We start from the raw sequence: 71,197 nt of genomic DNA, 5'->3' as shown, positions 1-71,197 counted from the left end.
ACTGACGAGCCAGTCTGCTACAATCCACATTGTGGGTGTGATGTTCAATCAACCCTGTGTCTATACTCACTGAGTGTCTTCACTGGAAAGAGGAAGATTATGCGTGTTGTGTCATTTTATATAGGTTGGTGTAATGCCCCCCTGTGGTAATGTCACCTGTGTGTATCGTGAATGCCCATTGGTCGTGTCCTATCTTACTGAACTATTGGTTGAGTGTCTGTGTGTCGTGTCTCTGGTGCTCCCTCTAGTGTCTATCTAGTCTACGTGTATTTACATTAACCCCTTGTGTATTTACAGTGATGCATATCACCACAGGGGGGTCATTACTGAAGGAGCACCGCACTGTCGAGGGGTCAATGTTGAGTGAGCGTCGCATTGTCAGAGGGTCAGTGCTGAGGCAGCGCCGCACTGTCAGAGGGTCAGCGCTGAGGGAGCGCTTCACTGTCAGGGAGTCAGTGCTGAGGGAGCGCCGCACTGTCAGAGGGTCAGTGCTGAGGGAGCGCCGCACTGTCGGAGGGTCAGTTCTGAGGGAGCGCCGCACTGTCGAAGGGTCAGTGCTGAGGGAGCGCCGCACTGTCGGAGGGTCAGTGCTGAGGGAGCGCCGCACTGTCAGAGGGTCAGTGCTGAGGGAGCGCCGCACTGTCAGAGGGTCAGTGCTGAGGGAGCGCCGCATTGTCGGAGGGTCAGTGCTGAGGGAGCGCTGCACTGTCGGAGGGTCAGTACTGAGGGAGCGCCGCACTGTCGGAGGGTCAGTGCTGAGGGAGCGCTGCACTGTCGGAGGGTCAGTGCTGATGCAGAGCCGCACTGTCGGAGGGTCAGTGCTGAGGGAGCGCCGCATTGCCGGAGGGTCGGTGCTGAGTGAGTGCCGCACTGTCGGAGGGTCAGTGCTGAGGGAGCGCCGCACTGTGGGAGGGTCAGTGCTGAGGGAGCGCCGCACTGTCGTAGGGTCAGTGCTGAGGGAGCGCCGCACTGTCGGAGGGTCAGTGCTGGGGGAGTGCCATGCTGTCAGAGGGTCAGTGTTGAGGGAGCGCCGCACTGTCGGAGGGTCAGTGCTGAGGGAGCGGCGCACTGTGGGAGGGTCAGTGCTGAGGGAGCGCTGCACTGTCGGAGGGTCAGTGCTGAGGGTGCGCCGCACTGTCGGAGGGTCAGTGCTGAGGGAGCGCCGCACTGTCGGAGGGTCAGTGCTGAGGGAGCGCCGCACTGTTGGAGGGTCAGTGCTGAGGGAGCGCCGCACTGTTGGAGGGTCAGTGCTGAGGGAGCGCCGCTCTGTCGGAGGGTCAGTGCTGAGGGAGCTCCGCACTGTTGGAGGGTCAGTGCTAAGGGAGCGCCGCACTGTCGGAGGGTCAGTGCTGAGGGAGCGCCGCTCTGTCGGAGGGTCAGTGCTGAGCGAACGTCACACTGTCTGAAGGCTAGTACTCAGGGAGCACCGCACTGTGTGATGGTCAGTGCTCAGAGAGCTCCACACTATCAAAGAGTCTTTAGTTGGGAGCGCCGCAGTGTCAAGAGTCAGTGCTGAGGGAATGTTGTAGAGTTTGTGGGTCAGTGCTAAGCGAATGTTGCACTGTCAGAGAGTCAGTACTGCGGCAATTTACACTGTCGGGGGTGTCTTGTTATGCTCTAGGCGTAGCATAAGCTGCTTCCTTGATGTTCAGTCTGACAAAGGAAGGTTGAGACGTGGAGATAACTTCAACATGTTTATTAAACTATTCACAATTCTCCTACTCGGATTCGCTCTCCTGTTAATCCTTCTATAGCTACTCAGACTGACGAGCCAGTCTGCTACAATCCACATTGTGGGTGTGATGTTCAATCAACCCTGTGTACACACTGAGTGTCTTCACTGGAAAGAGGAAGATTATGCGTGTTGTGTCCTTTTATATAGGTTGGTGTATTGCCCCCCTGTGGTAGTGTCACCTGTGTGTATCGTGAATGCCCATTGGTCGTGTCCTATCTTACTGAACTATTGGTTGAGTGTCTGTGTGTCATGTCTCTGGTGCTCCCTCTAGTGTCTATCTAGTCTACGTGTATTTACATTAACCCCTTGTGTATTTACAGTGATGCATATCACCACAGGGGGGTCATTACTGAAGGAGCACCGCACTGTCGAAGGGTCAATGTTGAGTGAGCGTCGCATTGTCAGAGGCTAAGTGCTGAGGGAGCGCCGCACTGTCAGAGGGTCAGTGCTGAGGGAGCACCGCACTGTCGGAGGGTCAGTGCTGAGGGAGCGCCGCACTGTCAGAGGGTCAGTGCTGAGGGAGCGCTGCACTGTCAGAGGGTCAGTGCTGAGGAAGCGGCGCACTATTGGAGGGTCAGTGCTGAGGGAGCGCCGCACTGTCGGAGGGTCAGTGCTGAGGGAGCGCCGCACTGTCGGATGGTCAGTGCTGAGGGAGCGCCGCACTGTCGGAGGGTCAGTCCTGAGGGAGCGCCGCACTGTCGGAGGGTCAGTGCTGAGAGAGTGCCGCACTGACGGAGGGTCAGTACTGAGGGAGAGCCGCACTGTTAGAGGGTCAGTGCTGAGGGAGCTCCGCACAGTCGGAGGGTCAGTGCTGAGGGAGAGCCGCACTGTCAGAGGGTCAGTGCTGAGGGAGCGCCGCACTGTCGGAGGGTCAGTGCTGAGGGAGCGCCGCACTGTCGGAGGGTCAGTGCTGAGGAAGCGGCGCACTATTGGAGGGTCAGTGCTGAGGGAGCGCCGCACTGTCGGAGGGTCAGTGCTGAGGGAGCGCCGCACTGTCGGATGGTCAGTGCTGAGGGAGCGCCGCACTGTTGGAGGGTCAGTCCTGAGGGAGCGCCGCACTGTCGGAGGGTCAGTGCTGAGGGAGTGCCGCACTGTCGGAGGGTCAGTACTGAGGGAGAGCCGCACTGTTAGAGGGTCAGTGCTGAGGGAGCTCCGCACAGTCGGAGGGTCAGTGCTGAGGGAGAGCCGCACTGTCGGAGGGTCAGTGCTGAGGGAGCGCCGCACTGTCGGAGGGTCAGTGCTGAGGGAGCGGCGCACTGTGGGAGGGTCAGTGCTGAGGGAGCGCTGCACTGTCGGAGGGTCAGTGCTGAGGGTGCGCCGCACTGTCGGAGGGTCAGTGCTGAGGGAGCGCCGCACTGTCGGAGGGTCAGTGCTGAGGGAGCGCCGCACTGTTGGAGGGTCAGTGCTGAGGGAGCGCCGCACTGTTGGAGGGTCAGTGCTGAGGGAGCGCCGCTCTGTCGGAGGGTCAGTGCTGAGGGAGCTCCGCACTGTTGGAGGGTCAGTGCTGAGGGAGCGCCGCACTGTCGGAGGGTCAGTGCTGAGGGAGCGCCGCTCTGTCGGAGGGTCAGTGCTGAGCGAACGTCACACTGTCTGAAGGCTAGTACTCAGGGAGCACCGCACTGTGTGATGGTCAGTGCTCAGAGAGCTCCACACTATCAAAGAGTCTTTAGTTGGGAGCGCCGCAGTGTCAAGAGTCAGTGCTGAGGGAATGTTGTAGAGTTTGTGGGTCAGTGCTAAGCGAATGTTGCACTGTCAGAGAGTCAGTACTGCGGCAATATACACTGTCGGGGGTGTCTTGTTATGCTCTAGGCGTAGCATAAGCTGCTTCCTTGATGTTCAGTCTGACAAAGGAAGGTTCAGACGTGGAGATAACTTCAACATGTTTATTAAACTATTCACAATTCTCCTACTCGGATTCGCTCTCCTGTTAATCCTTCTATAGCTACTCAGACTGACGAGCCAGTCTGCTACAATCCACGTGGTGGGTGTGATGTTCAATCAACCCTGTGTCTGTACTCACTGAGTGTCTTCACTGGAAAGAGGAAGATTATGCGTGTTGTGTCCTTTTATATAGGTTGGTGTATTGCCCCCCTGTGGTAGTGTCACCTGTGTGTATCGTGAATGCCCATTGGTCGTGTCCTATCTTACTGAACTATTGGTTGAGTGTCTGTGTGTCATGTCTCTGGTGCTCCCTCTAGTGTCTATCTAGTCTACGTGTATTTACATTAACCCCTTGTGTATTTACAGTGATGCATATCACCACAGGGGGGTCATTACTGAAGGAGCACCGCACTGTCGAAGGGTCAATGTTGAGTGAGCGTCGCATTGTCAGAGGCTAAGTGCTGAGGGAGCGCCGCACTGTCAGAGGGTCAGTGCTGAGGGAGCACCGCACTGTCGGAGGGTCAGTGCTGAGGGAGCGCCGCACTGTCAGAGGGTCAGTGCTGAGGGAGCGCTGCACTGTCAGAGGGACAGTGCTGAGGAAGCGGCGCACTATTGGAGGGTCAGTGCTGAGGGAGCGCCGCACTGTCGGAGGGTCAGTGCTGAGGGAGCGCCGCACTGTCGGATGGTCAGTGCTGAGGGAGCGCCGCACTGTCGGAGGGTCAGTCCTGAGGGAGCGCCGCACTGTCGGAGGGTCAGTGCTGAGAGAGTGCCGCACTGACGGAGGGTCAGTACTGAGGGAGAGCCGCACTGTTAGAGGGTCAGTGCTGAGGGAGCTCCGCACAGTCGGAGGGTCAGTGCTGAGGGAGAGCCGCACTGTCAGAGGGTCAGTGCTGAGGGAGCGCCGCACTGTCGGAGGGTCAGTGCTGAGGGAGCGCCGCACTGTCGGAGGGTCAGTGCTGAGGAAGCGGCGCACTGTTGGAGGGTCAGTGCTGAGGGAGCGCCGCACTGTCGGAGGGTCAGTGCTGAGGGAGCGCCGCACTGTCGGATGGTCAGTGCTGAGGGAGCGCCGCACTGTCGGAGGGTCAGTGCTGAGGGAGCGCCGCACTGTCGGAGGGTCAGTGCTGAGGGAGTGCCGCACTGACGGAGGGTCAGTACTGAGGGAGAGCCGCACTGTTAGAGGGTCAGTGCTGAGGGAGCTCCGCACAGTCGGAGGGTCAGTGCTGAGGGAGAGCCGCACTGTCGGAGGGTCAGTGCTGAGGGAGCGCCGCACTGTCGGAGGGTCAGTGGTGAGGGAGCGCCGCACTGTCGGAGGGTCAGTGCTGAGGGAGCGCCACACTGTCGGAGGGCTAGTGCTGAGGGAGCGCCGCACTGTCGGAGGGCTAGTGCTGAGGGAGCGCCACACTGTCGGAGGGTCAGTGCTGAGGGAGCGCCGCACTGTCGGAGAGTCAGTGCTGAGGGAGCGCCGCACTGTCAGAGGGTCAATGCTGATGGAGCGCCGCACTGTCGGAGGGTGGCTGCCCCCTGTCCGAAATGAGAGCACCTTCTGTCATTGACTCTGTGATGCCCTGTAAGGGTGGCGCTGGTCTGGGCTGGCCAGAGAGGGGGTGCGGGGAGTGGAGCTTGCTGGGATTCCCACCTGATTCCTGGGTCCCTGTTGTCGGCCGATTTGAGGGTGATTTGTGGTGGCCCCTGGGCTTCTCCATGGGGTAGAGGTGCGAGTGGAGCCATCCCCTGAGGCCTGCCAGCCACCTGGCGCTGCCAGTCCTGGAGACCCGTTCTGGTCCCAGCCTGGGTCTGCATGCTGTCGGGCACGGAGCACAGGGAGCGGACCATCTCCCTCTGTGACTGGGCCACCTCCCTCTGTGACTGGGCCACCTCCCTCTGTGACTGGGCCACCTCCCTCTTTGACTGGGCCACCTCCCTCTGTGACTGGGCCACCTCCCTCTGTGACTGGGCCACCTCCCTCTGTGACTGGGCCACCTCCCTCTGTGACTGGGCCACCTCCCTCTGGGACTGGGCCACCTCCCTCTGTGACTGGGCCACCTCCCTCTGTGACTGGGCCACCTCCCTCTGTGACTGGGCCACCTCCCTCTTTGACTGGGCCACCTCCCTCTGTGACTGGGCCACCTCCCTCTGTGACTGGGCCACCTCCCTCTGTGACTGGGCCACCTCCCTCTGTGACTGGGCCACCTCCCTCTGGGACTGGGCCACCTCCCTCTGGGACTGGGCCACCTCCCTCTGTGACTGGGCCACCTCCCTCTGTGACTGGGCCACCTCCCTCTGTGACTGGGCAACCTCCCTCTGTGACTGGGCCACCTCCCTCTGTGACTGGGCCGCCTCCCTCTGTGACTGGGCCACCTCCCTCTGTGACTGGGCCACCTCCCTCTGTGACTGGGCCACCTCCCTCCGTGACTGGGCCACCTCCCTCTGTGACTGGGCCACCTCCCTCTGTGACTGGGCCACCTCCCTCTGTGACTGCGCCATCGTCCTCTGTGACTGGGCCACCTCCCTCTGTGACTGGGCCACCTCCCTCTGTGACTGGGCCACCTCCCTCTGTGACTGGGCCACCTCCCTCTGTGACTGGGCCACCTCCCTCTGTGACTGGGCCACCTCCCTCTGTGACTGGGCCACCTCCCTCTGTGACTGGGCCACCTCCCTCTGTGACTGGGCCACCTCCCTCTGTGACTGGGCCACCTCCCTCTGTGACTGCGCCATCGTCCTCTGTGACTGGGCCACCTCCCTCTGTGACTGGGCCACCTCCCTCTGTGACTGGGCCACCTCCCTCTGTGACTGGGCCACCTCCCTCTGTGACTGGGCCACCTCCCTCTGTGACTGGGCCACCTCCCTCTCGGACTGGGCCACCTCCCTCTGTGACTGGGCCACCTCCCTCTGTGACTGGGCCACCTCCCTCTGTGACTGGGCCACCTCCCTCTGGGACTGGGCCACCTCCCTCTGTGACTGGGCCACCTCCCTCTGTGACTGGGCCACCTCCCTCTGTGACTGGGCCACCTCCCTCTGTGACTGGGCCACCTCCCTCTGGGACTGGGCCACCTCCCTCTGTGACTGGGCCACCTCCCTCTGTGACTGGGCCACCTCCCTCTGTGACTGGGCCACCTCCCTCTGGGACTGGGCCACCTCCCTCTGTGACTGGGCCACCTCCCTCTGTGACTGGGCCACCTCCCTCTGTGACTGCGCCATCGTCCTCTGTGACTGGGCCACCTCCCTCTGTGATTGGGCCACCTCCCTCTGTGACTGGGCCACCTCCCTCTGTGACTGGGCCACCTCCCTCTGTGACTGGGCCACCTCCCTCTGTGACTGGGCCACCTCCCTCTGTGACTGCGCCATCGTCCTCTGTGACTGGGCCACCTCCCTCTGTGACTGGGCCACCTCCCTCTGTGACTGGGCCACCTCCCTCTGTGACTGGGCCACCTCCCTCTGTGACTGGGCCACCTCCCTCTGTGACTGGGCCACCTCCCTCTGTGACTGGGCCACCTCCCTCTGTGACTGGGCCACCTCCCTCTGTGACTGGGCCACCTCCCTCTGTGACTGGGCCACCTCCCTCTGGGACTGGGCCACCTCCCTCTGTGACTGGGCCACCTCCCTCTGTGACTGGGCCACCTCCCTCTGTGACTGGGCCACCTCCCTCTGTGACTGGGCCACCTCCCTCTGGGACTGGGCCACCTCCCTCTGTGACTGGGCCACCTCCCTCTGTGACTGGGCCACCTCCCTCTGTGACTGGGCCACCTCCCTCTGTGACTGGGCCACCTCCCTCTGTGACTGGGCCACCTCCCTCTGTGACTGGGCCACCTCCCTCTGTGACTGCGCCATCGTCCTCTGTGACTGGGCCACCTCCCTCTGTGATTGGGCCACCTCCCTCTGTGACTGGGCCACCTCCCTCTGTGACTGGGCCACCTCCCTCTGTGACTGCGCCATCGTCCTCTGTGACTGGGCCACCTCCCTCTGTGACTGGGCCACCTCCCTCTGTGACTGGGCCACCTCCCTCTGGGACTGGGCCACCTCCCTCTTTGACTGGGCCACCTCCCTCTGTGACTGGGCCACCTCCCTCTGTGACTGGGCCACTTCCCTCTGGGACTGGGCCACCTCCCTCTGGGACTGGGCCACCTCCCTCTGTGACTGGGCCACCTCCCTCTGTGGCTGGGCCACCTCCCTCTGTGACTGGGCCACCTCCCTCTGTGACTGGACCACCTCCCTCTGTGACTGGGCCACCTCCCTCTGGGACTGGGCCACCTCCCTCTGTGACTGGGCCGCCTCCCTCTGTGACTGGGCCACCTCCCTCTGGGACTGGGCCACCTCCCTCTGTGACTGGGCCACCTCCCTCTGTGACTGGGCCACCTCCCTCTGTGACTGCGCCATCGTCCTCTGTGACTGGGCCACCTCCCTCTGTGATTGGGCCACCTCCCTCTGTGACTGGGCCACCTCCCTCTGTGACTGGGCCACCTCCCTCTGTGACTGCGCCATCGTCCTCTGTGACTGGGCCACCTCCCTCTGTGACTGGGCCACCTCCCTCTGTGACTGGGCCACCTCCCTCTGGGACTGGGCCACCTCCCTCTTTGACTGGGCCACCTCCCTCTGTGACTGGGCCACCTCCCTCTGTGACTGGGCCACTTCCCTCTGGGACTGGGCCACCTCCCTCTGGGACTGGGCCACCTCCCTCTGTGACTGGGCCACCTCCCTCTGTGGCTGGGCCACCTCCCTCTGTGACTGGGCCACCTCCCTCTGTGACTGGACCACCTCCCTCTGTGACTGGGCCACGCCTAGAAGCACCACTGTGATTTCCAGACAGCTCTGGCACACGTTCGCCTGTGAGGCAGCAACCCTGCCCTGGGCCTCACCCTGCACAGAATGCCCCAGGTCTTGGACATGTTGATGCATAGCCCAAGCCTTCGCCCACCCTCCCCGATGCCTCCACCGCAGATGCACCCGTGCGGTGATAGCCTGGGTGGCACTCATTGTCGGCACCACACCCTGGTCCCGCAATGCCCAACCCCTAACATTCTGGTGCAAATCTGGAAGAAGATGCCAGCCCCATCAGCATTGTGACACGTGTCCGAAAAGCAATGCGGGCGGCCATTTTGAGCGGGCGGCCGGATCCGCCATTTTGTGCCAGCCATCCGGTAATCGACATTTGCCCCGGCGATGTCACGCTCTTGGAAAGACCTGGACTCCTCCAACTGCATCTGCAGGTGCTGGATCCTCGCCGACAACCCCTCATGTAGGCCCGGGCTCTGCGACGGCATCTCCATTTGTAGATGGGACTGTCTGTCCCAGAAGCCCGACACCGGGCTGAATGGCAGCTAGTCCCTGGGATCGGCCTGGCCTCCGACCGTCCGCCCCCCCCCCCCCTCGGGAGTTCCTACCTCCCACCTGCTGGACCGGATCAGCTGTGCGGTGAGCACCAGATAGTGTCCCAGGAGCCTCTTCACTAAAGTGGCCGACCGAGGTGAGTGTCTCTGGGATGGTGGAGGGTGTTGGTGACGCTGTGATGGGAAATCTGTGTCATTCGCAGACTCGAGCTCCAGAGTCTCGGGCGGAGGGCTGGTGTCTGAGCTGCTCCCATCACTGCTCGGCTCGCGGGGGAGGGGGAGGGGGGGGGGGCTCCGGCTGTGGCACTGGCTGGGGCGGGAGACTCCAGATGGCCCAACCCCACCTCCAAGACAGATCGCATGATTGGACCGCAGGGCAGGGTGGGGACTGGGGGTGAGGGTGAGGGGGTGGTGAAGGTGGGGGTGAGGATGAGGGTGGTGTGGGGGAGAGGGTGATGTGGGGGTGAGGGTGAGGATGATGGTGAGTGTGATGTGGGGGTCAGGGCGGTGTGGAGGTGAGGTTGGCTTGGGGGTGAAGTGGGGGGATGGTGAATGTGGTGTGGAGGTGAGGGTGGTGTGGGGGTGAGGGTGCTGAGGGCTGATGGTGAGGGTGATGTGGGGATGAGGGTGATCTGAGGGTGAGGTGATATGCATGTACACATTAATGGATATACTTGTCTCTCAGTGCATATAGTTATCGGTACGACCTATGACCAGCAGATGGTGATAGAGATCCACCACGTGACTGGAAACACCGGTCAGTTGATAGTGAATCATACAAGAGGATAGCCTCCCCTAGAGTGGCTCCAGGAGACTTCATTGAATTTATTTAGTAGCCATCGTTTGTATTCTAGTTCATTCATTATCTTTCCCCGTGTTTGTGAATAAATCATCTTTCTAGATGAATAACTCGATGTTCTGTGTACATCATTACAACGGTCATTACAGAACACAACATGGTACCAGGTGCACAGACCAATTAAAGATAACGACAGAGAAGACGGGCAGAATAGGATGAACAATGAAAAGAGAAAATTCTTCCGCCAACCTGGTGAAATACAGCCTTCTGCAACTCAACGCGACGAAAGACTGTGTTTAGTAAGAGATAGAAGGTTTGAAGACACCTCAGCAGCTTCAAGTCCAGGGTAATGTAGATGAAAATTGGCATGTTTTCAAGCAGCAATTTGGACTCTCTGTTGCTGCCCTTGGCCTGCAGGCACAGCACGACGAGAGACATATTGTGTTTCTGCTCACGGTAGCAGGTCTTCAAGCAATAGAAATTTGCAATACCTTCGCCTTCAACAGCGAAGACGAAGGCAAAAGCTTGGATGAAGTAATACAGGACTTTGATCAGCATTGCTTTCCGAAGGAAAATGAGCCGTTTGAACACGGACCCAAAAAGCAGGTGAATCTGTTGATTCTTTTGTTACCGACTTGCAGTTGAAGGCGCAGTCGTGCAATTTTTGTACGTTAAACTCCTCGATGATCCGTGACCAGATAGTGTTCGGCATATTGAACGACAAAGTACATGAGAGGCTATTGAGGGAAGAGGTCTTGAAATTAGAAAATACCGTCATGATTTGCCATGAAAGTGAACTGGCGACAGAGCAGATTAATATGCTCAACCCACAACATTCTGGTGGCAATCTGGAAGAAGACGCCAGAGCCATTAGCATTGTGACACATGTCCGAAAAGAAATGTGGTCGCAGTGCGGGCGGCCATTTTGAGCGGCCGGCCGGATCCGCCATTTTGTGCCAGCAATCCGGTAATCGACATTTGCCCCGACGATGTCCCGCTCTTGGAAAGATCTGTTACAAGTGCGGCAAAATGAATCACTTTGCCAGGTGAAGTCCCTCACGTCCAAAAGTGGGCCAAGCCGGACCAATTAGTGTAGATAATGAGTTATGGATCGACAACCTGGTTGCTGTGAACATGATTTCGACGGAGGACACGAGCGGCCCGACCAGCCACATTGGCAAATTCTTTCTCACCATTTGCAGCCACCGTGATGCCGATGTGAAGACCATAGAGGGTCGATGAATGATTCCGCTGATGGTTAATGGCACGTTAATCAGATGCAAGCTCGACACAGGAGCGAGGTCCAATCTGATCACAGTCAGCGTGGAAACGACTGAAAATCAAATTGAAAATGGTCCAAAGATCAGTACTACTGAAGGTCTATAATGGCCATCAGATCACAACGTTAGGTGCATGTGAGCTCGCAGTAACCGTCCAGGACAGAACATGTATGATCACATTTTCCATAGTGGAGACAGAACGCGAATCGCTCAGGAGTGGAAGCGTGTGAGGCGCTTGAGCTCGTTAAGCAGGGTGTACACCGCAGAAATCTTGGCACCCTGCCAACGTGCATCCGTAGAATCCATCCTAAAGGATTTTCCGGAGGCATTTCAAGACTTTGGCACTCTGCCCTTCACGTACCGCATCCAATTGAAGGAGAATGCGAAGCCAGTCATTCAGGCACCGAGACGTGTAACTGCCCCGCTGAAGGACAAACTGAACTTGGAATGAACTGGGCACAATACATGTTTCAAGTTATCATGCATATTATGTTGTTTAAAGTACAGTCACATTTGTAAATATTAATGCTGCCAAAGGAAGGGGGATGTGGTGATATGCATGTACACATTAATGTACATAGTTGTCTATCAGTGCACATAGTTATCAGTACGACCTCTGACCAGCAGGTGGCGATAGAGATCCACCACGTGACTTGAGATACCTGCCAGTTGGTAATAAGTCGTACAAGAGGCTGGTCACACTTAGAGTAGCTCCAGGAAAATTCACTGAATTCATTTAGTAGCCATCGTCTGTATTAAAGTTTGTTAATGATCTTTTCACGTGTTTGTTAATAAATCATCTTCCTAGTTAAACAACGAGATGTTCTCTGCACACCATTACAACGGTCATCACACGCGACACAACAGAGGTGAGGGTGGGGGCGAGGGTGAGGGTGGTGTAGGGTGACGGTGGGAATGATGGTGAGGGTGGGAGTGATGGTGAGGGTGGTATGGGGTGAGGGTGGTGCAGGGTGAGGGTGGGAGTGATGGTGAGGGTGGTATGGGGTGAGGGTGGTGCAGGGTGGGGGTGAGGGTGGTATGGGGTGAGGGTGGTGTAGGGTGAGGGTGGGAGTGATGGTGAGGGTGGTATGGGGTGAGGGTGGTGCAGGGTGAGGGTGGGAGTGATGGTGAGGGTGGTATGGGGTGAGGGTGGGAGTGATGGTGAGGGTGGTATGGGGTGAGGGTGGTGTAGGGTGAGGGTGGGAGTGATGGTGAGGGTGGTATGGGGTGAGGGTGGTGCAGGGTGAGGGTGGGAGTGATGGTGAGGGTGGTATGGGGTGAGGGTGGTGCAGGGTGAGGGTGGGAGTGATGGTGAGGGTGGTATGGGGTGAGGGTGGTGTAGGGTGAGGGTGGGAGTGATGGTGAGGGTGGTATGGGGTGAGGGTGGTGCAGGGTGAGGGTGGGAGTGATGGTGAGGGTGGTATGGGGTGAGGGTGGTGCAGGGTGAGGGTGGGAGTGATGGTGAGGGTGGTATGGGGTGAGGGTGGTGTAGGGTGAGGGTGGGAGTGATGGTGAGGGTGGTGCAGGGTGAGGGTGGGAGTGATGGTGAGGGTGGTATGGGGTGAGGGTGGTGCAGGGTGAGGGTGGGAGTGATGGTGAGGGTGGTATGGGGTGAGGGTGGTGCAGGGTGAGGGTGGGAGTGATGGTGAGGGTGGGAGTGATGGTGAGGGTGGTATGGAGTGAGGGTGGTGCAGGGTGAGGATGGGATTGATGGTGAGGGTGGTATGGGGTGAGGGTGGTGCAGGGTGAGGGTGGGAGTGATGGTGAGGGTGGTATGGGGTGAGGGTGCTAAGGGGGTGGCGTTGGGGGGGGTAGTTGACATGTGTCAGGGGGAACCGCAACTCAGCAGGGTCTCAATTCCTCGCCCGCGGCCGAACTCCAGCCCGGCGACCTCCCTTTCCTCTGGGCCGTTGACCACGCCCAGGGCCCTCTGCTCTGACATGGTCAGGGGCAGCAGGTCCGGCAGTACCCCACCAGACTTCTCCAGCTTCCAGTGGATAGGGATGGCCTTCTCGGGGGGGGGGGGGGGGGGGGGGGGGGGGGGGGATGGAAAACGACAGTGTTAGACAGTCCGACGCATGCAGCCCAGGGGGGGTGGTCGGGATCCGGGTGTGTCTGTGTGTATATAGCTGCCCCTTGTCAGCCGCCCCAGTGTCAATCGCGAGATCAGCAGAGCCGGCACGTGGCCCTGATGTTAGCCCCTCCACAGTGCCACGATCAGTCCAGAGGCATCGCCAGTTTAGCAGTCGTACCTCCACCAATCCTGCGTCGGCCTCAACCCTTAGTCTCAGAAATGGAAAATTCAGCCCGTGTTTCTCCATCCAGGCTTGGAAAGCCTGTAATGCTTCCCTTCACCACAAGGTGGCAGCTGTGTATTAGACTTCTGTGCCCAGCCAGTACAGTCAGGAACCGGGACAACACAGGAACCACATTATCTCCCGTCTCGAATCAAGAGGGGACTGTGAGATACCAGTGTACAGATATCTCCCCGAGAGAGAGAGGGGACTGAGAGACACTAGTCAGTGTACAGATATCTCCCTGAGAGAGAGCGGACTGAGAGACACCAGTCAGTGTACAGATATCTTCCTGAGAGAGAGAGAGGGGACTGAAAGACACCAGTCAGTGTACAGATATCTCCCTGAGAGAGAGAGGACTGAGAGACACCAGTCAGTGTACAGATATCTCCCTGAGAGAGAGGGGACTGAGAGACACCAGGCAGTGTACAGATAACTCCCTGAGAGAGAGGGGACTGAGAGACACCAGTCAGTGTACAGATATCTCCCTGAGAGAGAGAGGGGACTGAGAGACACTAGTCAGTGTACAGATATCTCCCTGACAGAGAGCGGACTGCGAGACACCAGTCAGTGTACAGATATCTCCCTGAGAGAGAGAGGGGACTGAGAGACACCAGTCAGTGTACAGATATCTCACTGAGAGAGAGAGGGGACTGAGAGACACCAGTCAGTGTACAGATATCTCCCTGACAGAGAGCGGACTGCGAGACACCAGTCAGTGTACAGATATCTCCCTGAGAGAGAGAGGGGACTGAGAGACACCAGTCAGTGTACAGATATCTCACTGAGAGAGAGAGGGGACTGAGAGACACCAGTCAGTGTACAGATATCTCCCTGAGAGAGAGCGGACTGAGAGGCACCAGTCAGTGTACAGATATCCCCCTGAGAGAGGGGGGACTGAGAGACACCAGTCAGTGTACAGATATCTCCCTGAGAGAGAGAGGGGACTGAGAGACACCAGTCAGTGTACAGATATCTCCCTGAGAGAGAGGGGACTGACAGACACCAGTCAGTGGACAGATATCTCCCTGAGAGAGAGGGGACTGAGAGACACCAGTCAGTGTACAGATATCTCCCTGAGAGAGAGAGGGGACTGAGAGACACCAGTCAGTGTACAGATATCTCCCTGAGAGAGAGGGGACTGAGAGACACCAGTCAGTGTACAGATATCTCCCTGAGAGAGAGCGGACTGCGAGACACCAGTCAGTGTACAGATATCTCCCTGAGAGAGAGAGGGGACTGAGAGACACCAGTCAGTGTACAGATATCTCACTGAGAGAGAGAGGGGACTGAGAGACACCAGTCAGTGTACAGATATCTCCCTGAGAGAGAGCGGACTGAGAGGCACCAGTCAGTGTACAGATATCCCCCTGAGAGAGGGGGGACTGAGAGACACCAGTCAGTGTACAGATATCTCCCTGAGAGAGAGAGGGGACTGAGAGACACCAGTCAGTGTACAGATATCTCCCTGAGAGAGAGGGGACTGACAGACACCAGTCAGTGTACAGATATCTCCCTGAGAGAGAGCGGACTGCGAGACACCAGTCAGTGTACAGATATCTCCCTGAGAGAGAGGGGACTGAGAGACACCAGTCAGTGTACAGATACCTCCCTGGGAGAGAGAGAGGACTGAGAGACATCAGTCAGTATACAGATATCTCCCTGAGAGAGAGAGGGGACTGAGAGACACCAGTCAGTGTACAGATATCACCCTGGGAGAGAGAGAGGACTGAGAGACACCAGTCAGTATACAGATATCTCCCTGAGAGAGAGAGCGGACTGAGAGACACCAGTCAGTGTACAGATATCTCCCTGAGAGAGAGAGGGGACTGAGAGACACCAGTCAGTGTACAGATATCTCCCTGCGAGACAGGGGACTGAGAGACACCAGACAGTGTACAGATATCTCCCTGAGAGAGAGAGTGGGGACTGAGAGACACCTGTCAGTGCACAGATATCTCCCTGAGAGAGAGGGGACTGAGAGACACCAGTCAGTGTACAGATATCTCCCTGAGAGAGAGAGGGGGCTGAGAGACACCAGTCAGTGTACAGATATCTCCCTGAGAGAGAGCGGACTGAGAGACACCAGTCAGTGTACAGATATCTCCCTGAGAGAGAGAGGGGACTGAGAGACACCAGTCAGTGTACAGATATCTCCCTGAGAGAGAGAGGGGACTGAGAGACACCAGTCAGTGTACAGATATCTCCCTGAGAGAGAGGGGACTGAGAGACACTAGTCAGTGTACAGATATCTCCCTGAGAGAGAGAGGGGACTGAGAGACACCAGTCAGTGTACAGATATCTCCCTGAGAGAGAGGGGACTGAGAGACACCAGTCAGTGTACAGATATCTCCCTGAGAGAGAGAGGGGACTGAGAGACACCAGTCAGTGTACAGATATTTCCCAGAGAGAGAGAGGGGACTGAGAGACACCAGTCAGTGTACAGATATCTCCCTGAGAGAGAGGGGACTGAGAGACACCAGTCAGTGTACAGATATCTCCCTGAGAGAGAGAGGGGACTGAGAGACACCAGTCAGTGTACAGTTATCTCCCTGAGAGAGAGGGAGGACTGAGAGACACCAGTCAGTGTACAGATATCTCCCTGAGAGAGAGAGGGGACTGAGAGACACCAGTCAGTGTACAGATATCTCCCTGAGAGAGAGGGAGGACTGAGAGACACCAGTCAGTGTACAGTTATCTCCCTGGGAGAGAGGGGACTGAGAGACACCAGTCAGTGTACAGATATCCCCCTGAGAGAGAGACGGGACTGAGAGACACCAGTCAGGGTACAGATATCTCCCTGAGAGAGAGAGGGGACTGAGAGACACCAGTCAGTGTACAGATATCTCCCTGAGAGAGAGGGGACTGAGAGACACCAGTCAGTGTACAGATATCTCCCTGAGAGAGAGCGGACTGCGAGACACCAGTCAGTGTACAGATATCTCCCTGAGAGAGAGAGGGGACTGAGAGACACCAGTCAGTGTACAGATATCTCACTGAGAGAGAGAGGGGACTGAGAGACACCAGTCAGTGTACAGATATCTCCCTGAGAGAGAGCGGACTGAGAGGCACCAGTCAGTGTACAGATATCCCCCTGAGAGAGGGGGGACTGAGAGACACCAGTCAGTGTACAGATATCTCCCTGAGAGAGAGAGGGGACTGAGAGACACCAGTCAGTGTACAGATATCTCCCTGAGAGAGAGGGGACTGACAGACACCAGTCAGTGTACAGATATCTCCCTGAGAGAGAGCGGACTGCGAGACACCAGTCAGTGTACAGATATCTCCCTGAGAGAGAGGGGACTGAGAGACACCAGTCAGTGTACAGATACCTCCCTGGGAGAGAGAGAGGACTGAGAGACATCAGTCAGTATACAGATATCTCCCTGAGAGAGAGAGGGGACTGAGAGACACCAGTCAGTGTACCGATATCACCCTGGGAGAGAGAGAGGACTGAGAGACACCAGTCAGTATACAGATATCTCCCTGAGAGAGAGAGCGGACTGAGAGACACCAGTCAGTGTACAGATATCTCCCTGAGAGAGAGAGGGGACTGAGAGACACCAGTCAGTGTACAGATATCTCCCTGCGAGACAGGGGACTGAGAGACACCAGTCAGTGTACAGATATCTCCCTGAGAGAGAGAGGGGACTGAGAGACACCAGTCAGTGTACAGATATTTCCCAGAGAGAGAGAGGGGACTGAGAGACACCAGTCAGTGTACAGATATCTCCCTGAGAGAGAGGGAGGACTGAGAGACACCAGTCAGTGTACAGATATCTCCCTGAGAGAGAGGGGACTGAGAGACACCAGTCAGTGTACAGATATCTCCCTGAGAGAGAGAGGGGACTGAGAGACACCAGTCAGTGTACAGTTATCTCCCTGAGAGAGAGGGAGGACTGAGAGACACCAGTCAGTGTACCGATATCTCCCTGAGAGAGAGAGGGGACTGAGAGACACCAGTCAGTGTACAGATATCTCCCTGAGAGAGAGGGAGGACTGAGAGACACCAGTCAGTGTACAGTTATCTCCCTGGGAGAGAGGGGACTGAGAGATACCAGTCAGTGTACAGATATCCCCCTGAGAGAGAGACGGGACTGAGAGACACCAGTCAGGGTACAGATATCTCCCTGAGAGAGAGAGGGGACTGAGAGACACCAGTCAGTGTACAGATATCTCCCTGAGAGAGAGGGGACTGAGAGACACCAGTCAGTGTACAGATATCTCCCTGAGAGAGAGCGGACTGCGAGACACCAGTCAGTGTACAGATATCTCCCTGAGAGAGAGAGGGGACTGAGAGACACCAGTCAGTGTACAGATATCTCACTGAGAGAGAGAGGGGACTGAGAGACACCAGTCAGTGTACAGATATCTCCCTGAGAGAGAGCGGACTGAGAGGCACCAGTCAGTGTACAGATATCCCCCTGAGAGAGGGGGGACTGAGAGACACCAGTCAGTGTACAGATATCTCCCTGAGAGAGAGAGGGGACTGAGAGACACCAGTCAGTGTACAGATATCTCCCTGAGAGAGAGGGGACTGAGAGACACCAGTCAGTGTACAGATATCTCCCTGAGAGAGAGCGGACTGAGAGACACCAGTCAGTGTACAGATATCTCCCTGAGAGAGAGGGGACTGAGAGACACCAGTCAGTGTACAGATACCTCCCTGGGAGAGAGAGAGGACTGAGAGACATCAGTCAGTATACAGATATCTCCCTGAGAGAGAGAGGGGACTGAGAGACACCAGTCAGTGTACCGATATCACCCTGGGAGAGAGAGAGGACTGAGAGACACCAGTCAGTATACAGATATCTCCCTGAGAGAGAGAGCGGACTGAGAGACACCAGTCAGTGTACAGATATCTCCCTGAGAGAGAGAGGGGACTGAGAGACACCAGTCAGTGTACAGATATCTCCCTGAGAGACAGGGGACTGAGAGACACCAGTCAGTGTACAGATATCTCCCTGAGAGAGAGAGGGGACTGAGAGACACCAGTCAGTGTACAGATATCTCCCAGAGAGAGAGAGGGGACTGAGAGACACCAGTCAGTGTACAGATATCTCCCTGAGAGAGAGGGAGGACTGAGAGACACCAGTCAGTGTACAGATATCTCCCTGAGAGAGAGGGGACTGAGAGACACCAGTCAGTGTACAGATATCTCCCTGAGAGAGAGAGGGGACTGAGAGACACCAGTCAGTGTACAGTTATCTCCCTGAGAGAGAGGGAGGACTGAGAGACACCAGTCAGTGTACCGATATCTCCCTGAGAGAGAGAGGGGACTGAGAGACACCAGTCAGTGTACAGATATCTCCCTGAGAGAGAGGGAGGACTGAGAGACACCAGTCAGTGTACAGTTATCTCCCTGGGAGAGAGGGGACTGAGAGACACCAGTCAGTGTACAGATATCCCCCTGAGAGAGAGACGGGACTGAGAGACACCAGTCAGGGTACAGATATCTCCCTGAGAGAGAGAGGGGACTGAGAGACACCAGTCAGTGTACAGATATCTCCCTGAGAGAGAGGGCTGATCAAAAGTATGGCTTTAATCTACTAGATGTTAGCCCTACGGTCGATTACAGTAGAAGGACCACCGCCGGGAGTACTGGGTATTCATACCCCGCCCAGGAGGCGGGGTTAACTCAGCCTCTCGGGCAATCGGGAAGTCGTCACATGACTGGTCTCAACCAACCGGTCGAAAGGCACATGACCGACGAGGGCTAATGGTAAGCCGGTGTTCTGCACCAATAGCAGGCAGCTATGCTAATCATACCACCACATTCATGCCTTATGGAGAAAGAAGCCGGGGGGGGGGGGGGGGGGGGGGTGTCAACGAGAGCTGGTGGGGGGGGGGGGGGGAGAACTGGTGGTATGAGTAGTAAGGAGAGAAGGAAAAAAAAATGTTTCCTTGGCTTCCCACTGGCCCAGACATTTAGCAACAGTATATAGTGTCCACACAATGTCCATGGTGGTGTTTGAGTTAAATGGACTCGATCAGCCTTTTCGTGGCCCATGACGTCCTGGCAGACCGCCGCAGTGGAGTTGGTGACGTTGGTTCAGCCGATGGTGGTGGTTCAGCTGATGTCCTGGACTCCGGGAGCGAAGGTCCTTGAACTGTCTCCGTACCCCGGGCTGGTGGGGGAGTTGCCATAGATGGGGGAGGGGTGGCCTGGGTGGGGCGCTGGGGGAAAAGGGACACGGGGGGTGTCTGTGGTGAAGGGAGGGGGAAGGCTGCCCGCCGGCGGGTGCCAGGTCCCGGAGGGAGACATGTGTCCTGCCGACCATCGGGGTACTCCACATACGCATACTGCGGGTTAGCGTGGAGTAACTGGACTTGTTCCACCAACGGGTCGGACTTGTGCACCCGCACATGCTTCCGGAGCAAGATGGGCCCGGGGGCGGCCAGCCACGTCAGGAGAGGGGATCCGGAGGACGACTTCCTGGGGAAAACCAGAAGACGTTCATGAGGTGTCTGATTAGTTGTGGTACAGAGGAGGGAGGCAGATAGAATGTAGGGCATCGGGGATAACCTCTTGCCATCGGGAAATAGGGAGATCTCTGGACCGGAGGGCCAGTAGTATGGTCTTCCAGATGGTACCATTCTCCCGCTCGACCTGTCCGTTACCCCGGGGGTTATAGCTGGTCGTCCTGCTAGAGGCAATGCCCCTGCTGAGCAGGAATTGAAGCAGCTCATCGCTCATAAATGAGGACCCCCGATCGCTGTGTATGTACGCGGGGTAGCCGAACAGGGAGAAGATGGAGAGGAGGGCCTTAATGATGGTCGATGTGGTCATGTCGGGACAGGGAATGGCGAAGGGGAAGCGGGAGTATTCATCGATCACCGCCAGGAAGTAAATGTTACGGTTGCTAGAGGGAAGGGGCCCCTTGAAGTCAATGCTAAGACGTTCGAAGGGGCGGGATGCTTTGATCAGATGTGCACGCTCGGGGCGGTAGAAGTGCGGTTTGCACTCTGCGCAGATGTGGCAGTCACGGGTTACTGTCCTGACTTCCTCGATGGAGAAGGGCAGGTTGCGGGCCTTTATGAAATGGTAGAAACGGGTCACCCCTGGATGGCAGAGGTCTGCGTGGAGGGAGCGGAGGCGGTCTATCTGCGCGCTGGCGCAGGTACCGCGGGACAGGGCATCAGGAGGCTCATTGAACTTCCCAGGACGATACAAGATATCGTAGTTGTACGTGGACAACTTGATCCGCCACCGTAAGAACTTGTCGTTCTTAATCTTGCCCCTCTGTGCATTATCGAACATGAAGGCTACTGACCGTTGGTCTGTGAGGAGGGTAAACCTCCTGCCAGCCAGATAGTGCCTCCAATGTCGCACGGCTTCGACTATGGCCTGGGCTTCCTTTTCCACAGAGGAGTGGCGGAGTTCGGAAGCTTGGAGGGTTCGTGAGAAGAAGGCCACGGGTCTGCCCGCTTGGTTGAGGGTGGCTGCCAGAGCTACGTCAGACGCGTCGCTCTCGACCTGGAAGGGGAGGGCCTCGTCGATAGCGCGCATCGTGGCCTTTGCGATGTCCGCTTTGATGCGGCTAAAGGCCTGACAGGCCTCTGGCGACGGCGGGAAGGTCTTGGACTGAATGAGGGGACGGGCCTTGTCGACGTAGTTGGGGACCCACTGGCCGTAGTATCAGAAGAACCCCAGGCAGCGTTTAAGGGATTTGGGGGTATTGGGGAGAGGGAGTTCCATCAGGGGGCGCATGCGTTCGGGATCGGGGCCTATCACTCCGTTACGCACTACGTAGCCGAGGATGGCTAGACGGTCGGTGCTAAACACGCATTTATCCTTATTGTACGTGAGGTTAAGGAGTTTCGCGGTTTGGAGGAATTTCTGGAGGTTGGCGTCATGGTCCTGCTGGTCGTGGCCGCAGATGGTGACATTATCGAGATATGGGAAGGTAGCCTGTAATCCGTACTTGTCGACCATTTGGTCCATCTCCCGTTGGAAGACCGAGACCCCATTTGTGACACCGAATGGAACCCTGAGGAAGTGGTAGAGGCGCCCATCAGCCTCGAATGCGGTGTACTTGCGGTCACTCGCGCGGAGGGGGAGCTGGTGATAAGCGGACTTAAGGTCCACCGTGGAGAAGAACTTGTATTTCGCGATATCGTTTACCATGGCGGAAATACGGGGGGGGAGGATACGCGTCCAGTTGCGTAAACCTGTTGATGGTCTGACTGTAGTCGATGACCATCCGGTTTTTCTCCCCAGTCCGGACCACCAGCACTTGGGCTCGCCAGGGACTGTACACCAGTCAGTGTACAGATATCTCCCTGAGAGAGAGAGGGGACTGAGAGACACCTGTCTATGTTGGGATATACCACTGAGAGAGTGGGGGGACTGAGAGACACCTGTCTATGTTGGGATATACCACTGAGAGAGTGGGGGGACTGAGAGACACCTGTCTATGTTGGGATATACCACTGAGAGAGTGGGGGGACTGAGAGACACCTGTCTATGTTGGGATATACCACTGAGAGAGTGGGGGGACTGAGAGACACCTGTCTATGTTGGGATATACCACTGAGAGAGTGGGGGGACTGAGAGACACCTGTCTATGTTGGGATATACCACTGAGAGAGTGGGGGGACTGAGAGACACCTGTCTATGTTGGGATATACCACTGAGAGAGTGGGGGGACTGAGAGACACCTGTCTATGTTGGGATATACCACTGAGAGAGTGGGGGGACTGAGAGACACCTGTCTATGTTGGGATATACCACTGAGAGAGTGGGGGGACTGAGAGACACCTGTCTATGTTGGGATATACCACTGAGAGAGTGGGGGGACTGAGAGACACCTGTCTATGTTGGGATATACCACTGAGAGAGTGGGGGGACTGAGAGACACCTGTCTATGTTGGGATATACCACTGAGAGAGTGGGGGGACTGAGAGACACCTGTCTATGTTGGGATATACCACTGAGAGAGTGGGGGGACTGAGAGACACCTGTCTATGTTGGGATATACCACTGAGAGAGTGGGGGGACTGAGAGACACCTGTCTATGTTGGGATATACCACTGAGAGAGTGGGGGGACTGAGAGACACCTGTCTATGTTGGGATATACCACTGAGAGAGTGGGGGGACTGAGAGACACCTGTCTATGTTGGGATATACCACTGAGAGAGTGGGGGGACTGAGAGACACCTGTCTATGTTGGGATATACCACTGAGAGAGTGGGGGGACTGAGAGACACCTGTCTATGTTGGGATATACCACTGAGAGAGTGGGGGGACTGAGAGACACCTGTCTATGTTGGGATATGCCACTGAGAGAGTGGGGGGACTGAGAGACACCAGTCTATGTTGGGATATGCCACTGAGAGGAAGAGCTGACTGATTGAGCCCAGGGAAGATTTAGGAATCTCCAGTCAGCGTGTGTGGGGGTGGAATGGGGCAAGGGGCGGGCTTTAATTGCGGAGCAGGCCAAGGAGTGTGAGGGCTTCCACAGTTCAATGTTCCACCCGCCATTTCGGCATGCAGTGCGAGAGCTTGACAATTCCAATCCTTCCCCCGCTACGGCGCTGACGGCCTCCAAAGCTGCAGGAACAACTCCGCCAGGTGACCCACAGCTGACAGGCTGATACAATCAGAGCGGCGTGGCGAACAAGGCTCCCATTATTCGCTGGCGTTTGATAAGCTGGACGCTGTGTTTACCCAGCCCCAACGCTATCAGCCTCAGCAAACAGCAGGAAGTAATAAACTGCATAATGACACCTACCTGCCCTGGGCCTGAATCATCATTCCCCTGCTGCTGATCCATCTACACTGTCCCCATCAAACACTCCCAGGGCAGGTACAGGGCGGGGTTAGATACTGAGTAAAGCTCCCTCTACACTGTCCCCATCAAACACTCCCAGGGCAGGTACAGCACGGGGTTAGATACAGAGTAAAGCTCCCTCTACACTGTCCCATCAAACACTCCCAGGGCAGGTACAGCACGGGGTTAGATACAGAGTAAAGCTCCCTCTACACTGTCCCCATCAAACACTCTCAGGACAGGTACACACGGGGTTAGATACAAAGTAAAGCTCCCTCTACACTGTCCCCATCAAACACTCCCAGGACAGGTACAGCACGGGGTTAGATACAGAGTAAAGCTCCCTCTACACTGTCCCCATCAAACACTCCCAGGACAGGCACAGCACGGGGTTAGGTACAGAGTAAAGCTCCCTCTACACTGTCCCCATCAAACACTCCCAGGACAGGTACAGCACGGGGTTAGGTACAGAGTAAAGCTCCCTCTACACTGTCCCCATCAAACGCTCCCAGGACAGGTACAGCACGGGGTTTGAAATGTGAATACCTCCCATTTTCCAATCAAATTTATTTCTTTATTTATTTAGAGTACCCACTTCATTTTTTCCAATTAAGGGATGATTAGAGATTAAGCAACAGAAGTTGGGCGTTTGCCAGCGACGATTTAACCCAGGCATCCACAACGGTGAGGGTGTGTGCAAGGGGAGGCGGCAATTCTGAAGGAGCAGATGAGCAGCAGCGTTTCCCGGGACTCGGTACTGAGACGACTTGGCTTTTAAGACATCAGGCTCCAAGAGATTTGTTGTTATAAATTTACAGTACCCAATTAATTTTTCCCAATTAAGTGGCAATTTAGCGTGACCAAGCCACCTGCATTGCACATCTTTGGGTTGTGGGGGTGAAACCCACACAGACACGGGGTGAACGTACAAACTCCACATGGATAGTGACCCAGAGCCGGGATCGAACCTGGGACCTCGGCGCCGTGTGGCAGCAGGGCTAACCATTGCACCACTATGTCCCTCTTCACCTCTATCTCTGCCTATCCCTCTCCCCCACCTTCCCTCCCTCCCTATCCCCCTCTCTCTCATCTCTGCCTACCCTTCTCTCTCCACCTATCCCGCTCTCTATCTCCACCTATCTCACCCCATCCCTCTCTTCCTCCCTCTCTGTCGCTACCTGAATCCACCTCTCCCTCTCCCCCTCTATCTTCACCTCTCCCTTTCTCTCTGTCTCCACCTATCTCTCTCTCTCTCTTTGCATATCCTTCTCTCTCTATTTCCACCTAACTTTCTCTATTCCCACCTATCCCTCTCTCTCTATCTCCACCTCTCTCTCTCTATACCTCTGCCTATCCCTTTCTCGCTATCTCAGCTGCGGTGATATGCCTGTGAACAATCTTGTATACACTCAGCAATGTGATCTCCCACCAGCAGGTGGCATCGGACATCGGTCATGTGACATCTAGCTCATGCCAGAACGTTGTAAGGACTACACCAGGACAGACATTCCAGGAGAGTCTATGTAACTCAATCAGTAACTTTGTGTCACATTCTGATTGACCTTACCACGTCTACATCAACGAAACATCATTCTATTTAAGTCACCAGCAGTTCTGTATGAGTCATTTCAAAGACAAGGTCAAAGAATACAACATGGTACCAGGAGCATTGTCGGTTTGAAGGTAACAGCAGCAAAAACGAGGTGAAACCAGTCGAAGAACGAAGAAAAGAAAAAAAAGAAGTTTCTTCCACCAACCTGGCGACCTTTGACGACTCAACGCAACAGGCTCCACTGAAATTCGAGATGGAAGGCACCCCACCAGCTTCAAGTCTTGCATAACGTAGACGAAAACTGGCCCGTTTTCAAACATCGATTTAAACTCTTATTTCTCAGCCCTTTCCTCAGCCTGCAGGCACAGCCTGTCGAGAGGCGGGTTGCATTGCTGCTCACAGTGACAGGTCCACAAGCAATTGAAATCTATAATACATTTGTTTTTGCCAACGAAGAGACGAGCAAGAGAAAAAAGATGAAGTGATCAAGTACTTCGATCGATGAAAAAAAAAAAGAAATATTTGAAAGATATATTTTTCGTAGGCGTGCCCAGAAATCTGGTGGATCTTTCAACAGTTTTGTAACCGACTTGAGGCTGAACGCCCAGTCCTGAAATTTCAGTAATCTAAAATCATCGATGATGCGCGACCAAATAGTATTTGGCATATGGGATGATAAGCTCCATGAAAGGTTGTTAGAGGAGGAGGGCCTGAAATTGGAAAACTAATGAAGATTTGTCGTGCGAGTGAGTTGTCTGCACAGAAATCAGTACACTCACTCTGAAACAGTTTGACGCCAACGTGGAAGAGGACGCCAGCGTCATCAGCACTGTGACACAGGTCAATGAGAACCGTGGTCTCAGTGCGGGCGTCCATTTTAAGCGACTGACAGAAGCCGCCATCTTGTGCCAGAAGTGTGGCAACCAACATGGCCTTTGGAAAAGTATGTTCCAGGTATGGCACTGTAGCCATCTAAGATGGCCACCTGCAAAGGACCATGGGAATTATGGCCAACCCAGGACTCAGACAGATACACATGTATCTAATTTGTATCTAAAACGCAGGTAGTCAGACCTGACCGAAACCCCCGCTCCTTTACATTTCTCTGGCCCATTTTCCCAGGACAATAGAACTCCAATCAAGCAACCGGTACAGCCACAGACTGATCGGCGCCACTCCCCTTACTCAGGAAGCCCAACTGCCAAAGTCACTGAGCGCTAAGGACCCGCCCAGCTACCAAGGCAGCCGCCTTAATTGGCCGAAATCGAAGACAGTGATCAGAGCCCTGTCGAACTATTGGATCCAAGGTTAAGGTCCGCCCCAAACAGCGCAAAATCCCTGAGGGATAAAAGAGAGCACAGCCATGTGTTCTGTCTCTTTTGGATCCGGCCTGTGCCAACCCAATTGCCGCAGGAACAGCCAACCAAGTTCAAGACCAACGATCGCTACCTGGCGGATGAACCCAGCAGAGACAGAGCCACTTTCTTCGAATCAGCCAAGTGAAATCCAGATAAAGGCCTTATCCATTTGCACAGTGCCGGTCACCCTGAAGTTAAGTATAGGTTATTGTAGCTGATAGGTGCAGTTTAACTCGTAGTAGATATTGTGTTTGCATTTTGAGATATGCAAATATCTTGCATATGTAAATAAATCATCTTTCGAACTAACTAATTGGTAGTGTGGTCATTTGATCGATATGAGGGAAAGGCTTGCGGTTCACTGAGATAAATAAATAGACTAACAGCAGTACAAATCATTTTGCGAAACAATGTTTTTCGCGTCCTAATGTGGACCAAATCAGATCAGTCGACGTGGTTGATGAGATGCCAACGGACAAACAGTTCTGCATTGATCTCATTTCAACCAAGGACCAGAAGATAAAAATGAAGATGTAATTTCAAAAAAAATCACATGAGTAAAAACAAACCTGCTGCCATCGAAACCAGATGGAAAAGCTTAGTGTGGATGAAGAACTCATTCGTACTCTGCGAGCTCGACATGGGAACGAGCGCCAACCTCCTCAGTCGGTCCGCTTTGCACAGGCTGAACGCACAGCCGAAAGTCGTTGATCAACCGGGACGGCCGATACGCGATGGTAGGAAAAAGATGGTTGAATGTGGAATGCACGACATAACGTTTCATTGTGGGCATGAAAGCCAAGTCCATCGCAGGAGCGGATGCATGTGAGGTGCTGAACCGAGTTGAGCGGCTGTACGTTTCAGACAGCGGATGGCTAGCTGAATTCGACAAATCTCAACGAGATATGCCGGTGCAGTCATTCGATGGGACGTGAGCGGAAGTGCAGGGAGAGGGCGACGTATCAGATGAAGAATGGAAGAGCCAATGGGCATTCCAGACTTCTGGTTATCAGTCTTCAAGAAGGTATATATACTGAGTGGCAGGATACAGGAGCATGATGAGCACATATTACAGCAGCGACAAGATGTGAATGTTAAATGTTCAGAGCGTGTAGAGCCAACGAGTTTCACTCTGGAGTTTAAGTTCGAACCGAATGAGTATTTTACCAATGAGGTGATTACGAACGTATACCAGCTGGAATCGTGGCCTGACGAGCTTGAATCTCCATTCTTTGACGAATCAGAAATCGCGGGATGCACAGGCTGCCAGATTGACCGGAAGAAAGGAACAAAATGCCACGCTGAAAACAATTAAAACAAAGCCAAAGCTTAAGGGCCGGAGTACCGGCGGCACGGTAGCACAGTGGTTAGCAACTGTTGCTTCACAGCTCCAGGGTCCCAGGTTTGATTCCCGGCTTGGGTCACTGTCTGTGCGGAGTCTGCACGTTATCCCCGTGTGTGCGTGGGTTTCCTCCGGGTGCTCCGGTTTCCTCCCACAGTCCAAAGAAGTGCAGGTTTGGTGGATTGGCCATGCTAAATTGCCCCTTAGTGTCCGAAAAAGGATAGGTGGGGTTACTGGGTGCGGGGTAAGGCTGGAGGTGTGGGCTTAAGTAGGGTGCTCTTAGCAAGGGCCGGTCCAGACTCGATGGGCCAAATGGCCTCCTTCTGCACTGTACATTCTACGATTCTACTCGCAAAAGAGTTACGGGAAATTTCTTCAGCCCTCCTGAAGTTCCACAGCGTGGAATGTTAAATAAAAGTTCTGCAGCAAAACGCAACGCTGATTTTGAGATTGTCTGTCTCCTGCACGAACCCATAATTCCGCGCGCAATGTTGTATTTTACAGGAGGTCTTCGCAGGTGATACTGACTCCGACGACAAAAACTACGATGACGTGCACGAGGACCATGAAGACGATGCTGAAAGTAAAGACTTGGAGGATGAGCTGGGTGAAGCCCAGGATGAAATGTTGGTAAACGTGTTTCGTGGGAGTGATGGCAAGCTAGATACAGAAGCCTGTGAAGAGCTGCTCCGGTGAGTTGGCGGGAACGGCGAGATGGTCACATGGGAACGCCGAGACTGCGCAGGACACCGAGGCGTGCGGAAGTCCTGAGATGGCGCAGGCCGAAATGGAAAGTGAGATTGCAATAGCCGACACCTCGGAGGACCAAGACTTAAATAAACTAATAACAGAAGACATAATACCTGTGGGGATATGCTGTAAATACACAAGGGGTTAATGTAAATACACTACGACTACGTAAACACTAGAGGGGGCACCAGAGACGTCATGACACACAGACATACAGCTAATGAACACATAGAATAGGACACGACCAATGGGCAGTCAAGACACCCAGAGGTGACACTACCACAAGGGGTCATTACACAACCCATATATAAGGACAGGGCACACATGCTCTGTCTCTTTCTACAGGCGACACAGAGAGTAGGACAGGGGCAGATCAGAAGCATCACACCCACCACATGGCTTAGAGCAGACTGGTTAGTTAGACTGAGTTACTACAGCGAGATTAGCTGGAGAGTCGAACTCATAGAGAACTGTGCTAACGGTTCAATAAATCACATTGAACTTACTAAAACGTCTGGAGTATATTTTGGTCAAAGCTGCATCGAGTTGCAGCCTGTGTTATCCCAGAGTACATAACCCAACAATACCAACCTTGGGGAAACTGGCTCCAAAGGCACTGGGTGAATCTGAAATGGTTCCGGTAGTCAACTCCCCAATGCTTGAGGCCTCTTCACTGAAAGATGAGTTTGAGGAGCTGATGGCGATATCGCTCTGTAGCTCTACACATATATAATAGTGGGAGACCAGGGTGAGGCATCAGTCTGGGCCAGAGAGCACATGTATTGTGACTTTGAGTGATGGGGAGCCATCACACGGGCCTCAAACACGTAAGGAAGGGACAGCACCCAGACAGGCTCCAAGCCAGGCACCAGAGTGCAAGGCTCTGGCACCGCCCATTGAGGGCACAGACTTGGTCGTGGCCACCCAGTGCCTCGGAAACAGGCCGGCATGGGAAGTCCCAACTGATGACCAGCACACTTCTGCTCTCCCATGGTGCAGACCAGGAGAAAGACAGGGGTTGCCAAACCCAAACGCACTCACACAATGAAATGAAAATGAAAATGAAAATCGCTTATTGTCACGAGTAGGCTTCAATGAAGTTACTGTGAAAAGCCCCTAGTCGCCACATTCCGGCGCCTGTCCGGGGAGGCTGGTACGGGAATCGAACCGCGCTGCTGGCTTGCCTTGGTCTGCTTTAAAAGCCAGCGATTTAGCCTTGTGAGCTAAACCAGCCAATGATAGACAAATCAAAAAAAAGAGGAAGAGAAGGAAAGTGGGAAACGACAAAAGCCTGGACAACAAGCGGGGTGATCCCGTGAGGGAGGCGCAATGAGCTGTTCACAAGCGACACACACACCCAGCAGGCATATCATGTCTATGGACGCATTAGTTAAATCTGTTTATGCATGAGCCACTTGTGTAAAGTAAAGATATTAATCATGTTTGTACACAAAGATCTCCAAAGGAAGGGGGATGTGGTGATATGCTTGTGACTAATATTGTGTACACTTAGCAATGTGACCACCCACCAGTAGGTGGCGTAAGACATCGGCCATGTAACATCCGGCTCTGGCCAGAAGGTTTAAGGCGAACACCAGGACAGATGCACACCGGGAGAGTCTCGGTGACTCAATCAGTAACTTGGTCTGTATAGTATTCTGATTGTTACCTTACCTGTGTGCAACAATAAAACATTGTTCTCGTTAAGTCACCAGCAGTTCTGTATGAATCATTACAAAGACAAGGCAACAGAACACGACATCCGCCTGTCCCTCTCTCAATCTCCACCTATCTCTCACTCTCTGCCTATCCCACTCTCTAGCTCTGCCTATTTCTCTCTTTCTATTTCCACCTATCTGTCTCTCTATCACTGCCTATCCCTCTCCCTCTAGCTCCACCTATCCCCCTCTCTCTCTCTTGCTCCGCATATCCCTCTCTATCTCCGCCTATCCCTCTCTCTTTAACTCTGCCTATCCCTCTCTCTCTCTATCTCTGCCTATCCCTCTCTCTCGCTATCACTGCCTATCCCTCTCCCTCTAGCTCCACCTATCCCCCTCTCTCTCTCTTGCTCCGCATATCCCTCTCTATCTCTGCCTATCCCTCTCTCTCTAACTCTGCCTATCCCTCTCTCTTTAACTCTGCCTATCCCTCTCTCTCTCTATCTCTGCCTATCCCTCTCTCTCTCTATCTCTGCCTATCCCTCTCTCTCTAACTCTGCCTATCCCTCTCTCTCTATCTCCGCCTATCCCTCTGTCTCTCTATCTCCGTCTATGCCTCTCTCTCTAACTCTGCCTATCCCTCTCTATCTCCGTCTATCCCTCTCTCTCACTAGCTCCGCCTATCCCCCTCTCTCTGTCTTGCTCCGCATATCCCTCTCTATCTCCACCTATCCCTCTCTCTCTAACTCTGCCTATCCCTCTCTCTCTATCTCTGCCTACCCCTCTCTCTCTATCTCCGTCTATCCCTCTCTCTCTATCTCTGCCTATCCATCTCTCTCTATCTCTGCCTATCCCTCTCTCTCTAACTCTGCCTATCCCTCTCTCTCTATCTCTGCCTACCCCTCTCTCTCTATCTCCGTCTATCCCTCTCTCTCTAACTCTGCCTATCCCTCTCTCTCTATCTCCGTCTATCCATCTCTCTCTATCTCTGCCTATCCCTCTCTCTCTAACTCTGCCTATCCCTCTCTCTCTATCTTTGCCTACCCCTCTCTCTATCTCCGTCTATCCCTCTCTCTCTAACTCTGCCTATCCCTCTCTCTCTATCTCCGCCTATCCCTCTCTCTCTATCTCCGCCTATCCCTCTCTCTCTCTATCTCTGCCTATCCCTCTCTCTCTAACTCTGCCTATCCCTCTCTCTCTAACTCTGCCTATCCCTCTCTCTCTATCTCCGCCTATCCCTCTCTCTCTAACTCTGCCTATCCCTCTCCCTCTATCTCTGCCTATCCCTCTCTCTCTATCTCTGCCTATCCCTCTCTCTCTCTATCTCTGCCTATCCCTCTCTCTCTATCTCCGTCTATCCCTCTCTCTCACTAGCTCCGCCTATCCCTCTCTCTCTCTCTTGCTCCGCATATCCCTCTCTATCTCCGTCTAATCCTCTCTCTCTAACTCTGCCAATCCCTCTCTCTCTATCTCTGCCTATCCCTCTCTCTCTATCTCTGCCTATCCCTCTCTCTCTATCTCTGCCTATCCTTCTCTCTCTCTATCTCTGCCTATCCCTCTCTCTCTATCTCCGTCTATCCCTCTCTCTCTAACTCTGCCTATCCCTCTCTCTCTATCTCTGCCTATCCCTCTCTCTCTAACTCTGCCTATCCCTCTCTCTCTAACTCTGCCTATCCCTCTCTCTCTATCTCTGCCTATCCCTCTCTCTATCTCTGCCTATCCCTCCCTCTATAACTCTGCCTATCCCTCTCTCTCTATCTCTGCCTATCCCTCTCTCTCTATCTCTGCCTATCCCTCTCTCTCTATCTCCGTCTATCCCCCTCTCTCTATCTCTGCCTATCCCTCTCTCTCTATCTCTGCCTATCCCTCTCTCTCTATCTCCGTCTATCCCTCTCTCTCACTAGCTCCGCCTATCCCTCTCTCTCTCTTGCTCTGCATATCCCTCTCTATCTCCGCCTATCCCTCTCTCTCTAACTCTGCCTATCCCTCTCTCTCTATCTCCGTCTAGCCCTCTCTCTCTAACTCTGCCTATCCCTCTCTCTCTATCTCTGCCTATCCCTCTCTCTCTATCTCTGCCTATCCCTCTCTCTCTATCTCTGCCTATCCTCTCTCTCTATCTCCGCCTATCCTTCTCTCTCTCTATCTCTGCCTATCCCTCTCTCTATCTCTGCCTATCTCTCTCTCTCTATCTCTGCCTATCCCTCTCTCTCTATCTCTGCCTATCCCTCTCTCTGCCTACCCCTCTCTCTATATCCATCTATTTGTCTCTCTTCCCTCTATCGCTGCCTATTCCACTCTCCCTGCCTCTCTGTCTCTCCCTCTCTATCTCCACCTATTCCTTTCTCCCTCTATCTCTGCCTCTCCCTCTCTCCATCTCTACCTATCCCCCTCTATATCCACCTGTCCCTCTCTCTCCCCCCTCTATCTCTGCCTATGAAAATGAAAATCACTTATTGTCACAAGTAGGCTTCAAATGAAGTTACTGTGAAAAGCCCCTAGTCGCCACAGTCCGGCGCCTGTTCGGGGAGGCTGGTACGGGAATTGAACCGTGCTACTGGCCTGCCTTGGTCTGCTTTCAAAGCCAGCGATTTAGCCCTGTGCTAAACCAGCCCCTGTATCCCTCTCTCTCTATCTCCGCCTATCCTTCTCTCTCTCTATCTCTGCCTATCCCTCTCTCTCTATCTCTGCCTATCCCTCTCTCTCTATCTCCGCCTATCCTTCTCTCTCTCTATCTCTGCCTATCCCTCTCTCTCTATCTCCGCCTATCCCTCTCTCGCTATCTCCGCCTATCCCTCTCTATCTCTGCCTATCCCTCTCTCTGCCTGCCCCTCTCTCTATATCCATCTATTCGTCTCTCTTCCCTCTATCGCTGCCTATTCCACTCCCCCTGCCTCTCCGTCTCTTCCTCTCTACCTATCCCTCTCTATCTCCACCAATGCTTCTCTCTATCTCTGCCTATCCCCCTCTATATCCACCTGTCCCTCTCTCTCCCCCCTCTATCTCTGCCTATTCCTCTCTCCCTTTATTTCTGCCTATCCTTCTCTCCCTCTATCACTGCCAATTCTTTGCTCCCTCTGACCCTACCCTTGTCTTTCTTGCTTCTCCCTCCCTCTCTCTCTCTCACCCTACCCTCGTCTCTGTCACTCTCTCCCCTCATCTCTCTCTCCCTGTCTCTCGCTGTCTCGCTCTCTCTTTGTCTCTCTCCCGTTGTCTCTCTTTCTCTGACTTTCTCTCTGCCTGTCTCTCCCTGTCTCTCTGTTTCTCCCTGTCTCTGTCTTGTGCTCTCTCTCTATCTATCTCCCATTCCGTCACTCTCTCTCTCTCTGACTCTTTGTCTCTGTCTCTCTCTCTGTCTATCTCCTTCTGTCTCTCTCTCTCTACCTTTCTCTCTCGCTCCTCTCTCTACCTTTCTCTCTCTCTCCTCTCTCTGCCTTTCTCTCTGTCTATCTCTCTCTCTCCGTCTGTCTCTCTCTCACTGCCTCCTTCTATCTCTCTTTGTCACTGTCTCTTCTCTGTCTCTCCCTGGTTGTCTCTCCCTGGCTGTCTTCTCGCTGTCTCTGTCTCGTGCTCTCTCTCTATCTATCTATCTATTTAGGGGCCTCACGGTAGCATGGTGGTTAGCATCAATGCTTCACAGCTCCAGGGTCCCAGGTTCGATTCCCGGCTGGGTCACTGTCTGTGTGGAGTCTGCACGTCCTCCCTGTGTGTGCGTGGGTTTCCTCCGGGTGCTCCGGTTTCCTCCCACAGTCCAAAGATGTGCAGGTTAGGTGGATTGGCCATGCTAAATTGCCCGTAGTGTAAGGTTAATGGGGGGATTGTTGGGTTACGGGTATACGGGTTACGTGGGTTTGAGTAGGGTGATCATTGCTCGGCACAACATCGAGGGCCGAAGGGCCTGTTCTGTGCTGTACTGTTCTAAGTTCTATCTCCCATTCCATCTCTCTCTAACTCTTTGTCTCTGTCTGTCTCTCTCTCTGTCCCTCTCTCTCTCTGCCTTTCTCTCTCTACCAGTCTCTCTCCGTCTGTCTCTCTCTCTGTCTTTCTCCTGTCTCTCTCACTCTCTGTCTCTCTCTCTCTCTCTGCCTCCTTCTATCTCTCTTTGTCGCTGTCTCTCTCTCCTGTCTTTCTCCTGTCTCTCTCTCTCTGTCTCTCTCTCTCTCTCTGCCTCCTTCTATCTCTCTTTGTCGCTGTCTCTCTCTCTCTCTCTGTCTCTCTCTCTCTATCTCTGTCTCTCTCTGTCTCTCTCTCTCTCTTCTATCTTTCTATCTCTCCCTCCTGTCTCTCTCTCTGCCTCTCCTTGTGTAACTCTGGCGTAGACATAGTTAAGTGACACTATCTACTCACTTGAATATACAAATCCAGACCCTGCCCTTAATGGGCGGGGTCCAGATCGCGCCGCCTCGTTAGATCTAACGAGGCGTGATGAGTGTCGTAAATGCCGTGAGATTTAACCGTCTCATCATGTCCCCCAGTCGGTCACGGTCAGGCCAGTAGATCACACCCTCCGCCTCTCCCTGCCCCTCTTTCTATCTCTCACTCTGTCTCTATCTCACTCTGTCTCTCTCTCCGGCCACGCTGCTCCGGAAAAGCAGCTTGCCGCTGCACAGCGCTGCCGTTGAAAGCTGGGAGACCCCCCCTCCCTCCCTCCCCCCTTCCCTTCCCCCCCCTTCCCCCTCCTCCCCTTCCCTTCCCCCCCTCCCCCCTCCTCCCCTTCCCTTCCCCCCCTCCTCCCCTTCCCTTCCCCCCCTCCCCCCCCTCCCCCCTTCCCCGCTCCCGGGATAGATCATAGAATTTACAGTGCAGAAGGAGGGCATTCGGCCCATCGAGTCTGCACCGGCTCCTGGAAAGAGCACCCTACCCAAGGTCAACACCCCCACCCTATCCCCATAACCCAATAACCCCACCCAACACTAAGGGCAATTTTGGTCACTAATGGCAATTTATCCTGGCCAATCCACCTAACCTGCACATCTTTGGACTGTGGGAGGAAACCGGAGCACCCGGAGGAAACCCACGCACACAGGGGGAGGACGTGCAGACTCCGCACAGACAGTGACCCAATCCGGGAATCGAACCTGGGACCCTGGAGCTGTGAAGCGATTGTGCTATCCACAATGCTACCGAGCCGCCCACCCGGCTCACAACGCCTCGTGAGCTTCAACGCAATCTGGCGAGACGTTGTGAGGTGAATCCTGCCCACAATGGGAGAGAGAGAGAGAGAGAGAGGCAGGAAGCCTCACTCGAATGTGCAGATTCCCGAGGGAGCTGAGGCTTTGGGATTCAATCCCGTCGCCTCGGAGAGCTTGGGCGAGTTTCCGTTCAGCGCCGGGTTCCCGCCAGACGGGGGCCAAACGGAGCGGCAGACGTGGGGGTCGGAGGCCCCCCAGCTGCCTGCCCTTTGCGCAGGGTGGTGCCTGGGCACTGCTGGTGTCACCTGGGAACCCTGGCATCCTGGCAGTGAGGTGGCACAGCCACGCTGGCATTTTCCACGCAACCGCAATCAGCCCGGGGTTGACCGGTGTGGGTGATGGGTCGGGGTACCCTCCATAATGCATTCAGGCTGGGGGGGGGGGGGGGGGGGGGGGGAAGGTTGTGATTCTTTTGGGTGCCTCCGAGTTGACGTCCCGATCTCTCGGTCCAACGGGCAGTTCTGCCGAGCAGTAAAAAACGCCTCGGCCGCGCGATTCCCGTTTTGGCCCCTTATTCAACACGAGAGTCACGCGTCTCTCAGCACTGCGAGTGCCGGGAAACACGCAGCTAAACCCGCTCGCTAGGAGACTTTGCTTCCTCTCCTGTCTCTCACTCTCTCCCTATCTCTCTCTCTCTCTGTGTCCCTTTCTCCGTGTCTCTGTCTCTCACCCTCTCCCTGTCTCTCTCTCTCTCTCTCTGTCACTCTCAATCTATCACTCTCTCTTTCTCTCCCTCTTTCTCTCTCTCTGTCGGGGGCTGGTTTAGCTCACTGGGCTAAATCACTGGCTTTTAAAGCGGACCAAGGCAGGCCAGCAGCGCGGTTCGTTTCCCGTGCCAGCCTCCCCGAACAGGCGCCGGAATGCGGCGACTAGGGGCTTTTCACAGTAACTTCATTGAAGACTACTTGTGACAATAAGTGATTTTCATTTCTCTCTCTGTCACTCTCTCTATCTCTCTGTCACTGTCACTCTCTCTGTCTCTCTCTCACCCTCTCTCTGTCTCTCTCTCACCCTCTTTCTGTCTCTCTCTCTCTCTCTCTCTGTCTCTCACCCTCTCCCTGTCTCTCTCTCTCTGTTGCTCTTCCTGTCTGTCTTTCTCTGTTGCTCACTCTGTGTCTCTCTTTGTGTCTCTCTCGCTCTCTGTCTCTCTGTCTGTCTCTGTCTGTCTCTCTCTCTGTCTCTCTCTGTCTCTGTCTCTGTCTGTCTCTCTGTCTGTCTACCTGTCTCTCTCTCTCTCACACACCCTCTCCCTGTCTTTCTCTGTCTGTCTGTCTATCTGTCTCTCTCTCACACACCCTCTCTCTCTGTCTCTGTCTATCTGTCTCTCTCTCTCTCTCTTACATCCTCTCCCTCTCTGTTGCTCTCCCTGTCTCTCTCTCTCTCTGTGCCATCCCTCTCCTGTCTCTCTCTCTCTGTCTCTACCTGTTTCTGTCTCTGTCTCTTTCTATTCCTCTCCCTCTCTCTCTGTCTCTCTCTGCCCTCGTACTCTCTCTCTCTCTCTCTCTCTACCTGCCCCTCTATCTCTCTCTCCCTCTCTCTCTCTCTCTCTCTCTCTATCTGTCTTTCATGAGGCACCGCCTCCCCCTCTGACACGTGCTGTAAATGCCAAGGCAGAGGGACTGGATACACCTGGGCGGGTGCTGTAGTCTGGGGCTTTACAGACTGGAATGCTTCCTTGCAACGGATAAGGGAGTGGGGGAGAGAGAGAGAGAGAGAGAAACTTTGACGAGTGGGTCCGACACAGTGGAGCGATGAACAGGCTGTGGCAGTAAATCAACGCTGCTGAAACGGAGATCGTCGGACAAGCTTCCTTCACCTGCGAAAATCGAGCTGCAGGCGACAGACCATTTGCTGAGGGTGGCGAGGCAGGAGGGGGGTGGGGGGAGGCATTTAACCAGCCTTAGACTCCCAAATATCACTGAACTTGTTCTCGGTCTGGCCAATGGGGAGGCAGGTAAAAAAAGAAAAAGAAAATTGCTTTGAAAAAAATCTTTGCACAATGGAACCTTGAATCCTCCCCCCCCCCCCCCCCTCTCTGTGTCGAGATAATGGAATTGTGAAGATATTTTAAGGAGCTGGGTTTAAACGTCGTCCCTCCAGCTCCCAACCCAGGGATTTGCCTGTTTATTTTTGTATTTCTTTCGACAAGAAACATTGCAGAGGGGCCAAAAGGCACGTTTTCTTTTTGGCCTTTTCAGAGGTGTCTCAACTCCCCCCCCCCCCCCACCCCAAACCAAAGGAAAATAAGATTCCTCCCACTGCATTCAACCAGGAGGAGAAGCTGGTTATTGTGGAGCGTGTGTGTGAGAGAGAGAGAGAGAGAGAGAGGAGAGAGAGAGAGAGAGACAACTCTTTCTCCCCAAGTTTGAGAGATACACCTGCAGGAGACACGGAGGCGCAGAGCAGTCACAAAGCTAACTTGGATTCCAAGCCGGTGAGGTGCCACAAGCTGCCAAGAATGCCAACTGACTGACTGGCGAGAGAGCGAGAGAGACTGCTGCAGGATTTGCCACCCACCACCCCACCTTCTCCAACCTCTGGGGAGATATTGTTTGTTCTTTGTGACTGACGCCCAGTTGAAAAATCATTTTGGCTGTGATCGAACTCACCTCTCACTCACACGCACTCACACTCTCTCACACACACACTCGTCGCACTCTCTTACACACACGCCCATTCACACTCACAAACTCTCTCACACAGACATACTCACACACATTCACACAACTCGCACACATACACAACTTCACACTCACACTCATTCACATAGACACACACACATACAATCACACTCGCACAGACTCTCGCACACTCACCTGTATCCCATATACACACGTATACAATCACACACACACTCACGTACACTAACACACACAAACTCACAAAACCACACACACACATAATCACACAAACACATATTTTCACACATACACACACTCACACACATACTCTCTCATACATACACACGCACAAAACACGTACACAAAACATACTCACACAGACACATTTACACACATACACAAGTACACACTTTTTCACACACACACACACAAGCGCAAGCACGTAAAACATACGCACATACAAAAGAGTGCACACACAAACACATCCTTTCTCGCACACACTTTCTGTCACACGCACACTTATATACACACTCTCTCACACTTTCTCACACACACTCTCACAAACACACTCTCTCTCACACACTCTCTTTCACACTCTCTCACACACACTCACTCTCTCGCACTCTCACACTTACTCTCTCTCACACTCACTCTCTCTCACACACACTGTCTCTCACACACACACTCTCTCTCTCTCACACAAACTCACTCTCTCACACTCTCACACACTCACTCTGACACACACTCACTCTCTCACACACACTCTCTCTCACACTCTCACTCTCTCTCACACAAACTTACTCTCACACTCACTCACGCACACTCACTCTCTCTCACACTCTCTCACACACGCTCACTCGCTCACATACACTCACTCTCACTCTCTCTCTCACTCTCTCTCACACACACTCTCTCTCACACTCTCTCGCTCTCTCTCTCACACAAATTCACTCTCTCACACTCACACATACACACTCACTCTCTCTCACACTCTCACACACACTCACTCACTCTCACACACACTCACTCACTCTCACACACACTCACTCACTCTCACACACACACACTCACTCACACACACACACTCACTCTCACACACACTCACTCACTCTCACACACACTCACTCACTCTCGCTCACACACACTATCTCACACATGCACATACACCTCACCTGAAACCCCCATGAAGGCGTTGAAAGTATGGAGTTCAGAATCAGTCCACGAATGTACAACACTGTGCTTTGCATCGGCATGGTCTACTTAGGGGCTGGGTAAGTGTTGACTTCGCTATCTGCCTCCTGTCAATGATTTACATTTCCACTCTCGCTGGCACGCCCTTATTCTTCATCTTAGTTCATCTGAGGTTAAGGTAAATGAGATTCTGACCACTCTCGTGAACTGTCCTCATCAAACACTCCCAGGACAGGTACAGCACGGGGTTAGATACAGAGTAAAGCTCCCTCTACACTGTCCCCATCAAACACTCCCAGGACAGGTACAACACGAGGCTAGATACAGAGTAAAGCTCCCTCTAGACTGTCCCCATCAAACACTCCCAGGACAGGTACAGCACGGGGTTAGACAGAGTAAAGCTCCCTCTACACTGTCCCCATCAAACACTCCCAGGACATGTACAGCACAGGGTTAGATACAGAGTAAAGCTCCCTCTACACTGTCCCCATCAAACACTCCCAGGACAGGTACAGCACGGGGTTAGATACAGAGTAAAGCTCCCTCGATACTGTCCTCATCAAACACTCCCAGGACAGGTACAGCACGGAGTTAGACAGAGTAAAGCTCCCTCTACACTGTCCCCATCAAACACTCCCAGGACATGTACAGCACGGGGTTAGATACAGAGTAAAGCTCCCTCTACACTGTCCCCATCAAACACTCCCAGGACAGGTACAGCACGGGGTTAGATACAGAGTAAAGCTCCCTCTACACTGTCCCCATCAAACACTCCCAGGACAGGTACAGCACAGGGTTAGATACCGAGTAAAGCTCCCTCTACACTGTCCCCATAAAACACTCCCAGGACAGGTACAGCACGGGGTTAGATATAGGGTAAAGCTCCTTCTACACTGTCCCCATCAAACACTCCCAGGACAGGTACAATATGGAGTTGGATACAGAATAAAACTCCCTCTACACTGTCCCCATCAAACACTCACATGACAAGTACAGCACAGGGTTAGATACAGAGTAAAGCTCCCCCCACACTGTCCCCATCAAACACTCCCAGGACAGGTACAGCACGGGGTTAGATACAGAGTAAAGCTCCCTCTACACTGTCCCCATCAAACACTCCCAGGACAGGTGCAGCACGGGGTTAGATACAGAGTAAAGCTCCCTCTACACTGTCCCCACCAAACACTCCCAGGACAGGTACAGCACGGGGCTAGATACAGAGTAAAGCTCCCCTACACTGTCCCCATCAAACACTCCCAGGACATGTACAATATGGAGTTGGATACAGAATAAAACTCCCTCTACATTGTCCCCATCAAACACTCACATGACAAGTACAGCACAGGGTTAGATACAGAGTAAAGCTCCCTCTACACTGTCCCCATCAAACACTCCCAGGACAGGTACAGTACGTGGTTAGATATAGGGTAAAGCTCCCTCTACAGTGTCCGCATCAAAAACTCCCAGGACATGTACAATATGGAGTTGGATACAGAATAAATCTACCTCTACATTGTCCCCATCAAACACTCACATGACAAGTACAGCACAGGGTTAGATACAGAGTAAAGCTCTCTCTACACTGTCCCCATCAAACACTCCCAGGGCAGGCACAGCACTGGGTTAGATGCAGAGTAAAGCTCCCTCTACACTGTCCCTATCAAACACTCCCAGGACAGGTGCAGCACGGGGTTAGATACAGAGTAAAGCTCCCTCTACACTGCCCCCATCAAACACTCCCAGGACAGGTACAGCACGGGGTTAGATACAGAGTAAAGCTCCCTCTACACTGTCCCCATCAAACACTCCCAGGGTAGGTACAGCACAGGGTTAGATACAGAGTAAAGCTCCCTCTACACTGTCCCCATCAAACACTCCCAGGACAGGTGCAGCACGGGGTTAGATACAGAGTAAAGCTCCCTCTACACCGTCTCCATCAAACACTCCCAGGACAGGTGCAGCACGGGGTTAGATACAGAGTAAAGCTCCCTCTGCACTGTCCCCATCAAACACTCCCAGGACAGGTACTGCATGGGGTTAGATACAGAATAAAGCTCCCTCTACACTGTCCCCATCAAACATTGCCAGGACAGGTACAGCACAGGGTTAGAGACAGAGTCAAACTCCCTCTACACTGTCCCCATCAAACACTCCTAGAACAGGTACAGCACGGGGTTAGATACAGAGTAAAGCTTTCTGTAAACTGTTCCCGTCAAACACTCCCAGGGCAGATTGAGAACAGGATTCGATACTGAGTACAGCTCCCTCTACACTGTCCCCAGCAAACACTACCAGGTCAGGTACAGCACTGGGTTAGATACAGAGTAAAGCTCCCTCTACACTGTCCCCATCAAACACTCCCAGGACAGGTACAGCCCGGGGTTAGATACAGAGTAAAGCTCCCTCTACACTGTCCCCATTAAACACTCCCAGGGCAGGTACAGCACGGGGTTAGATACAGAGTAAAGCTCCCTCTACACTGTCCCCATCAAACCCTCCCAGGACAGGGACAGCATGGGGTTAGATACAGAGTAAAGCTCCCTCTACACTGTCCCCATCAAACACTCCCAGGACAGGAACAGCACGGGGTTAGATACAGAGTAAAGCTCCCTCTACACTGTTCCCATCAAACACTCCCAGGACAGGTACAGCACAGGGTTAGATACAGAGTAAAGCTCCCTCTACACTGTTCCCATCAAACACTACCAGGACAGGTACAGCACGGGGTTAGATACAGAGTAAAGCTCCCTCTACACTGTCCCCATCAAACACTCCCAGGGCAGGTACAGCACGGGGTTAGATACAGAGTAAAGCTCCCTCTACACTGTCCCCATCAAACACTCCCAGGACAGGTACAGTACGTGGTTAGATATAGGGTAAAGCTCCCTCTACAGTGTCCGCATCAAAAACTCCCAGGACATGTACAATATGGAGTTGGATACAGAATAAATCTACCTCTACATTGTCCCCATCAAACACTCACATGACAAGTACAGCACAGGGTTAGATACAGAGTAAAGCTCTCTCTACACTGTCCCCATCAAACACTCCCAGGGCAGGCACAGCACTGGGTTAGATGCAGAGTAAAGCTCCCTCTACACTGTCCCTATCAAACACTCCCAGGACAGGTGCAGCACGGGGTTAGATACAGAGTAAAGCTCCCTCTACACTGCCCCCATCAAACACTCCCAGGACAGGTACAGCACGGGGTTAGATACAGAGTAAAGCTCCCTCTACACTGTCCCCATCAAACACTCCCAGGGTAGGTACAGCACAGGGTTAGATACAGAGTAAAGCTCCCTCTACACTGTCCCCATCAAACACTCCCAGGACAGGTACAGCACGGGGTTAGATACAGAGTAAAGCTCCCTCTACACCGTCTCCATCAAACACTCCCAGGACAGGTGCAGCACGGGGTTAGATACAGAGTAAAGCTCCCTCTGCACTGTCCCCATCAAACACTCCCAGGACAGGTACTGCATGGGGTTAGATACAGAATAAAGCTCCCTCTACACTGTCCCCATCAAACATTGCCAGGACAGGTACAGCACAGGGTTAGAGACAGAGTCAAACTCCCTCTACACTGTCCCCATCAAACACTCCTAGAACAGGTACAGCACGGGGTTAGATACAGAGTAAAGCTTTCTGTAAACTGTTCCCGTCAAACACTCCCAGGGCAGATTGAGAACAGGATTCGATACTGAGTACAGCTCCCTCTACACTGTCCCCAGCAAACACTACCAGGTCAGGTACAGCACTGGGTTAGATACAGAGTAAAGCTCCCTCTACACTGTCCCCATTAAACACTCCCAGGGCAGGTACAGCACGGGGTTAGATACAGAGTAAAGCTCCCTCTACACTGTCCCCATCAAACCCTCCCAGGACAGGGACAGCATGGGGTTAGATACAGAGTAAAGCTCCCTCTACACTGTCCCCATCAAACACTCCCAGGACAGGAACAGCACGGGGTTAGATACAGAGTAAAGCTCCCTCTACACTGTTCCCATCAAACACTCCCAGGACAGGTACAGCACAGGGTTAGATACAGAGTAAAGCTCCCTCTACACTGTCCCCATCAAACACTACCAGGACAGGTACAGCACGGGGTTAGATACAGAGTAAAGCTCCCTCTACACTGTCCCCATCAAACACTCCCAGGGCAGGTACAGCACGGGGTTAGATACAGAGTAAAGCTCCCTCTACACTGTCCCCATCAAACACTACCAGGACAGGTACAGCCCGGGGTTAGATACAGAGTAAAGCTCCCTCTACACTGTCCCCATCAAACACTCCCAGGACAGGTACAGCACGGGGTTAGATACAGAGTAAAGCTCCCTCTACACTGTCCCCATCAAACACTCCCAGGACAGGTACAGCACGGGGTTAGATACAGAGTAAAGGTCCCTCTACATTGTCCCACTCAAACTCTCCCAGGACAAGTACAGCGTGGTTTTAGATACCGAGTAAAGCTCCCTCTACACTGTCCTAATCAAACATTGCTGATGAGTTGGGTAGGTTGGTTCGATGTGGACTGCACTCGATACAGGGAAGTTAGAAACTGACGTCTAACACTGGAGAAGATCCAACACCGTTTTATTCAACTATAGAACTGATAAATATACTCAGCTGTGGGTCAACACTATACTGATCTGACTGGTGATCTTGTACTAGCCTGACCAGGCTTACTAACTACCGCATGGTGTTAGCACTGGCTAGCACGTGGACTCCGACTGTCTCAGTGGCTGGGTCCAGAGAGAGTGGGAAACCTAGTCCCCTCTGGCTTTATAGTGGTAGTGTCCTGTCTGGTGATTGGCTGCACTGTGTTGTGTGCTTACTGGTCATCCTATGTGTCAATCACTGCCTGTCTGCATCTCATTATATACATGAGTGGATATTATGACATCTCCCCTTTTTTTATAGTTAAATAAATACTGAGGTATGTATATATATATATATATGCCTGACTATATACAAATGGTGCTTGAACAAAAATATATACATGGGAAGGTGTTGATAGTGCAGATACATGGCAAATGAACTAATATTTACAAAGATTAAATCGATGAATTCAGTCACCAAAATTGACAAAAGTTCAGTCTACAGATTCAGTCTTTGTGGTGGGCGACGAATTCTTGTCGATTGCCGCAGAGGTGGATCAGGAGCCGTCTGCACGTGGATAGGTGGGATCGCTGCCATCGCCGTGGTCACCGTGGGCCGGCAGGATCGCTGGCAGATCGGTGGCCTTGTGGCAGGGTATGTCCGGAGGAAGTATGATGGCCGGTGGAGCACTGCGGTCAGGAGGTGGCCGTGGAACTCTTCGCAATGCCCGTCTGTTGCACCGTAGCAGGGAGCCATCAGCCATGCGGACAAGGAAAGACCTTGGGGCAACTTGTTTGACCACCACAGCTGTGGCTGACCAGCCGCCCTCAGGCAACTGGACGCGAACATGATCGGCTGGAGCCAGCTCGGGTAGATCCGTGGCATGAGCATCGTATGTGGCCTTCTGCTGGGCCCGAGACTGCTGCATTTTCTGTAAGACCATGAGGTGGTCAAGGTCTGGAACATGGATGGCTGGAACTGTGGTCCTCAGAGTGCGATTCATGAGCATCTGTGCTGGAGACAACCCAGTGGACAGTGGGGTTGCCCTCTATCCCAGCATTGCCAGGTTGAAGTCGGAGCCTGAGTCTGCAGCTTTGCACAGCAACCGCTTGACAATATGGACCCCATTCTCGGCCTTCCCGTTTGATTGCGGGCAGTGGGGACTGGAGGTAACGTGATGGAAGTTGTAGGACTGTGCAAAATCAGACCATTCCTGGCTGTAAAAGCATGGACCATTGTCGCTCATTATCGTGAGTGGTATCCCGTGCCTGGCGAACATTTCTTTGCAGGCTTTGATGACCACCTTCGACGTGAGTCGGACAGTTTCACCACTTCTGGGAACTGGAGAAGTAGCCGACCAGGAGTACGTCATCTCGCCCCTTGGCGTGGAAAAGGTCGACACCTAATTTGGACCACGGAGAGGTCACGATCTCCTGCTGTTGCAGTGTTTTCTTGGGTTGAGCCGGTTGAAACTTCTGACAGGTGGGGCCAGTTGAGGACCGTGTTGGCAATATCCTGGTTAATGCCCGGCCAATAAACTGCCTCCCGAGCTCTGCGTCGGCATTTCTCGCCTCCAAGGTGACCCTCATGGAGTTGACCCAGCATGCTCTGAGGAATAACGATCCTGTCGAGTTTCAGAAGGATTCCCTCCACAACCATCAGCTCGTCTTTCGCGTTAAAGAATTGGGGACATTGTCCCTTCTGCCAGCCATGGGTAAGGTGCTGCATCACACCCTGCAGTGGAGGATCCTTGGCCGTTTCCTCTCGAAATTTGGACCACCCGTTCGTCAGAGGCTGAGAGGTTGGTGGCACACCATTGCACTTGCGCTTCTATGTGGCAAATGAAGTCACCTTGTTCACACGGTGTGGTGATGGACCGGGATAGGGCACCTGCAATGATCAGCTCTTTGCCTGGCGTGTAGACAAGTTCGAAGTCATAGCAGCGGAGTCGAAGAAGAATTCGCTGTAACCGAGGTGTCATGTCATTTAAATCCTTCTGGATTATGTGGACCAGAGGCCTGCGGTCCGTTTCCACCGTGAATTTCGGCAGGCCGTAAACGTAGTCATGAAACCTGACTATTCCTGTCAGGAGACCCAGGCACTCCTTTTCGATCTGGGCATGCTGTTGCTCAGTGGCCGTCATGGCCCTGGAGGCATACGCCACTGGAGCCCAGGACGAGGAGTCATCTCGCTGGAAGAGGACCGCCCCAATGCCGTCCTGGCTCGCATCAGTTGATATCTTGGTTTCCTTGGTTGGATCAAAGAACGCCAGTACTGGGGCTGTGGTGAGCTTTGCTTTCAGCTCACCCCATTCCGCTTCATGGGAGGGCAGCCACTGGAATTCCGTTGACTTCTTGACGAGATGCCGGAGGGCCGTGGTGAGGGATGCCATGTTGGGAATGAATTTCCCGAGAAAGTTGACCATCCCGAGGAAGCGGAGGACCGCCTCCTTGTCCTCCGGGGTCTTCATGGCGTTGATCGCCAAGACCTTGTCGGCGTCTGGCTGCACGCCCTACTGCGAGATGTTGTCACCTAGAAACTTAATATCCGATTGACCAAATGAGCACTTGGCCCTGTTGAGCTGGAGACCATGTTCATGAATTCGCTGGAAGACCTGCTTGAGGCGAGCGATGTGTTCCTGGGGCATTGTGGACCAGATGATCACATCGTCCACGTATACTCGCACCCCCCTCGATGCCCTCCATCATCTGCCCCATGATGCGGTGAAACACTTCGGAGGCAGAGATGATGCCGAAAGGCACGCGGTTGTAGCAGTAGCAATGGGACAGGGTGTTGAACGTACACAGTTTGCCACTGGACGCGTCCAGCTGTATTTGCCAAAAGCCCCGGGAGGCATCCAGCTTCGTGAAGAATTTGGCATGAGCCATCTCACTGGTCAACTCTTCACGTTTTGGGATCGGGTAATGCTCCCGCATGATGATGCGGTTTAGATCCTTAGGGTCAATGCAAATGTGGAGTTCCCCTGATGGCTTCTTTACGCAGACCATGGAGCTGACCCAGTCTGTTGGCTCTGTGACCTTCGAGATGATGCCCTGGTCTTGGAGGTCCTGTAGTTTCTTTTTCAGATGATCCTTGAGGGGCGCAGGCACCCGGCGTGGTGCATGAATTACAGGGGTGGCATTCGGCTTGAGCAGGATTTTATATCGGTACGGGAGCGTGCTCATTCCATCGAATACACTGTGGTGCTGCCTGATAATGTCGTCTATGTCGGCTTGCAAATTTCCATCAGGCGAAGCCATCGCCGGTGACGAGGACATGGTGTGGACTCACTGAACCAGGTTCAGGAGCTTGCAGGCCCGAGCACCGAGCAGGGACGCCCTGTCAGGCCTGACCATTTCAAACCGTAATGTTGCCTTGATCGCCTTGTTGGATACCCCTAGTTGACACGAGCCACTGGCAGCTATGTCGTTGCCAATGTAGTCCAGGAGCTGGCAGGCCGGTGGAAGAATGCTCGGTCGGGCCTGGATGGTGTTGAGGTCGGATTGTGAGATGAGGTTCACAGACGCGCCGGTGTCCAGTTTAAATCAGATGCGAGCCTTGTTAACTGTGAGGACAGCACACCACTCGTGGTCTGGATCCACACTGAGGATCGAGAGGCGTTGCGCAGGTGTGGTGGAGGCCAGCTCATGTGTGGTTATGATGCCCACCCGATATGGAGATTTGAGGCAGTCAGCATCAGGTTCCGTTGGGCTGTCGGGATCGGAATCTGGCTTGCCTTGCTGTATTGAGCGGACACTTCTGTGCCGCAGCTGGGATCGCTGGCTGCTGGGCGGTGGAGCAGATCTGCAAAGGTCTGCGTAGTGGCCAAGCTTGCCACACTGCAGACATCGGCGTCCTTTTGCCGGACACTGCCGCTTTAAGTGGGCGGAGCCACAATTCGGACACGTCACGGCGCCGACGTCAGCGCGTTCCGTGCGCCATCGCGCATGCGCAGTGCGGTCGGTCGACGTACGCACCTGCGCAGTCGGTTGTCGGTCTCGTCGTCCACTCGGTCGTGGCGTGCATGCGCAGGGATCCGGGAAAAGCACGCGAGACAGCCTCTCTCCTCGATGCTCAGGCCCTGCATCTGTGCGATGACCTGTACCCTTTCCACCTCGTGGGAGGCCAGCTTTGCAGTTTCTGCCGCCCTGATGTGGGAGTGACGATTCTTGGCATGCTCATGGACAACGCACGTCTCCATAGCGACAGAGAGGGTCAACTGTTTGATTTTCAGGAGCTGCTGCCGCAGGGAGTCGGAGTGGACCCCGAAAACGATCTGATCCTGAATCATGGAATCGGAAGTGGAGCCAGAGTTACATGGCTGCATGAGGATGCGGTGATGGGTCAAGAAGGACTGAAAAGGTTCATCCTTACCCTGAAGCCTCTGCTGGAAGATGTCCCGTTCAAAGCTCTCATTCACCTCAATGTCCCAGTGGCTGCCGAACTTCAGCAGGACTGTTTTGAATTTCGTTTTGTCTTCGCCGTCGGCGAACGTAAGGGAGTTGTAGATATGGATGGCGTGATCCCCCGCAATGAAGAGAAATAGCATCCGATGCTGCTTCGAGGTCGGAGGCCTCGATGTACAAGAGGAACTTTTGCTTGAAGATTTTCCAGTTGGCGGTGAGGTTGCCGGAGATGCGGAGTTGCGGAGGAGGCTGGATGTTTCCCTTTCGCTGGATGGCTGCTTGCTGGTCAATGCTGATTCACTCGAGGTAGGGCCGTCAAGATCAGTATCACTCCGGTACCGTGATGTGATAGGCATGTTGGTTCCATGTGGACTGCACTTGATGCAGGGAAGCTGGAAGCAGACGTCTAACACTGGAGAAGATCCAACACTGTTTTATTCAACGATAGAACTGATAAACATATTCAGCTGTGGGTCAACACTATACTGATCTGACTGGTGACCTTGTACTAGCCTGACCAGACTTACTAACTACCGCATGGTGTTAGCACTGGCTAGCACGTGGACTCTGACTGTCTCAGTGGCTGGGTCCAGAGAGAGCGGGAAACCTAGTGCCCTCTGGCTTTATAGTGGTAGTGTCCTGTCTGGTGATTGGCTGCACTGTGTTGTGTGCTTACTGGTCATCCTATGTGTCAATCACTGCCTGTCAGCATCTCATTATATACATGTGGCTATTATGACAATTCCCAGCGCTGCAACGTCACAGGTCTAGACGCAGAGTAAAGCTGCCTCTACATTGTGCCCCATCAAACACTCCCAGAGCATGTGCAGTGCAAGGTTAGATGCAGAGTAAAGCTCCCTCTACACTGTCCCCATCAAACACTCCCAGGACAGGTACAGCACGGGGTTAGATACAGAGTAAAGCTCCCTCTACACTGTCCCCATCAAACACTCCCAGGACAGGTACAGCACGGGTTAGATACACAGTAAAGCTCCCTCTACACTGTCCCCATCAAACACTCCCAGGACAGGTACAGCACAGGGTTAGATACAGAGTAAAGCTCCCTCTACACTGTCCCCATCAAACACTCCCAGGACAGGTACAGCACAGGGTTAGATACAGAGTAAAGCTCCCTCTACACTGTCCCCATCAAACACTCCCAGGACAGGTACAGCACGGGGTTAGATACAGAGTAAAGCTCCCTCTACACTGTCCCCATCAAACACTCCCAGGACAGGTACAGCACGGGGTTAGATACAGAGTAAAGCTCCCTTGACACTGTCCCCATTGGCATTAGCTGGTTGCTAATGAAGCTTAGCACATCCAAAACCCGCCGTGTCGCAGGGTCGTTGTTGAGAGAGAACTGTGCTGTTGGAAGGTCAGTATTGCGGGTGTGCCGCACTGTCGGAGGGTCAGTGCTGAGGGAGCGCCGCACTGTCGGAGGGTCAGTGCTGAGGGAGGCGCACTGTCGGAGGGTATGTGCTGAGGGAGGCGCACTGTCAGAGGGTCAGTGCTGAGGGAGGCGCACTGTCGGAGGGTCAGTGCTGAGGGAGTGCCGCACTGTCGGAGGGTCAGTGCTGAGGGAGCGCCGCACTGTCGGAGGGTCAGTGCTGAGGGAGCGCCGCACTGTCGGAGAGTCAGTGCTGAGGGAGCGCCGCACTGTCGGAGGGTCAGTGCTGAGGGAGCGCCGCACTGTCGGAGGGTCAGTGCTGAGGGAGCGCCGCACGGTCGGAGGAACAGTGCTGAGGGAGTAACGCACTGTCGGAGGGTCAGTGCTGAGGGAGCGCCGCACTGTCGGAGGGTCAGTGCTGAGGGAGCCCCGCACTGTCGCAGGGTCAGTGCTAAGGGAGCGCCGCACTGTCGGAGGGTCAGTGCTGAGGGAGCCCCGCACTGTCGCAGGGTCAGTGCTAAGGGAGCATTCACTGTTGAATATGCCATCCCTCCCGTGGAGATATTAAGCCTGAGGCCTCCATCTGTGCTGTTTTTTTTGTCGGTGCCCAATCCCAGGGTCGCCATTGGAAGGAGACTGAGAAATGGAGAATTATCTGCCCTGGCCCACACACCACTATCTCTACCCCATCCCAAACAAGCCCTTTGTGGGATCTTGCTGTGTCCAAAATGCGCGCTGTCTTTCTACCCGGCTTTCGGAGAGGAGCTCAAAGTAGGCGTAGGAACGTTAGAGTTGACCGCTGGGTGCTATGACAGCTAGATACAGGATCCCGCCTGTGTAGTTTCCCTTCTACCTCGGTGATTGGATGTTCTGGCACCGTTTGCTGTGTGGACAGGGACAAGGTGCTGCATGTGGGTCCAAGGGGGCGCACCAGTGTTGGCGCCCATTACCGTACCTCAGTGAAGGGCACAGGGGAGTGAAGAGGGTCCTGGACACCCGAGGGACAGGGGAGGTTTGATTTTTGTTGTTTTTCCTCACTCCGATCCGACACTTTCCTCTCATCGCTGGTCAAGTCTGCATCAGTCTGCCCTCGCCACCCAGCGCCGTCTGTCCCTCTCCCACCCTCTGTTTATGCCTGTCTGTCTGTGTGCCTGTCTCTCTTGGGCAGCACGGTAGCACAGTGGCTAGCACAGTTGCATCACAGCACAAGGGTCCCAGGTTCGATTCCCCGCTGGGTCACTGTCTTGTGCGGAGCCTGCACGTTCTCCCCGTGTCTGCGTGGGTTTCCTCCGGGTGCTCCGGTTTCCTCCCACAATCCGAAAGATGTGCTGGTTCAGTGGGGTTATGGGGATAGGGTGTGGGCCGAGGTAGGGTGCTCTTCCAGATGGTCAGTGCAGACTTGATGGGCCGAAAGGCCTCCTTCTGCACGGTGGAGGTTCTATTATTCTATTCTACAGGAAGTGGTGTGCGCCTAATCTGCATAAATTTTCATTTCATTCGTGGGCTTGACACTGCTACTTCCACACCCGTTGTAACGGCCCACCCAGCCGGAGTGGCATCCCATCCAGCCGGAGTGACCTCTCAATCCGGCTGGGTGAGAGGTCACGCCGGCTACGTGAGAGGTCACACCGGCTGGGCGGGAGGTCACGCTGGCTGGGCGAGATGACACGCCAGCTGGGTGAGACCACCTCTCACCCAGCCGGAGTGACCTCTCACCCAGCCGGCGTGACCTCTCACCCAGCCGGATTGACCTCTCACCCAGCCGGAGTGACCTCTCACCCAGCCGGCGTGACCTCTCACCCAGCCGGATTGACCTCTCACCCAGCCGGATTAACCTCTCACCCAGCCGGAGTGACCTCTCACCCAGCCGGAGTGACCTCTCACCCAGCCGGCATGACCTCTTACCCAACCGGCGTGACCTCTCACCCAGCCGGATTGACCTCTCACCCAGCCGGAGTGACCTCTCACCCAGCCGGCGTGACCTCTCACCCAGCCGGCGTGATTTCTCACCCAGCCGGATTGACCTCTCACCCAGCCCGATTGACCTCTCACCCAGCCGGCATGACCTCTCACCCAACCGGCGTGACCTCTCACCCAGACGGAGTGACCTCTCACACAGCCGGATTGACCTCTCACCCAGCCGGAGTGACCTCTCACCCAGCCGGAGTGACCTCTCACCCAGCCGGAGTGACCTCTCACCCAGCCGGAGTGACCTCTCACCCAGCCGGATTGACCTCTCACCCAGCCGGCGTGACCTCTCACCCAGCCGGCGTGACCTCTCACCCAGCCGGATTGACCTCTCACCCAGCCGGAGTGACCTCTCACCCAGCCGGAGTGACCTCTCACCCAGCCGGCGTGACCTCCCGCCCAGCCGGAGTGACCTCTCCCCCAGCCAGATTGACCTCTCACCCAGCCGGCGTGACCTCTCACCCAGCCGGCATGACCTCTTACCCAACCGGCGTGACCTCTCACCCAGCCGGATTGACCTCTCACCCAGCCGGAGTGACCTCTCACCCAGCCGGCGTGACCTCTCACCCAGCCGGCGTGATTTCTCACCCAGCCGGATTGACCTCTCACCCAGCCCGATTGACCTCTCACCCAGCCGGCATGACCTCTCACCCAACCGGCGTGACCTCTCACCCAGACGGAGTGACCTCTCACACAGCCGGATTGACCTCTCACCCAGCCGGAGTGACCTCTCACCCAGCCGGAGTGACCTCTCACCCAGCCGGCGTGACCTCCCGCCCAGCCGGAGTGACCTCTCCCCCAGCCGGAGTGACCTCTCACCCAGCCGGAGTGACATCACGCTGTTTTAAAACCAATTGCGGTGACCTACCAGGGCGGTGCGGGAGGGGGGGGGTCCTGTGCCTGTGTGGGGCCTCAATGTCCTTTGTGCTGGCCCCCGTATCCCTGGGGAGTTTCGATGACCGTGGGGGTCGGGGTGTCTCGGTATTCCCAACCTCGCTGGATTTCCGAGGCCCTATCACTCCAGCTGACAATGGGACTCTCGCGTGCCCTGTTAAACTGCGCAGTGTTGTTCAATACCGCGGGTACAGCTGTTAATGCTCCCAGCTCCACGCTGCTTTCCCACCTGGGACAACACTCTGTGCATTTCTGGGAAGATTCCGGCCATTATCTCTCCGTCAGTCCATCACATTCTCTCTCTCTCCGTCTCTGCCTCTCGTTCTATCAATCTCTCTCTCTTTGACTCTCTGCCTCTCTCTCTGTCTGGCGACATCTCTCTGTCTATCACTTGTTTTGTTATGCTCTTGACGTTGCATAAGCTGCTTCCTTGATGTGCACTCTGACAAAGGAAGGCTCAGACTTGGAGATAGCTTTAACACATTTATTAAACTGTTAACGATTCTCCTACTTGGATTCGACTCTCCTGTTAATCCTTCTATAGCTACTCAGGCTGACGAACCAGTCTGCTACAATCCACGTGGTGGGAGTGATGTGTTGAATCAACCCTGTGTACACACTGAGTGTCTCCACTGGAAAGAGGAAGATCATGTGTGCTGTGTCCTTTTGTATGGGTTGGTGTAATGCCCCCGTGTGGTAGAGTCACCTCTGTGTGTATCGTGCATGCCCATTGGTTGTGTCCTATCTTACTGACCTATTGGTTGAATGTCTGTGTGCCATGTCTCTGGTGCTCCCTCTAGTGTCTAGCTAGTCTACGTGTATTTACATTAACCTCTTGTGTATTTACAGTGATGCATATCACCACATCCCCCTTTTTTCATGTTACATATTTTCTGTACAGTTAAAGAAAATTGAACAAAAACAGGTAGATAAGCGATGCTATGTACAAGTTATGATAACAGTGATCATCAAACAATAAGTCCAAATCATATGTATGAGTCCAAAATTCATTAATTATTATGGTCTAGTGTCTTTCTTGTTTGATTGGTGAGTTGGTGATGTTGATGGTGGCATGTCCTTGTGAATGGCATCAGTGTCCCTGTGCATAAGGAACAAAGAAGTAGTCAAATCACTTCGTTGTCTGATTTGGAGTCTTTTTTTTCTTCCGATGCTTGTGATAGCGATGTTGGAAGGCATCTGTCCTGAAAGCCAGGTTAGTAGTGTAGCAAACATGAATTGGGAAGATGCATCGTCCTGCCATGGTATGTCATTGTACTGAGCTGAGCAGTAACAGTGTCCCTCATGGGCAGAGTTGTACCATGTTGCACCAGTCGTTGAGCCATAGTTGTTCTTTGTGTCGTGCTTGCTGTCGACGTTGTTGCCTTTGATACGCTTCTTGTTATTGTCTTTGATGTTGTTGTTGTGTTTGGTGGTTTTGTTGTCATGTTTGCTGTGCTCAAGGACCACACTCTGTGGATAATACGAGTCCTTCGCACAGTTACTCGTGTCAGCGTGCTTTGTGGCATCTGCTGTTTCCTTGAGCGGCCGTCACTGAGTTTGCGGCGCTCCCCGTCTGGAGTCAAGTCCGGCTTACTTGAATCAGTTTTGGCTTCTTGCCGCTCCCAATCCGGAGTCATTTCTGGTTCACTTGAGTCAGCTGAGGTTTCTTAATGCTCCACGTCCGGAGTCAAAACATTCAGGAATTCATTTGCTTGTGGAGAGGCTCGAGCGAATGAGGTTTGAAGTAACGTGGTGTCACCGGAGTCACCAGTAATCTCACTGTGATTGTCGAGTGCCTCTGTACACACTAGCTGAGGTCTGTCACGTTGCACATCTGGTATAGGAAGTGGGATGCCATCGTCACTTGTCGCACATACAGTGGGTGGAGCCTCAGTGTCTTCTTGACTTTCACTTGAGCTGGGTAGACAGTCAGAATCTTCTTCTTCTTCACTGGAGTGTGGTGGACTGTCATAGTCTTTCTGTTGTTCACTTGAGCGTGGCAGACTTGCATTGTCTGCTGCTGGTTGCTCAGAGGAGGTTGCTAGACCCTCATGGTCTTGTTCATGCAAGGACTGCGCTCTGGTGTCTTACGTCCCTTCCATCGTGGAGTCTGTCCACGAGCTCCCTGCGGAGGCTTGTGACACTGGAGTCACTTCTTGTTCATGCAAGGACTGCAGTGTGGCGTCTTGCATTGCTTCTATCGTGGAGGCTTGTGACACTGGAGTCACTTTCTGTGCGGAGACGTGCAGTTGTCTCGCTGTGGAGTCTTTCATCATTTTCTGTGTGGAGTCGGGGACCCTTCGCGTTGCATAGACCGCTCTCTGTGTGGCAGCAGGCCGCTCTCTGTGTGGCAGCAGGCCGCTCTCTGTGTGGCAGCAGGCCGCTCTCTGTGTGGCAGCAGGCCGCTCTCTGTGTGGCAGCAGGCCGCTCTCTGTGTGGCAGCAGGCCGCTCTCTGTGTGGCAGCAGGCCGCTCTCTGTGTGGCAGCAGGCCGCTCTCTGTGTGGCAGCAGGCCGCTCTCTGTGTGGCAGCAGGCCGCTCTCTGTGTGGCAGCAGGCCGCTCTCTGTGTGGCAGCAGGCCGCTCTCTGTGTGGCAGCAGGCCGCTCTCTGTGTGGCAGCAGGCCGCTCTCTGTGTGGCAGCAGGCCGCTCTCTGTGTGGCAGCAGGCCGCTCTCTGTGTGGCAGCAGGCCGCTCTCTGTGTGGCAGCAGGCCGCTCTCTGTGTGGCAGCAGGCCGCTCTCTGTGTGGCAGCAGGCCGGTCTCTGTGTGGCAGCAGGCCGCTCTCTGTGTGGCAGCAGGCCGCTCTCTGTGTGGCAGCAGGCCGCTCTCTGTGTGGCAGCAGGCCGCTCTCTGTGTGGCAGCAGGCCGCTCTCTGTGTGGCAGCAGGCCGCTCTCTGTGTGGCAGCAGGCCGCTCTCTGTGTGGCAGCAGGCCGCTCTCTGTGTGGCAGCAGGCCGCTCTCTGTGTGGCAGCAGGCCGCTCTCTGTGTGGCAGCAGGCCGCTCTCTGTGTGGCAGCAGGCCGCTCTCTGTGTGGCAGCAGGCCGCTCTCTGTGTGGCAGCAGGCCCGTCTCTGTGTGGCAGCAGGCCGCTCTCTGTAGGCTTGTACCGCTCTCTGTGTGGCAGCAGGCCGCTCTCTGTGTGGCAGCAGGCCGCTCTCTGTGTGGCAGCAGGCCGCTCTCTGTGTGGCAGCAGGCCGCTCTCTGTGTGGCAGCAGGCCGCTCTCTGTGTGGCAGCAGGCCGCTCTCTGTGTGGCAGCAGGCCGCTCTCTGTGTGGCAGCAGGCCGCTCTCTGTGTGGCAGCAGGCCGCTCTCTGTGTGGCAGCAGGCCGGTCTCTGTGTGGCAGCAGGCCGCTCTCTGTGTGGCAGCAGGCCGCTCTCTGTGTGGCAGCAGGCCGCTCTCTGTGTGGCAGCAGGCCGCTCTCTGTGTGGCAGCAGGCCGCTGTCTGTGTGGCAGCAGGCCCGTCTCTGTGTGGCAGCAGGCCGCTCTCTGTGTGGCAGCAGGCCGCTCTCTGTGTGGCAGCAGGCCGCTCTCTGTGTGGCAGCAGGCCGCTCTCTGTGTGGCAGCAGGCCGCTCTCTGTGTGGCAGCAGGCCGCTCTCTGTGTGGCAGCAGGCCGGTCTCTGTGTGGCAGCAGGCCGCTCTCTGTGTGGCAGCAGGCCGCTCTCTGTGTGGCAGCAGGCCGCTCTCTGTGTGGCAGCAGGCCGCTCTCTGTGGGCTTGTACCGCTCTCTGTCTCTTGGCATCAGGCCGCAGCATAATCCTGCACTCACCAGTCGGGATGTCGCTGGGCTGAGGATTCCCAAATCCGAAGAACTCATCGTCGGGGTCTTCAATGTACAACATGTCTAGTTGCGGTTCGGATTGGGACTGGGGTAGCCACCTCCCAAGGTGAAATGTTCGTCTGAGTCGCTGTCTTCCAAAACCATATCATCACATTTTGTGTCGGAGCTGGCTTTGGGCTCGCAATGTCCAAGGAAGAATTCAAGGTCTGAGTCATAGCCTTCAAGGACTGTATCATCTCTTTGAGCAGTGCTAACTGCTTGTGGCAGGGTTCTGCGGAGTTTACTTTCAGCTACTGGTCGAATTTCAGTCATTGTGCTGTCGTTCCAGGTGAAAAAAATCGGGTTTTACGGCTTCAAATTCTTTTTTCGTGTTTTAGGACATTTCCCCTTTAAGCGGGCCTCTGACGTCACGAAGCGTGTGACGTAGGTCATAGGAAGCGATTGGGCATGTGCAGATCGCTGTCCCTTTACTTGGGGCCTTTTTCTGCACCGCGCATGTGCAGCACCTTTACCAAGATGGCTGCAATTCAAAACTGCAGATTACTGCTGCAAGCCTATCTCGTGGTGAGTGTTGGCGCCGCTTTTACTGTTTTTTCTTGTATCTTCCTCGCAGAATTCTTGGAATTTGTCCAGGACTGCCCGGGAGTCGCTCTTGTTTTGCCCCTTTGAGTATTTGAAGGTCTGGAAGATTTCAGCTGCTTCCAGACCTGCGATGGTGAGTAGAAGCTTTATTTTCTCTGCATCCGCCACGCCATTGAGGTCGGACACTATCAGGTAGATCTTGAATCTCTGCCTGAACCAACGGCAGTTTTCACTGAGATTGCCTTGGTACCTGAGCTGCTGTGGAACCGGAATCTAGAACATCATCTTGCCTGGGTGCCATTGCTGGTTGTCACTGTTTGCTGAGTTGTAACTATATGGATTTAAACAGTTCACTCCTTGGTACCATGTTTTGTTATGCTCTTGACGTAGCATAAGCTACTTCCTTGATGTGCTCTCTGACTAAGGAAGGTTCAGACTTGGAGGTAGCTTTAACACATTTATTAAACTGTTAATGATTCTCCTACTTGGATTCGACTCTCCTGTTAATCCTTCTATAGCTACTCAGGCTGACGAACCAGTCTGCTACAATCCACGTGGTGGGTGTGATGTTGAATCAACCCTGTGTACACACTGAGTGTCTCCACTGGAAAGAGGAAGATCATGTGTGCTGTGTCCTTTTATATGGGTTGGTGTAATGCCCCCCTGTGGTAGTGTCACCTCTGTGTGTATTGTGAATGCCCATTGGTCGTATCCTATCTTACTGGCCTATTGGTTGAATGTCTGTGTGTCATCTCTCTGGTGCTCCCTCTAGTGTCTAGCTAGTCTACGTGTATTTACATTAACCCCTTGTGTATTTACAGTGACGCATATCACCACATCACTCTCTCTCTCTGTCTCTTTCTGACTCTCTCTCTCTGACTCTCTGCCTCTCGCTCTGTCTCTCTCTCTGGCTATCTCTCTCTCTCTCTGTCTCTTTTTGACTCTCTCACTCTGACTCTCTGTCTCTCTCTGTCTGTCTCTCGCTGGCTCTCTCGCTATCTCTTTCTGACTCTCTCTGGCTCTCTCTCTGACTCTCTGTCTCTGTCTGTCTGTGTGTCTCTCTCTCTCCATGCCTCTTGCTCTGCCTCTCTCTCTGTTTCTGCCTATCTATCTCTCTCTATCTCTCTATGCCTCTTGCTCTGCCTCTCTCTCTGTCTCTGTCTATCTATCTCTGTCTATCTCTCTCTCTGCCTCTCGCTCTGCCTCTCTATCTGTCTCTGACTATCTATGTCTATGTCTGTCTATCTATCTCTCTCTCTCTCTCTATGCCTCTCGCTCTGCCTCTCTCTCTGTCTCTGTCTATCTATCTCTGTCTTCCTCTCTCTCTGCCTCTCTCTGTCTCTGTCTATCTCTCTCTATGCCTCTCGCTCTGCCTCTCGCTCTGCCTCTCTCTCTGTCTCTGTCTATCTATGTCTACCTCTCTCTCTGCTTCTCTCTGTCTCTGTCTATCTCTCTCTCTGCCTCTCGCTCTGCCTCTCTGTCTCTGTCTATTGATCTCTGTCTACCTCTCTCTCTGCCTCTCTGTCTCTGTCTATCTCTCTCTCTGCCTCTCGCTCTGTCTCTCTCTCTCCCTCCCTGTATGTCTGCCTATCTCTGTCTATCTCTGTGCCTCTCGCTCTGTCCCTCTGTCTCTGTCTATCTATCTCTGTCTATGTCTCTGTCCATCTCTCTGACTCTCTCCCTGTCTTGTTATATTCTGTGGTTCCCCCGATCATGAAGACACGCACAGATAATGGATGTGTTCACCCAGAATGAATATTTATTGTTTGACAGATGTGGGCAGATAACTAACAGATCTGTGTACAAACAAAGTTACTCAAGTCTTTAGGGAGATGTGCGACTGTCCTTCTGCACGTCCCACTACCAACTGCCCAGCCCTGTCAGTCACTTGATGCACGCCTGGTGCCACCCACTGGCAGGAGGTCATAGCCGTGATTACATACATTGATAAATGGCTTTATACATTTGTACAGCTATATACAGATATGCATGTACACATATCACATCTCTCTCTCTCTGTGTCTCTCTCTCTTTCTCTGCCTATCTCTCTGACTGTTTCTCTCTTTGTCGCTGTCTCTTTCTCTCTCTCTCTCTGTTTCACTCTCTCTCTGGCTCTCTCTGCCTCACTCTCTCTATCTCTCTCTCTGCCTCACGCTCTCTATCTCTCTCTCTGCCTCACTCTCTCTATCTCTCTCTCTGCCTCACTCTCTCTATCTCTCTCTCTGCCTCACTCTCTCTGTCTTTTGATGTCTCTCACTCTCTCTCTATGTCTCTTTCCTTTCTATCCCTATCTTTCCCCCCTCCTCCCCTTCACTCTTTCCTCCTCCACCCCATTTCTCTCATTTCTCGACTTTTCTTCCATTTCTCTCCCTCCTTTCCTCTGTCTCCCTCTCTCCTTTCCTCTCTTTTTTTCTGCCTCACCCTCTCTCTCTCCACTTACCAGTATGCACTTTCTCTCTCCCAACTCGCTCTCCCCTTGCCTGTCTTTCCCCATCAGCTTATTTTGCTCTTCTCCATATCTCTCTCTCTCTCACCCCACTCCCCCTAACCTGCAATCTTTCTATCCTTCCCTCTTCCCCCACACACTCTGCCGTGCAATCTCTCTCTCTCTCCCCCTCTTCCCCCTCTCCCTTTATTTATCCGCTCACCCCTCTCCTCTCACTCCCATTCCCACCCCTAACTGCTTCTGTCTATCTCCGATACCCTCTCCCTCCCTCCTCTTTCGCCCTCTCCCTTTTTCACGCCTCCTCCCCCATTCTCTCCATCTCACCCCTCCCTTTCCGCCTCTCATTTCCATTCTCTCACCCCCTCTATTTCTCCCATTTTCTGTCTTTCCCGGTCTCGTTTTCGCCTCGCTCCCTCTCCCCGTTCTCCCTCACTACCGCCCCCTTCCCTCCTCCTTTCTGACTTTCCCTGTCTCCTCTTCTCTTTCTCACTCCCTTTCTCACTCGCTCCCTCCCTTTCCCTCTGACTAGCTATCTCTCCTTCTCTTTCCCTCTCTCTTTCTGAGTCCCCCGGAGACCACTCTCTACCTCTCCTTCTCTTTCCCTCTGTCTCACTCTCTCTCTCTCTCACACACACACACACCCTCCGTGCCACACTCACTCTCTCACCTGCTTTGCCAACAGTGGATTACCGTCGGTGGTGGCACTAGGCGCCAGCATCATCTGTAATAAGATGCCTGGCCTAGCGCCACGCCAGCGAGCCCTATGCCAGAGCCGGCCGGACGCCATGATCGTCATCGGTGAGGGGGCGCAGATGGGACTTGACGAGTGCCGTCACCAGTTCAGGAGCAGCCGCTGGAACTGCACAGCCCTGGGTGAGAGGACAGTGTTCGGAACAGAGCTGAAAATAGGTACGTGAACCCCCCCCCCCCCCCCCCCCCCCCCCGACCCCTGACACCTGCAGCTGCCCGCATCCCGACTCGCGCTTCCCTCGTTCCGCACACTCCAGCCTCGTAATCCATTCTTAGCCCACACACACCAGCAGTAGAGCTGAGGGAGCGCCTCACTGTCGGAGGGTCAGTGCTGAGGGAGTGTCGCACTGTCAGAGGGTCAGTGCTGAGGGAGCGACGCACTGTCGGAGGGTCAGTGCTGAGGGAGCACCGCTCTGTCGTAGAGTCAGTGCTGAGGGAGTGCTGCACTGTCGGAGGGTCAGTGCTGAGGGAGCACCGCTCTGTCGTAGAGTCAGTGCTGAGGGAGCGCCGCACTGTCAGAGGGTCAGTACTGAGGGAGCGCCGCACTGTCGGAGGGTCAGTGCTGAGGGAGCGCCGCTCTGTCGTAGAGTCAGTGCTGAGGGAGTGTCGCACTGTCAGAGGGTCAGTGCTGAGGGAGCGACGCACTGTCGGAGGGTCAGTGCTGAGGGAGCGCCGCTCTGTCGTAGAGTCAGTGCTGAGGGAGTGTCGCACTGTCAGAGGGTCAGTGCTGAGGGAGTGTCGCACTGTCAGAGGGTCAGTGCTGAGGGAGTGCCGCACTGTCGAAGGGTCAGTGCTGAGGGAGCACCGCACTGTCGGAGGGTCAGTGCTGAGGGAGTGCCGCACTGTCGGAGGGTCAGTGCTGAGGGAGCGCTGCACTGTCGGAGGGTCAGTGCTGAGGGAGCGTCGCATTGTCGGAGGGTCAGTGCTGAGGGAGCGCTGCACTGTCGGAGGGTCAGTGCTGAGGAAGCACCGCACTGTCGGAGGGTCAGTGCTGAGGGAGCGCCGCACTGTCGGAGGGTCAGTGCCGAGGGAGCGCCGCACTGTCGTGAGGGTCAGTGCTGAGGGAGCGCGGCACTGTCGGAGGGTCAGTGCTGAGGGAGCGCCGCACTGTCGGAGGGTCAGTGCTGAGGGAGCGCCGCACTGTCGGAGGGTCAGTGCTGAGGGAGCGCCGCACTGTCGGAGGGTCAGTGCTGAGGGAGCGCCGCACTGTCGGAGGGTCAGTGCTGAGGAAGCGCCGCACTGTCGGAGGGTCAGTGCTGAGGGAGCGCCGCACTGTCGGAGGGTCAGTGCTGAGGGAGTGCCGCATTGTCAGAGGGTCAGCTCTCAGCTCAGTCCTAAATGATCCCAACCATATCCTGAGACTAGGATGTTCTCCCCAAACCTCGCAGTCATTCTGTCCCCTGTGAAACCCCCTTCAGAACCTTGTACGTTTCAATGTTCTTCAAACTCCAGAGAATATAGTCCTGATTTACTCAGCTTCTCATCATGGGACAACCACCCAACACACCCCCTCCTCATCCCAGAGACCCCAATCTAGTAAACCTTCGCTATAGCAACTCCCAAGGTGGGTATATTCGTCCTTAAAACGTGGAGACCAAAACTGCCCGAGGTTATTCCAGATGGAGTCTCCCCTGTATGGCGGCGCAGTGGTTAGCACTGCTGCCTCACAGCACCAGGGCCCGTGGCCTTGGGTCGCTGTCTGTGTGGAGTTGTCCTGTCCTCCCCGTGTCTGCGTGGGTTTCCTCCGGGCGCTCCGGTTTCCTCCCACAGTCCAAAGATGAGCAGGTTAAGCGGATGGGCCACGATAAAGTTGCCCCTTAGTATCCAAAGATGCACAGGTTAGGTGGGGTTACAGGGATAGGGTGGGGCGGATGGGGGAGTGGACATCGGTAGGGTGCTGTTGTGAAGGGTCAGTGCAGAGCCAATGGGCCAAATGGCCTCCTTCTGCACTGTCAGGATTCTATGTACAATTGTAGCCAGATATCGTTACCGCTGACCTCTCAACCCCCTCACAATAAAGGCCAACCTACCGTTTGACCTTCCTAATTGCCTGATGTTACGTTCTGAGTTCCTCGTCCAAGCCCTCCCAAATCTCCCTGAACACCAAGTTTCATACCTTTCCCAAACAACAAATTCCGATTTACCAATCACGACGACCTAAACCAATAACTCCATTCGATCGAAAACTTTAAGACGTATTTCCTAAATAGTGAGAGATTAGGAAGTGTAGATATACAAAGGGAGCAGGGTGACCTTGTCCATGAGTCACTGAAGGCGAGGCGGCAGGTTTCGCGAGCTGTTAGCAAGGCTAATGGAAGGTTAGTCTTTATCGCGATAGGATTTGAGTACAGGAGGAGTGAGGACTTGCTTCAATTGTATTGGAGCTTGGTTAGACCCCACCTGGAGTACTGAACACAGTTTTCATCCCCTTACCTCAGAAAGGAGATTATTGTCATAGAGGGAGCGCGACGAAGGTTCACCAGACCTGTTCTGGGGACTGTCTGAGGAAGAGAGAGCGGGGCAAACTGGGCCTGTATTCTCCAGAGATTCGAAGAGTGAGAGGTGATCTCATTGAAACCTATGAGATATTTAAAGATACAGACGGGGCGGATACCACTAAGATGTTTCTCTTGGTTGGGGAGTCGAGATCCAGGGATCACAATTTCAAAATGAGGGGGAAGCTTCTTCGGACCGAGATGAGGAGAGATTTGTTCACACACAGGGTTGTGAATCTTCGGAATTCCCTACCTCAGAGGGTCAGTCTGAGTGTGGTTAAAGCAGAGATTGATGGATTTCTGATTGACAATGGAAGAGAGTGTGGGCAAAAGACATTGAAGTGACCAATCGGCCATGATCGTACTGAATGGCAAAGCAGGCTTGATGAGGAAAGGCCTCCCCCTCTTTTTTAGAATTATAGAATTTACAGTGCAGAAGGAGGCTATTTGGCCCATCAAGTCTGCACCGGCTCCTGGAAAGAGCGCCCTACCCAAGATTAACACCTCCACCCTATCCCCATAACCCAGTAACCCCACCCAACACTAAGGGCAATTTTGGACACTAAGGGCAATTTCTCATGGCCAATCCACCTAACCTGCACATCTTTGGACTGTGGGAGGAAACCGGAGCACCCGGAGGAAACCCACGCACACACGGGGAGGACGTGCAGACTCCGCACAGACAGTGACCCAAGCCGGAATCGAACCTGGGACGCTGGAGCTGTGAAGCGATTGTGCTATCCACAATGCTACCGTGTTGCCCCGTTCCTCTTGCCTCTTCCTAAACTGTTGGCAGTGTCATGGGAGTGTCACCCAAGAAAGGTTTTTGTCTTATCACATGGCTTCAGTGATGTCATTGTGTGGGCGGAGCTGGGCTGTGGCTCTGGGACTTTGGACTGGTTTGAACTGCACAGCTTGGAAGAAGTGCCTCTCTATCTTCATTTTAAAAACAGTTTCCAGAGAGCTTGATAACTGAAAAGAGATAATTGCTTTATGGAAGGAATTCAAGCCTGCTGTATGAAAAGGGAAACAAGAATATCAATAACCATAAGACATAGAAGCAGAATTAGGCCACTCAGCCCATCGAGTCTGCTCCGCTATTCAATCATGGCTGATATTTTTCTCATCCCCATTCTCCTGCCTTATCCCCATAACCCCTGATCCCCTTATTAATCAAGAACCTATATGTCTCAGTCTTAAAGACACTCAGTGATTTGGCCTCCACAGCCTTCTGCGGCAAAGAGTTACACAGATTGTCCACCCTCTGGCACAAAACTACTCCTCCTCTCTGTTTTAACAGTCATATACTAGTAAGAATGATGTGTGCTGGACCACACCTTTGAAAAGGGGTTTCTGGTTTTACTTGGATTTTGTTATTGAATTAGAACAGTGAAGGGGGAATTCATTAAGGGTTATACATAGATTACTGTAGCTGTGTGGGTCTTATCCCCTTATCTAAGGAACGATATCCCGGCATTGGAGGCAGTCCAGAGAAGGTTCACTTGATCCCGGGAATGGGGGGGATTTTGTTATGAGGAGGGGTTGAGTGGGTCGGGGCCTGTACTCATTGGGAGTTTAGAAGAACGAGAGGCGACCTTATTGAGACAGAGAGGATTCTGGGTGGGGTTGGCGGGGTCGGTGCTGAGAGGACGTTTCCTCTTGTGGGAGAGTCTGGGACCAGAGGGCAGAATCTCAGAGTCGGGGGGCGGGGCGCCCATTTCAGACAGAGACGAGGAGGAATTTCTTCTCTCAGCGGGGAGTGAATCCGTGGAATCCTTTACCGCGGAGAGCTGTAGAGGCCGGGTCGTTAAGTATGTTCAAGGCCGAGAGAGACAGATTTCTAATCAGCGAAAGGTCGAGGGTTACGGGGATAAAGCGGGAAAGTGGAGTTGAGAATTATCACATCAGGTCAGCCAGGATCTCATTGATTGGGGGGAGCAGACTCGAGAGGCCAGTGGGCTACCTCTTCTTCCTATTTTGTATTTTCCCTCCATGCAGCCCCTCCCCCCCCCCCCCCCCCCCCCGGCGCTCTTGCATAACGGCACAGAAAGAGGTCATACATCCCATGCTGTCCCTCTGTCTTGACTTGCACCAAGTGCAAGTCAAGACAGAGGGACAGCATGGGATGTATGACCTCTTTCTGTGCCGTTATGCAAGAGCGCCGGGGGGGGTGGCTGCACGCCCACCCTCCCCGCCCGCCAATGGAAACCGTACCCGAGACTGACGGCTCTCTATTTCCTGTTCTCTCCCCCTCTCTTTCAGGAAGCAAGGAGACCGCCTTCGCCTACAGCGTCATCGCGGCGGGCGTGGCCCACGCCGTCACGGAGGCGTGCAGCCAGGACAACCTGTCGGACTGCGGCTGCGACCGGGCCAGGCACGGCTACTACGACCAGGAGCGGGGCTGGAAATGGGGGGGTTGCTCGGCGGACGTCGAGCACGGCATCGCCTTCTCCCGCCGCTTCCTCGACGCCCGCGAGGTGAGGCGCCATTCCCGGCGGCTCATGAACCTGCACAACAACGAGGTGGGAAGGAAGGTTAGTGCGGGCTGGGGAGCGCAACGTGGGTGGGTCTGCGCGCCCACACCTGAATGTGGAGGCCGGAGACTTACGACATGAGAAAATAGCAGCAGGAGGAGGTCCATTCGGCCCTTCCCTTGAGCCTGCCCCACCATTGAAAATGGACAGAATCGCAGAGCGGGACAGAACGTGAGAACAGCTGAATATTGCTGATGTGTCTTGGCATCAGGGCACGCACACAAGAATGCCAAATTTCAAATGCCCACCACAATATCTAGGCTCGGTTGTGATTCTGCGACTGGGCAGCACTTGTTGAACAATCCCGACGGTGCTAATAGTTGCCCTAACCACCAATTTAAGATGATCGGTCGAGCATGAAATGTGGCTCATTTAGAGGTGCTCGATTCGCCATACATTCTCTCCAACCCTGCAAACAAAAGGAATATGTCCAAGCTTTGTGCCTTTTTGTTGATTACCCAGGATGTCAGCGAGCCTATGGTCCCCTGGAGTCTTCTCTATGGCTACGCCTCGATCTATCAATGACCGATTCCCCTGCAGTACAAATTGTTGAAATCATCTGAAACCTGCCGTTCTGGTGATTGTGCTGATGCGTGTGAGGTGAAAAGCTTCGGCATGACCCTCTATCTCAGTCGTGGAATGACGACAGCCTTTCGGCCCCTCGAGTCAGTGCTGACTGCAAACCTCTCTATCAAACCTCCTCTTAATCGCGTCTCCTCCAGCGAGAAGTACTCCATGCCCTCCATTGACGCCACACCTGGCTTTCCACCTCCACTCCACTTTCCACACCCTCCATCCCCGACTCTCTGCATCCGAAAATCCCTCTCTCGCTCTCCGACTCCAATATACTCGACGACCGAGCTTCCTCTGAGGACCGAGAATTTCCAAGATTCCCGACCCCCAGGGCGAAGAACGTTTTCCTCACCTCCATCCAAAATGGCCACCCCCTTAACCTGGGACTCAGGCCCTCCCTCAGCCGCCCCCCGGTGTTCTGGCTTCTCCCTCAGAATCTGATATGTTTCAATAAGATCACCTCTCGTTCTTCTAAACTCCGATGGGTACAGGGCCCCGACCTGCTCAACCCTCTCCTCATCAGATACACTCCCTTTGTCCCAGGAATTGGCCCAGTGAACCTTTTCTGTCAATGTCCTGTGACGTGGGTGTATTCCCTCCTGAAGTAAGGATAAGGAGGGCAAAGTTGTGCATAGTACTCCAGGTGCGGAAACGCCAATGGCCTGTACAAATGTGGAAAGATGGCTCCTCCTATCTGGCGTCTTCCTGACTGCGCGCATTCCACTCACGCACGCATGCACACACTCCAGTTCTACCTTAAAAACAGTCAAGGATTCTGCTTCCCCGCCTGCTGAGGAAGAAAGTTCTGGAGACTCTCAATCCTCTGAGAGAAATAATTTCTCCTCAACTCCGTCTGAAATGGGAGACCCCCTTATTTTTAAACAATGACCGCCCCCCCCAACCCCCAGTTCTAGATTCTTCCACAAGAGGAAACACCCTCTCCAGAGCCACCCTGTCAAGACCCCACCTCAGGATCTGAAAGGTTCTGATCGAGTCGCCTCTAAATCTTCTAAACTCCCAGCGGGACGCAATCCCGGCCTGTCCAACCTTCCCTCATCGGGCAACCCGCCCATTCCTGGTTTGAGTCTGTTAAACCTTCTCTGAACTGTTTCCAACACATTTACATCCTTCCCCAAATAAGGAGACCGACAGCGTCCACAATACTCCAGATGTGGTCTCACCAGTGCCTCGTACAACTGAAGCACAACCTCCCGACTTTTATATTCAATTCCCCTCACAATGGACAATAACCTTCTATCAGCTTCCCTAATTACCCTCTGTACCTGTAAACCAGCCTTTTGTGGTTCATGCCCTCGGACCCCCAGATCCCTCTCCGCCTCCGAGCTCGGCGACCTCTCGCCGTTTCGGTAAGAAGCTTCTTTTTCATCCTTCCGGACAAAATGGACTATTTGACGTTTGCCCCACATTATGCTCCATTCGCCAGATCTTTGCCCACTTGTTTAACCTGTCCAATTCCCTCCTTATGTCCTCTTCACAATTTACTTTCCCACCTTTCTCTGTGTCGTCAGCTAATTTAGCCACCGTCCCTTCTGTCCCTTCGTCCCAGTCTTTTGTATAAATTGTAGAAAGTTTTGGCCCCAGCACTGACCCCTGCGGCACATCACTTGTCACATCCCCCCCCTCCCTGAAATAGACCCATTGATGCCTACTCTCTGTTTCCTGCCAGCCAGCCAATCTTCCGTCCGTGCCGGTATGTTAGCCCTCTACAGAATAAGTTTTAATTTCACGCCAATAACCTTTGCTGTGGCACCTTATCAAAGACCTTCTGCAAATCTAAGTACAGTCCATCTACCGGTGTCCCTTTATCAACAGAATTTGTGACCCCCTTCAAAGAACCCCAGTAAATTGGTTAAATGTGATTTCCCTTTCACAAAACCATGTAGACTCTGCCTTGGATTTAATAATGGATGGTGGGTGCAGGTCAGGTGGGTGCCAACAGCGCAGGGTCCAATCTCCGCTCTTGTTGGATTCGGGACCGGCCTCCTTGCCCTACCCAAGGCCCAGATCGCAGTCTTGTGGGTCGCACCGGCCTTCTGGCAGAGAACGGAATAAGATTGCATGCATTAACATGGATAATGGTTGCTCTGTTGTTGGTTTGCAGATCCTGAAGGAGAGTATGAGAATGGAGTGTAAATGCCACGGGGTCTCGGGCTCCTGCACCATCAAGACCTGCTGGGTGACCTTGCCAGCCTTCCGGGAGGTGGGCTTCGCACTCAAGGACAAGTACGGGCGGGCGGTCCAGGTGGAGCCCGTGCGGGCAGGCCGGGGGCATCAGCCCACCTTCCTGAAGGTCCGGAGGACGTCCCACCTCAAGCCGTCGTCCACTGACCTGGTCTATACCGAGCCTTCACCCAACTACTGCGAGGAGAACCCGGCCACGGGAAGCACGGGCACGGGAGGCCGCAGGTGTGAGCGAGGGGGTGCCGGGAAATCGGGCAGCTGCGAGGTCCTGTGCTGCGGCCGAGGGTACAGCACATTCCAGTACACCCGCACCTGGCAATGCAACTGCAAGTTCCATTGGTGCTGCCAGGTGACATGCAGCCAATGCAGCGAGAGGACGCATGCTTATACCTGCAACTGAGAGAGAGAGAGAGAGAGAGAGATGTGTCGCTTGGAGCAACGGCAGCTTAATTTTCACCCGCTTGCAAGGACACCAGAGAAACACAGTTCGGCTGACGATTGCTTGATGCTTAAGTTTTCATCCGGACTTGGGGCAACGGCTCCCCTGCTGGGCGGAACGCTGCCTTACAACATGGAGCCGCCTGTGGGGGTAGTATAAGAGGCTCTATACCACGCAACTCGCACTAGGTATCATTCCACCTATGAGGCGCAGCGATTGGACTCTAAATGACCTCCTGTGCAATTGGACTCTGAGTGCCCTCCAGCTTGATTACACTCTGACTGACCTCAAGTTTCTGCTTCGTCTTCACAGAAGCTCATGGCAGAGGAGGCTAAGGCGGCATTAACCCGCGTGTGCGCCAGGATGTTGGGACCAGTGGACCGAGCTGTTTTGCTTTGGCACATCGCCCTAGCTGAGGCTCTCTCCAAAACTCCATGGCTCAGAATAAAACAGCCCAATGGCTCAGATGTTTCAGCGGTACCTTCATGGACCACATCTGGGAGGTTGAAAACCTCCAAAACAGAAAGAAATCTAACTTTAAAAGTGTGATTATGGCTTTATCAGACGCTATGACCAGTAACTAACCCATTCCGGTCGTGGATTGTGTGACACAAATAACGTTCCCAGATTTCCTACCGAGTTCCCAGAGCTGCTTGGAGTGGAAACTTTGTAAAAGAGACTTTGTAAAAGAGACTTTGTAAATGGTTCCCTCCACTGCGTAGAGTTTCAGAGTCCTCGCTGTACCTGTCCTGGGAGTGTTTGATGGGGACAGTGTAGAGGGAGCTTTACTCTGTATCTAACCCTGTGCTGTACCTGTCCTGGGAGTGTTTGATGGGGACAGTGTAGAGGGAGCTTTACTCTGTATCTAACCCCGTGCTGTACCTGTCCTGGGAGTGTTTGATGGGGACAGTGTAGAGGGAGCTTTACTCTGTATCTAACCCTGTGCTGTACCTGTCCTGGGAGTGTTTGATGGGGACAGTGTAGAGGGAGCTTTACTCTGTATCTAACCCCGTGCTGTACCTGTCCTGGGAGTGTTTGATGGGGACAGTGTAGAGGGAGCTTTACTCTGTATCTAACCCCGTGCTGTACCTGTCCTGGGAGTGTTTGATGGGGACAGTGTAGAGGGAGCTTTACTCTGTACCTAACCCCGTGCTGTACCTGTACTGGGAGTGTTTGATGGGGACAGTGTAGAGGGAGCTTTACTCTGTATCTAACCCTGTGCTGTACCTGTCCTGGGAGTGTTTGATGGGGACAGTGTAGAGGGAGCTTTACTCTGTATCTAACCCCGTGCTGTACCTGTCCTGGGAGTGTTTGATGGGGACAGTGTAGAGGGAGCTTTACTCTGTATCCATCCCCGTGCTGTCCCTGTCCTGGGTGTGTTTGACGGGACAGTGTAGAGGGAGCTTTACTCTGTATCCATCCCCGTGCTGTCTCTGTCCTGGGAGTGTTTGACGGGACAGTGTAGAGGGAGCTTTACTCTGTATCTAACCCCGTGCTGTACCTGTCCTGGGAGTGTTTGATGGGGACAGTGTAGAGGGAGCTTTACTCTGTATCTAACCCCGTGCTGTACCTGTCCCGGGAGTGTTTGATGGGGACAGTGTAGAGGGATGGAGGCGCTATGGCTGCAGGTGCTGCGGGAACGGGTACAAGCAGCGTCCCACAGCGCTATAAGTTGCCGACAGTTGCGGGGGTGTGGGGAGAATGACTAGGGGAGGGTTGTGGTGTCAGGCTGCCTGGGCACGGACTGCCATTGCCACAACCTACAAGGCGGCCATATCAGTGCTCACGTGGCTGACTACCCACTGGGACCCGAGGGCCACGGGCCGTATGGGTCCCCCCCCCCCCCCCCCCCGGTACCCTCTGGCCCCAGCCAGCCCACAATGGGCTGGGTGGGCTCCAGCGTAACCAGTGCCAACACCTTGGCTGGGATGGGGCTGGGTGTGGATTGGAATTGGGCGAGTTCGATGTGGCGAAGGAGGTGGCCCATTAATGGGACCCGAGGGTGTCCGGGACTGGCGCCGCTTTCGTCCACATCGCATACTCACGATTCGGTCCCAGCATCGGCACGCGGGGCTGGATCCTCCGATTGTCCAAAATGGCGATCGCCGATTGGCCGCAGAATCCGTTTTGACCCCAAAATCGGCGGGGGTGCCGTTTCTGTTGGATGCTCCGCCCCCTCGAAGGCGGCGTAATCGCCGTGTCCTCAGGACGTCCTCTGAGGACCTCCCCCCGGTGCTCCGCTTCCGGTGGGCCGTCAGGCGCGCGTCCTCTCAGTCTGCGGGGACCCGGCGTGGCAGCTGCGGGCTGCGTCCGGCCCCACCACAGTCGGGGGTGTGGGAGGGGATTCCGCTGGTGGGGGGGGCTTCGGCGGGGCTGGGGGGACTGGTGGGGGGCGGTCCGGGGGTGGCGAAGGAAGTTATCGGGGGGGGGGGGGGGGGGACTATCTAGCAGGCCAGGTGTGCTCCCGTCCTTGGCCAATGGGATTTCCCACGCGGCCAGGAAACCCCGGGTGGGTGGGCACTGCGGCAGAAGGGAGAATCCCGTCAGCAGAGAATTCGCCCTCTGTCTCCCTCTCTCTGTCTGGTGTGTGCTCTATCTCTGTATCGCTCTCTCTTTCTCTCTTCCACTTGATTCTCTGTCTCTCATTCTCTGTCTCTCTCTCTCTCTCTCTTTCTGTCTCTCTCCGATTCTCTCTGTCTATCTCTATTTCTGTCTCTTTCTGTCTCTCTCCATCTCTCTCTCTCTTTCTCTCTCTTTCTGTCTCTCTCTCTCACTCCTTGATGCGACCATCTCAAAGACACGAGTAGAAGCAAACCGAGGGTTTAATCAGCTCAGAACAGTGCCTGCCTGCGACTAGTACAATACTGTGGACCACCTACAGGTCAACTGCTGTTTGTACTTCCTTTCAAGGGGAGGAGCCATGGGCGGAGCCCGTACATGCCCCAACATATCCCCCTGTGGGTGAAGCCGCACAATGGCCCATAGGTGGAACCCACAAGGTCAACAACATAACATAGCTGTACCACAATGGCAGAACATGATACTAATACACTGGTGAATTACTAGTACTATACATTCACCACACTCCTGTTTCTCTCTCTGTCTCTCTCTTTCTGTCTCTCTGTCTCTTTCTCTCTCTCTGTCTCTCTCTCTGTTTCTGTCTCTCTCTATCTCTCTCTCTCTCTCACTCCGGTTTCTCTCTTTCTGTCTCCGTCTCAATCTTTCTTTCTCTCCCCCCCCCCCCCCCCCCTCTCTCTCTTTCTGTTTCTGTCTCTCTCTTTCCGTCTCTCTCTTTCCGTCTCTCTCTGTCTCTCCCTTTCTCCCTCTCTCTCCCTCTCTCTAACTCTCTCTCTTTCTGTCTTTCTCTGTCTCTCTCTTTCGGTCTCTCTCTTC

The 71,197-nt window shown here is 54.2% G+C and overlaps 1 protein-coding gene across 1 annotated transcript; it reads left to right on the top strand.

The window, feature by feature from the left end:
* The first annotated feature begins 38,785 nt into the window (after positions 1-38,785).
* Positions 38,786-68,249, top strand: LOC119955593 (protein Wnt-7a-like). Its single transcript, XM_038781946.1, has 4 exons — positions 38,786-38,828; positions 59,494-59,720; positions 64,319-64,590; positions 67,286-68,249. Exons 1-4 carry the CDS (start codon positions 38,809-38,811, stop codon positions 67,763-67,765), a joined length of 999 nt encoding a protein of 332 aa, XP_038637874.1. The 5' UTR covers positions 38,786-38,808; the 3' UTR covers positions 67,766-68,249.
* Positions 68,250-71,197: the final 2,948 nt, after the last annotated feature.

This window comes from Scyliorhinus canicula, chromosome 21 (genome assembly GCF_902713615.1).
Source record: "Scyliorhinus canicula chromosome 21, sScyCan1.1, whole genome shotgun sequence".
NCBI classification, from domain to species: Eukaryota; Metazoa; Chordata; class Chondrichthyes; order Carcharhiniformes; family Scyliorhinidae; genus Scyliorhinus; species Scyliorhinus canicula.
This window is presented reverse-complemented; position numbering and strand designations above follow the sequence as displayed.

Coding starts and splice junctions, on each gene's coding strand:
- LOC119955593 (XM_038781946.1), top strand. CDS start 38,809: ATGGTCTACTTAGGGGCTGG. Junction 38,829..59,493: donor ATGGTCTACTTAGGGGCTGG/GTAAGTGTTGAC, acceptor CTTTGCCAACAG/TGGATTACCGTCGGTGGTGG. Junction 64,591..67,285: donor ACAACGAGGTGGGAAGGAAG/GTTAGTGCGGGC, acceptor GTTGGTTTGCAG/ATCCTGAAGGAGAGTATGAG.